The 60,268-nt window shown below is 40.9% G+C and overlaps 1 protein-coding gene across 5 annotated transcripts; it reads left to right on the forward strand.

Moving 5' to 3' along the window:
• The first annotated feature begins 716 nt into the window (after positions 1-716).
• On the forward strand, positions 717-42,286 carry SF3B1 (splicing factor 3b subunit 1). 5 transcript variants are annotated; one of them, XM_054043787.1, is made up of 25 exons: positions 717-814; positions 13,792-13,958; positions 15,342-15,443; positions 15,920-16,034; positions 17,884-17,963; positions 26,481-26,648; positions 26,866-27,100; positions 28,308-28,520; positions 28,881-29,002; positions 29,846-30,043; positions 30,145-30,246; positions 30,756-30,935; positions 31,560-31,646; positions 31,857-32,127; positions 33,377-33,522; positions 33,612-33,758; positions 33,919-34,044; positions 35,010-35,231; positions 35,899-36,081; positions 36,185-36,296; positions 36,408-36,528; positions 37,066-37,197; positions 38,492-38,764; positions 39,826-40,042; positions 41,647-42,286. In XM_054043787.1, exons 1-25 carry the CDS (start codon positions 787-789, stop codon positions 41,803-41,805), a joined length of 3,906 nt encoding a protein of 1,301 aa, XP_053899762.1. In that variant the 5' UTR covers positions 717-786; the 3' UTR covers positions 41,806-42,286. The 5 variants fall into 5 exon arrangements, with proteins under 5 accessions (XP_053899762.1, XP_053899765.1, XP_053899766.1 ...); XM_054043789.1 differs by lacking the exons at positions 717-814; positions 13,792-13,958; positions 15,342-15,443; positions 15,920-16,034 and adding an exon at positions 24,883-24,952 and having other exon boundaries at positions 16,102-17,963; XM_054043788.1 differs by lacking the exons at positions 717-814; positions 13,792-13,958; positions 15,342-15,443; positions 15,920-16,034 and adding an exon at positions 16,102-17,566.
• Positions 42,287-60,268: the final 17,982 nt, after the last annotated feature.

Raw genomic sequence — 60,268 nt, forward strand, 5'->3', positions numbered from 1 at the left:
ATATCTTTGAGGGATGTGAACTGCCTCATTAATCTCAGTGAGGTTTTAACTCAGAGATCCAATTATGAGAATTAAAATGTCAGCATTAACTGTCTCGCTGCTCTCAAAGCGGGTAAGAAAGGAGAAAAGGCCCATGCAATGAGCATCCGCACACTTTGCTGTGAGTGACATCACATTTTCGTGCCAGGCCGGGGGGGGGGTCTAGAGAGCACCCCAATCTGTCATCTCCAGAGGAACGGCGCCTGGCAGAACACAGCCGGGCACCCAGGCTCCATGGGCGAGCCCAGCAGGACATCCGAGCCCCGCCAAGCAGCGTAGCAAGCGTTGACATGGGCACAGCGTCCTGCGAGCGGCATCTGGCTCTGGCATCCCCACTGGGCGGAGCTAGGAAAAGCTCCACCCAGCGCTGAGCCCTCAGGAGGGGGCTGCCTGTCACGCTACAACGAAGCCAAACACGCTGAGGGTAACAGGCAAACGTGTGGGGGGGTGCCCGCTACAAAGAATCGTCCCCTTAGACTCCCCCTGGCGCTTTCTCAAGCCCGTGAGGCCCAGCACTGCACCTGCGCAACTGTCGCCCCCGTCGACGCACTGCGCCTGCGCAACTGTCGCCCCCGCCCCGTCGACGCAACCGCACTTGCGCAGTGAGTCTCCGTCGCCTCGGACCGTCGCTAGCTGACGTACATTGCGCCTGCGCAGTAAGTCTCCCCTTCCCCCCTCCCCTCGTAGCGGAAGTGGCTGGGGACTGGGAGCTCCAGTTCCGTCTCGGTGTTGTTCGCGCTGCACAAAATGGCGAAGATCGCCAAGACCCACGAAGGTGAGAAATGGAGCCACCCCCGCTCGGGTGCGCGCGCCTTGTTGCCCTCGTGCACCCTGTCGCCGGGCCCGGTTGACCGTGAGGGGAGCGGCGCAGGCCGCGGCAAGCGCTGGGTGGAGGAGCGGGCGAGTGGGCAGGGCCTGTGTGTAATGGCGTCTCTGCCTGCGTCTGTTCCAGGCCCCCCTCCCCCACCCCGGTCTGGCCTTGCCTGGCACCATCCGGGCCGCCCCGCCGCGGGAGAGCGGCGATGGGTTAGCGGCGGGCGCCGAGCGAGGAGAGCGGGGGTGGTGGACGCCGTAACATGGGGGCGGGCGCAGAGGGGCACGAAGGCGACGCGGGGGCTGGCGGGAGCGGCTGCGCTTCGTTTTCTGAAGGTGATGTCTGGCCCGCGAGCCCCCGGTCCGCCTCGGGTCGGAGCCCGGCTCTGTCCTGCTCAGTCGCCTTCCCGGCTCCGTGTAGAGGCGAGCCATGTGCGGATCCAGTCTGGATGTGATTCAATGACGGAAACTCCGCCTCGCTCCCCAGGCTCTCTCCGTGTTCCCATTCTCGTTGCCTTCCATTTAGAAATACAAACACGGGTTATTGTCTCCTACTGACTAAAAAGTGTGGTGGTATTCCCGCGTTACAGATGGCAAGTCCAGAAACACTTATTAAATACTGCATGTTATAATTTACTATCCTTCCACACCAGAGACTGGGAATTGGTAACACTAGTTGATCTTCTTGCGTAGTCTCTCTTTCGCTCGACCTCCTCCATATCAATAGTATTTATTTTGTAATAAAGTAGTTAATACTGGGTTGCTAGGGTGAATAGAGACACTTGTCACTTATAAAGTGCCCAAGTGTGACGTTCCTGAAATAGTTAGCCACTCTGCCCAAGTGAGGTTATACAGTAATCTGTCCTGATGAGAGCCCAATTCTATATGGTAGGAGCACCGTTGACTTAATTGAGGCTCTGAGTGGGTGTAAAAGGATCTCTTCAACCACAGTCAGTTGCAGGATTGGGCCCTTAATTTGTCATTATAGTAACTGCTGTTATAAAAGGTTTATTTGGGTTATTTGTAGCCAGATTCATTTCCCCAACTGAACATATGCAAAAACTGCCTTGCCACAATATGTCTGCAATACTTCCTACTCTTGAAACCGCTTTAAAGCTAATTGTGAGATAACTGATAGAACAAGGGCACTTAGTAGTCCACCACACATATAAACAATTTCTATTTGAATGCATCATACATGACTCAAATGGAGGGTGTTGATCTGCCAGGATTTGTCTGTACTACCAGACTTCATAACCATAATTTACTAGTGCAGCTCCACTGATGGTTGTGATGGTGGACCCTGTAATGTAGATAGGGTGCATATGTTACTACTGAATTATGTGCAAATGATGAATTAGTTACAAAGCTTTCTACTTCGGAGGAACTCCTGTGCACGAATGCTAGCTCTTGGGAGCTCTTAATAGTTCACAAGAGCTGCAGATCTAGTTCCAGTTTGGGAGACAAGGCACAGGAAAGCTTACATTATTTTGTCAGAGAAGCTCTCTTTTTCTAAAGTTTGCAATGAGTTTGTGCACTGTAGTATATATGACATTTATTCAGGTGAAGTGATCTTGCAATTTTTCCACCTTCCTCTGCAGCATGGGGTGCAGGTCATTTGTTGGGATTATCTGAGTAGATCTAATTTAATTAGTTCTTGGTCATTTCGGAGGCCTTGGGCATTGGTGCACCTCAATCCCTCCTGTCTGTCTGTCTGTGGGCTGTAATACCTTGGTCTAATTTCAGTTATTGGGAAAAGCAACAGAGGGTCCTGTGGCACCTTAAAGACTAACAGAAGTATTGGGAGCATAAGTTTTCGTGGGTAAGAACCTCACTTCTTCAGATGCAAGACAATTTTACAGATTCAGACTAACACGGCTACCCCTCTGATACTTGACAGTTATTGGGAGTAGTGTATGGATGCTGGGGTGATGTTGGTGGCCTATGAATGTACAGGATGTCAGACTGAATAATCTGATGATTCCTTTTGGCCTTAAACTCTATGACAGTGTGGCCATGTCTATGCTATGGGGACTATAGCAGCATGGTTACAGCACTGTCGCCATGCCAGCGTAGGTACACAGTGTAGATGTAGCGTACAGTGACGGAAGGGGGTTTTCTGTCACTTTAAGAATGCCACCTCTCTGCTGTGGGTTTGGTCAGCATAGGTACAGCACTCAGGGTTGTGGATTGTTCAAACCCCCGAGTACCGTAGGTGTGTCAACCTACATTTTAAGTATAGATAAGGCCTATCATTGTGCAGAGAATCTGAGTATTCTGTGGGTTGCCAGGGCCACTGAGTTTCTTTGGTGTCTTGTCTGTGCTACCAGACTTCATAACCATAATTTACCAAAAATGGTAACAATACAAATATAAATTCCAGTCTTGCAAGCATGCACATGCTTCATTTAACTAACTTCATACTCCATTGGCCTTAAAGGGACTATGGACTAAGCATGAGCATGTTTGCAGGGTTGGTTAGTCTAACGGCCAAGGTGTTAGCCTTGGATCACAAATGAATCAACATGAATAACCACATTCGTGTTTTGGAAAAACTTTTTGGTAGTGTGTTCAGTGTTACAACTGCAGAATGTTGTAGTATATAGCTATATGTTCCAAGAAGGGTGTCTGAGGAAAAAAAAATTATCATAAAGCAATTTTCCAGGGATCAGAACAGAGAAATTAACAGCTTCAAATTCTTAGTGTCAACTGGATAATTTAAAGGGAAGCTGTCAGGTATAATTATTTTGCTTATGTATGAGCATCTAAAGGGATTCGCTAGAAACAAAAGTGAAACTGAATAAGTGTGCTCAATGTCCAAACTAAGGCTTTGTCTATGTTATGGACCTTACAGAGGCACAGCTGTACCCCTGCCGTCATAATTAAACTACCCCTAATGAGCAGCATTAGCTGTGTTGGCAATTTTTTTTTTTTACAACCCCGACCAACAAAAGTTTTACCGACCAAAAAAAAAAAAAACTGGTAGTGTAGACAAAGTCTAACTAAAGTAGACAAAAAATAAACAGAGTGAATTGGGAAAAGTAAATTAAATTAAAAATATTTCTTTAATATAATATGTTAATACCGGGCCAGATTCTTATACCTTTTCTCACATTGAATAGTACCTTACTCCACAAGCAGTCAACTGAAGTAAATGGAGCTGTTTGTGGCATAAGGTACTACCAATGTGAATTCGGTTATCACATTTTTTGGAAAAAAAAGTGCTTTGTCTAAATTATTTTTAACTTGAAGATATCAGTTGTATTTGTAAAGACTCAGTGCTCAATACCTGTTTTTCTAGCTAAATCATACTCATGATACTATGCTTTGTTTAAATACTATGGTTTATAAAAGTTACAAAATAGGGTGAAATGCAGAAAAGGAAGAATTAATACTTTCATGTTGTCAGATATTATAATTTTCTTCAATATTAAAAGTGAAGAAAGAATTGGAATGCAGTTTTCTTTTGAGAAAAGTGTAGTTCCTCTTCAGACTTAAATTAACGATTCTATACATTTATATTAAGGTCCCAAATCAGTAAAGCACTTAAATAAATGTTTTGCTGAATCGGGCCTGAGATGATAATCATTTAATTTTGCCAGGATTTTTCAAGATAAATAGAAAGTCACCAAGCTCATTAACTGCCTTTAAATAAGCCTTTTAACTGATCTTAAACTAAAGTCTTTGCTGCCTAGCATAGTACTTTTAAAATATGCAATCATGCTACCTGTCTTTGATTTCCTACACTAAGCGGGGTTGTGTCTGATCAGGAGTTGTATGATGAGCTCTACAAAAAACACTTGCTGTAGCCTACCTCTGCCATGTTGATTGAGCTTTTCCTTTTAAAGGGGTGTCTTCACTAGACTGTCTTGCCACAAAACTTTCACTATTGCTACAACATGTTCAATTCTATTGGTGGTAGAACTGATAAGGCTCCAGAGGGTTGTTTTAAGCACTGTCACAGAAACTGATTTACACAACATAGTCCGTAAGACATGACAGATATTGATGCCTTGGTTATTTGAGTGATATCATGGTGTAACTGAACCACTGGTAATGATGGGAAACTTTTGTAGCCTGTTCCTGTTGAAAACAAACAGTTGTGTGGGTACACAAGGAATGCAGAATTGGGGCCTAAATCAATGCTGACCTTATACTAAGAGGCACTGTGGTGTTTTAGTTACTGTCTTTTTAGAAAGAGAGACTACTATTCTGCTGTGAAAAATACCACAAAAGTGGCATGGTGAGGTTCCATAGTCGTCGTATCTCAATGATTCCATATCAGATTTGCTCACAATTAAAATCCATTTTTCTATCCAGCAGCCCTGAAAACTGCACCTGAGCCCTCAGACTGGGTTCTTTAATTTTCACACATGGTAACCAGTTAAGGATTTGTCAGGTCAAATTATTCCCTCAGTTGCATATGTACAAAACATTCCATTGTAATGCCTACCATAATTTGACCTGCGGTGTTTTTTAATTATTAGTGACAGTGTGTGAGAGGAAAGAAATCCAGCTTTGATTTCCAATCTGATTTTGAGTTTGTAGAGCTGACAGATACAGTTAAAAAGATGTTTTTTTCTAAACTAAGCTGTTTTTAGGTGGAATCAGTGATCCACTATAAACCTGGAATCCTAAAAGGCCATTTTAGAGATACTTCAAAGTTAGCTTGATTTGACTCTGTGTTTCTATGTGGCCCAAGATTCCAGATTTTAAAATAAGTTTTACAAAACCTAATATTAGTAGCTTTTAATGAAAATAAAGTTTTAGACACCAGGTTGGGTCACAAATCCTGTAAAATTTTTAAAACTTAACAGTTTTTAATTTAGTTTTAAAAATTTTACAGGATTTGTGACCCAGCCTGGTGTCTAATGCAAGATAACTGGAAAATAAATCTGACAAATCCATTCATCCTGGAAAGTAGAAATGAAATGAAGAGTGATAATAAAGAACACAAATAGTGAAAGGTTTAAAAAAAACCCTTTCAGCTTTAATTATCCTAAGATGATATACCAGCTGATAGTGCTTCTTAAAAATTGATCATTAGACCACTTATGGTCATTACAAATGTTCATGGGATTTCTGCAAGTGTGGGGTATAAACCCAGTGTTCTGGTCAAGTATTGAGTTGTGTAATTGTTTGGCCTGCTGAAATTGCCTCCTCCAGTTTTGATCAGATAATGTCTTTCTCTATTGAAATGAAGTACAATAGGAGTACAAATACAGCCAGACGTTTTGTGGGGATTTCTGTCCTCTTTGCTGATGAATCCACATCTTTGCTATCACTGTGACGTATTTTGAGTAATTGTAATATTAAATTATAATTGCAAATTTAATTCTTGGTGTGGCATTATAAATGGCAGGCGCACACTATAATCCCATTTACAATTATAACCTCTAACAGTTCTAGGGACAAATAGTTTCTTATTTCTTGTTTGCTGGTTTGGTTGGGAATATAATGGAGTTGCACGTTTGAGTCTTTGGGAGGTAGTGAATGTCTGGCATTGTTATAGTTTTATTATAACTCTAGTTGATTTAGGGCCTGATCCTGCTTACATTGAAGATAGTGGCAAAGCTTCCATTCATTTCATTGGGAGGTGCCAGAGTGTGGGTATATATGCGATTAGTTTGTTGGGGCATCACTCAGAGGGCAGAGTTAAAGTTGCATGGACATGTACTATAACTCTGTATATCCTGCTTACCAGAAGTTTCAGTTTGCCGAACTTGAATTGCTGGAATGGCATGAGATACCACTGGGCAACCTTAACTCCGTGTTAACAAAGTCCTTTGTCAATTAATTTCTTAGGGTTTTTTTTTTTTTTTAACAGAAAAATGTTGGTAGGAGTTAGTGGTCATTTAGGCAGTTGTAATGTGTGTAGCTGAAATGCTACTTCTGCCAGGTAATGATAATACTTAGCTCTTATATAGCACTTTTCATCAGTAGATCTCAAAGAACTTTACCAAGGAGAAAAATATCATGATCTCCATTGCACAAATGGGGAAAGTGAGGCCCAGAGCAGTGAAGTGAGTTGGCCAAGGTGAGCCAGCATGCTAGTGGCAGAATGGGAATAGAACCCAGACTTTCTGAGTTCCAGTCCATTGTTCACCCCATAGGCCACATGGTTGCTATGTGATTCCTAAGTGCCCCACCCCCCATATACTTTGTTATAGTCAAGTGGGATAATGGTTGTACTTTGAAATGTTTGGAATGTAGGCTTACGGGGTCAGTGAGAAAAATCAGACATGGTTTATGTCTAAAAAAAACTTGATGGTTTTATTATATGCTAGTTACAGTAACTTCAACTGAGTTAGAGAAGACTGGTGTGTTTCCCTCCTGCCCTGGAAGGTACATCCCACCACTGCCATTTCTAGCTTACCCTCCCTTTGCTGTCCCATTAAGCCATTCACGGACCAGATGTGTACAAAAAACATTGGTAGAACCTGTGAACCTTAATACAAGCTGTTTTTTTCAGGTGGACTGTATCTCAGGAACCTCTTGCTCAAATGACCCAAAATTTGGATAACCAAGCCAAATTTCATGAGTAAACATGTGTATTTTAGATCACTTAGAATAATCACCCTTTAAACAGAAAAGTCTTCTCAATCTTAACAGCTGGAGAGGTGGTGCTCCACTGTAATATGTTATGAAACTAATCATCAGCGACTGCTTTGCTGTATCCAGTTTTCCAGCACAGGATAATCAAGAAAGAATAGGAGGCTCTGAGAAGTGTGAAGTAGTCTATTGATCTCAATGTTTTAGGTCTCAGGAGAGCACCCCATGGAGATGAATACAACCTGAAACAGTAGCTCTGAGGGGTGTGAACTTGTGTGTTCATCTGAGACCTTATCTACACTACCAATTTATGTCAACCTATATTACGTTGGCATACAGCTGCTGCAGTAATTAAATTGCTTTTGCATGCCCACACTATGCTCCTTGTGTCTAGGGTAACCAGATGTCCTGATATTAGGAACTTTGTCTTATATATGCAATTATATCCCTCGCCCTCTTGCCCTGGAAAAAAGTGTCCCAATTTTTCACACTTGCTATCTGGTCATCCTACTTGTGTCAGCGGTACACGTCCTCATTAGCACGTGCATCAGTGCAGATAGCAGTGTTTATTGGTAGCTATCACACTGTGCAATGTGCCACCATCTAGTGCAGGGTGTTTTGGGAAGGTTTTGCAATGCCTCATGGGGCCAAATGAGTCATGCAGGGGTGCTGGGAACATGATTTCAGCATCTCATAATACAATGTTCTATCCCATAATGTTTTGTGCCTCTTTTCAAAATCCCCGCAAACCTGCACATCCCTTCTCACTGTCTGCCATGTGTGTCAGAAGTATGGATCCTGCACAGCTCTACTATTCTGATGAGCACTGCGAGCATGGGGCACCTGATCTTGCAGTATTTGCAAAGCCACCAGAGGAGCTGCAGGGAACATGACGATTCCTTGGAGGCTAGATTGCTGTTGGACATAGAAAAAAACAATTCAAAGTTATTGGCAGTATTCACGGAGCAGCTGCAGATGGTGGAGCTCTGGTTGTGGACCTGGTAAACGAGCACCGACTGTTGGGTTTGCACTGTTATGCAGGTTTTGGATAAGGAGCAGTAGCTGCAGAATTTTCGGATACACAAGGCCACATTCCTGGATCTGTGTGCAGAGCCCTCCAGCAGTGACACCAAACTGAGAGCTGCACTGACAGAGGAGGAGCAAGTGGTGATTGCTCTGTGGGAACTTGCAGTGCCCGATTGCTACAGATCAGTCAAAGGACTGTGACGCTGGGCAATGTGCAGAAAATTATGGTTTTGCAGCAATGGGGTTTCCAAAATGCGGTGGAGCGATAGGGAGATGCATGCCATGCCATCTATTTTGGCCCTAGACCACCTTGCCACAGAGTACATCAACATTCTGTGGTAATGCAAGCATTAGTGGATCACTGGGGACACTTTGCAACATCAGTGTGGGCTGATCAGAGAAGGTGCATCTTTAAGAACACAGGTTCTGGTCAGAAAGCTGCAAGCAGGGACTTTCTTTCCAGATTGGTAGATTACCATTGGGGATGTTGAAATCCCAATAGTGATCCTGGGAGACATAGCCTACCCCTTACTCCCATGGCTCAGGAAGCTGTGCACCAGCTGCTTCAACAGTTCCAAGGAGTGCTTCAGTTACAGGCTCAGCAGATGCAGAATGACAGTTGAATGTGCCTTTGGCTGTTTGAAAGGTTGTTGGTGCTGTCTACTGACAAGATTGAAACTCAGTGAAAAAAAATCCCAATAGTTTTAGCTGCCTGCTGTGTCCTGCATAATATCTATGAAGCAAAGGGGGGAAAGTTGGTGCTGAGGGAGGAGGGAGGGAACATGAAGGTAGAATGGCTGTCTCCTGATTTTGAGCAGCTGGATACCAGAGGAGTAAGAAGAGCTCAGACTAGAGCTATTTGGTGTACTGAGGCTTTGGCTATGTCTACACTACGGTGGTAAATTGACCTACACTATGCAACTCCAGCTACATACCTTAGGTCGAATTACCGCGGGGTCTACACCACGGGGGTTGACAGGAGAAAATCTCCCGTTGACTTACCTTACTCTTCTTGTCGGGGGTAGAGTACAGGAGTTGACTGGAGAGTGATCTGTAGTCGATTTGGCGGGTCTTCACTAGACCCTCTAAATCGACGCCATTACATCAGTCTCAGAGCATCTAGGAGTCTAGTACAGGCCACCTAACCAGATGGAAGAGGTGAATGAGGCTTTTTTTAAACAACTAACAAAATCATCCATAGCCCAAGATTTGGTGGTGATGGGGGACTTCAACTATCCAAATATATGTTGGGAAAATAACACAGCGGGGCACAGACTATCCAACAAATTCTTGGACTGCATTGGAGACAACTTTTTATTTCAGAAGGTTGAAAAAGCTACTGGGGGGAAGCTGTTCTAGACTTGATTTTAACAAATAGGGAGGAACTCATTGAGAATTTGAAAGTAGAAGGCAGCTTGGGTGAAAGTGATCATGAAATCATAGAGTTTGCAATTCTAAGGAAGGCTAGAAGGGAGTACAGCAAAATAGAGACAATGGATTTCAGGAAGGTGGATTTTGGTAAGCTCAGAGAGCTGATAGGTAAGGTCCCATGGGAATCAAGACTGAGGGGAAAAACAACTGAGGAGAGTTGGCAATTTTTCAAAGGGACACTATTCAGGGCCCAAAAGCAAACTATTCCGCTGGTTAGGAAAGATAGAAAATGTGGCAAAAGACCACCTTGGCTTAACCACGAGATCTTGCATGATCTAAAAAATAAAAAGGAGTCATATAAAAAATGGAAACTAGGACAGATTACAAAGGATGAATATAGGCAAACAACACAGGAATGCAGGGGCAAGATTAGAAAGGCAAAGGCACAAAATGAGTTCAAACTAGCTACAGGAATAAAGGGAAACAAGAAGACTTTTTATCAATACATTAAAAGCAAGAGGAAGACCAAAGACAGGGTAGGCCCACTGCTCAATGAAGAGGGAGAAACAGTAACAGGAAACTTGGAAATGGCAGAGATACTTAATGACTTCTTTGTTTCGGTCTTCACCAAAAAGTCTAAAGAAATGCCTAACATAGTGAGTGCTAATGGGAAGGGGGTAGGTTTAGCAGATAAAATAAACAAAGAACAAGTTAAAATTCACATAGAAAAATTAGATGCCTGCAAGTCACCAGGGCCTGATGAAATGCATCCTAGAATACTCAAGGAGCTAATAGAGGAGGTATCTGAGCCTCTAGCTATTATCTTTGGAAAATCATGGAAGACGGGAGAGATTCCGGAAGACTGGAAAAGGGCAAATATAGTGCCCATCTATAAAAAGGGAAAGGAAATAAAAACAACCCAGGACACTACAGACCAGTTAGTTTTTCTGTGCCAGGGAAGATAATGGAGCAAGTAATTAAGGAAATCATCTGCAAACACTTGGAAGGTGGTAAGGTGGTAGGGAATAGCCAGCATGGATCTGTAAAGAACAAATCGTTTCAAACCAATCTGATAGCTTTCTTTGATAGGATAATGAGTCTTGTGGATAAGGGAGAAGCTGTGGATGTGGTATACCTAGACTTTAGTAAGGCATTTGATATGGTCTCGCATGATATTCCTATCGATAAGCTAGGCAAATACAACTTAGATGGGGCTACTATAAGGTGGGTGCATAACTGGCTGGATAACTGTACTCAGAAAGTTGTTATTAATGGTTCCCAATCCTGCTGGAAAGGCATAACAAGTGGGGTTCCGCAGGGGTCTGTTTTGGGACCAGCTCTGTTCAATATCTTAATTAACGACTGAGATTTTGGCATAGAAAGTATGCTTATTAAGTTTGCGGACGGTACCAAACTGGGAGGGATTGCAACTGCTTTGGAGGACAGGGTCATAATTCAAAATGATCTGGACAAATTGGAGAAATGGTCTGAGGTAAACAGGATGAAGTTTAACAAAGACAAATGCAAAGTGCTCCACTTAGGAAGGAAAAATCAGTTTCACACATACAGAATGGGAAGAGACTGTCTAGGAAGGAGTACGGCAGAAAGAGATCTAGGGGTTATAGTGGACCACAAGCTAAATATGAGTCAACAGTGTGATGCTGTTGCAAAAAAAGCAAACGTGATTCTGGGATGTATTAACAGGTGTTTTGTGAGCAAGGCACGAGAAGTCATTCTTCCACTCTACTCTGCGCTGGTTAGGCCTCAACTGGAATATTGTGTCCAGTTCTGGGCACCACATATCAAGAAAGATGTGGAAAAATTGGAGCGGGTCCAGAGAAGAGCAACAAGCATGATTAAAGGTCTTGAGAACATGACCTATGAAAGAAGACTGAAAGAATTGGGTTTGTTTAGTTTGGAAAAGAGAAGACTGAGAGGGGACATGATAGCAGTTTTCAGGTGTCTAAAAGGGTGTCATAAGGAGGAGGGAGAAAACTTGTTCACCTTAGTCTCTAAGGATAGAACAAGAAGCAATGGGCTTAAACTGCAGCAAGGAAGGTTTAGGTTGGACATTAGGAGAAAGTTTCTGTCAGGGTGGTTAAACACTGGAATAAATTGCCTAAGGAGGTTTGAGATATATCTCTGGAGATATTTAAGAGTAGGTTAGATAAATGTCTATCAGGGATGGTCTAGACAGTATTTGGTCCTGCCATGAGGGCAGGGGACTGGACTCGATGACCTCTCGAGGTCCCTTCCAGTCCTAGAATCTATGAATCTATCCCCGCGGTAGTGTAGACCTGCCCTTCGAAAGACCACTTCATTAATGAGCTCCAGTAATGTGTGCTACTGTAGTGCGCTCTGCCTGGCATTGCTCTTTTGCACCCTGGTATGAACCTTGTGATGAGTGCTGTCTGTATAGTAATATAACATTGTAAATGCACCTAATACTGTTGTCTGTGAATGATGCCTACCCAGCATATGTTGTGAACTAATAAAGATTAAGTTTCCAAAAATAGACTTTTATTCCATACCCATGCAAACAGATACATTTATAGCTGAATAAAAATAAATAATGGGAAATGGGTTAGTGAGTGTCATTCACTAGCTAAGATAAATGTTGAACAGTTGAGGCCATTTTAGGCATGATTAGAACTTTGGTTTAATCCTTAGGTCTGCTCAAAAAGAATTGAAAATGTGTCAATCTTAAGAACAGACTTGGGGTAGGCTGTATCTCAGGAACCCCGCAAATTTGGCTCACTTACCCAAACCCATGCCCTTCTGTGGCACACCAAATTGCAAGGCATGCAGATTTTAGAGAATTTAGAAGAGTTTACCTTTAGACAGAAAGGAGGTCTTAACTATAGCTCCACTGTAATTATTCATGAAGTAACTTTACACGTGGATTCCAGTTATAATTATCTGAATTGAATAATTTATTAGAAGGGTTCTGATTATATTAACCAATTAAGAAACGTTTGTATGAATACATTACATGCATTGAGGAATAGGATTTTCAATGCATGCAGTTTCTGCTGTCCAAATTTAAATTAGATTGCAAAATAAATATGGAAAATAATTTCCCCCAGAATATTTAGCAGAACAAAGAAAATAATGTTAGCACTAGTTGTTATAAACGAGGATAGGATTTTGTCACAGATATTTTTAGTAAAAGTCATGGACAGGTCACGGGTTGGCCATGACTATTACTAAAAATATCCATGACAAAATAGGGATCTATGGGTCTCCACACCGCCTGCAGCAGGCAGCTGCGCAGGGGCTAGGAGCTGCCCGCAGCTCTGGGGGCCTGCAGTGGCCAGAAGCTTGGGGTCCCCATCCCCCCCTGCGGCCAGGACCTGTAGGGTTCCCGGCCAGGGAGCTTGGGGAATACCCTGCAGCAGCCAGGAACTGTGGGGTACCCTGCTGCCTGCAGTGGCTTGGAGTTCTAGGGCCAGTGGGGGTACCCTGCGGTTCCTCCCTGACTAAATAATAGCCTTAGTTATAAATAAACATGAACTATATCCTTTAAGTCACAGTATAGGAAGTAGAACTATTATTTCAATTTAAGCAAAAATGTTTTGCAGTATGTTAAGATATTGTTCTAATATAATTGTGCGTGAGAGATGCTACTACACCTCTACCCCGATATAACGCGACCCAATATAACATGAATTCGGATATAACGCGGTAAAGTAACACTCCGGGGGGGCAGGGCTGCGCACTCTGGCGGATCAAAGCAAGTTCGATATAACATGGTTTCACCTATAACATGGTAAGATTTTTTGCTCCCGAGGACAGCGTTATATCTGGGTAGAGGTGTATAAGAGGATCACTTTGGAATAGGGAGAAAAAAATCAGTCTTTTCTGTGTAATGTTAAATATTGCTATATTATTTGCTGGATTTTCTCAAAAGTCTCACTCCTTATCATGCTTGTAAACTTTGCTTTGACAACAAACTAGATAAGAATACTAAAATTGATTATTTCTTCCTAGATATTGAAGCACAGATTCGAGAAATTCAAGGAAAAAAGGCTGCCCTTGATGAAGCTCAGGGAGTAGGCCTTGATTCTACAGGATACTATGATCAAGAGATTTATGGTGGCAGTGACAGCAGGTTTGCTGGATATGTGACTTCTATTGCAGCAACTGAACTAGAAGATGTAAGTGAAACATATTATTTGGTTTAGGGAAAGCCGTCAAAATAATTCAGATCTTAATTTTGTTTCTGTGAGTATTTTTAAATTAGTCAAATAAAGAAAAAAACTAGCAGATTTCTTTACAGATTGAATATTTTAATCTTAAAATTTCAAACTGCGTAAAATTTAAAATATAATTTATATAGATTCTAAGAATAAAAAGAGAGAAAAGAAAAGGGATTGTCTTTTTGTGGATATTTAACTCCTCTCCTCAATAATGTCCTTAAATAAAAGACCGTCAAAATATTCACTCCCAATGTTTACAAAGTTTAGGCAAATATTTTAAGTCATAACCAAAATTCTAGTTGTGTGAATAGTCACAAAATGCCTATTAAAGCCTCTTCCTATAAAGAAGTAGACCGTGTAGTTTAATAACCCAGGTATACTCTTTAAAAGAGTATATGGGGTAAGGAGAAGAGTAAACAAAACAAAAACTAAGCTGACACTTGTAATTCAAAAGTTGGTTACATAGTAGGTATTTTGATACTTGCTTACTAGTTTTTTTTTTTTTTTTTTTTTTTTGTCAAGTGCTATTAGTTGTCATTAGAAGAGGTCAAAGGCTGCATTTAAAACAGACCTCCTAATGAAAGGGATAAAGTCAATTTAGTAACTGTTTTGCAAATATTTCAGTTCAAATGGCTTACTTTTAATAGCTATTTAATAGTATTATTAAAACTGTCTACTGAACTGTAGCAGGGAATGTCTGTACTGAATATAGTTAGATTACTATATGTACAGTATATATATTGTAGGTACTTTCCACATGAGAATTTCTAATAATATTTTGTTTAGAATTCTGTTTGTGATTCAGTAGCTATTATTGAGTTGGCAGTTTCTTTATAAGTTTCTGATTCCTACCAGCCCCCACCCCCAGATCTCCCATCAGAATTCCCTCCTGAAATTTTGTCATTCACATAGCCATTTTCTTTTCATAATTTCAGATTGAATTGCTTTACTGGAGATTGTGTAGAGTGGAGATTCTTTTTATTAGGTATATTACATGTCTCTGGCATCTTACATTTCCAACAATTGATGTTGGAGATCATCTGGTACTTCTATTTAACAAGTATAGACAATTTACTTCATGCTTGGCAACATGTGGCAGAACACATGATGCCTGCACCTTGGCAAGCTATATTTTAATAACGTAGGTAGGATCATCTGCTCAGCAGTTGATTTTTTTGGAGTAAAACTGTACCTTTATGAGCAGGGGTTAAAGTATAGAGTAAACGTAGCTGGTTCTATTTCGATACAATATAGAAATCCATAGCTATAAAATGTAAATCTTGCAATATGCAGTTTAAAATAAACAATATATTTATCTTTCTGAAAATTTTGTTTTGACAGGATGATGATGACTACTCCTCTACAAGTTTGCTTGGTCAGAAGAAGCCAGGGTACCATGCTCCAGTGGCATTACTTAATGATATACCACAGTCAACTGAACAGGTGAATTTTCTTAAATTTATGAGTATAGCGCAAAGTCATTCTAGGTTTTTAGTGTAAGTGTTTTTGGTGTTTAGTAAAACATTTTACAACATATTATCCATTAGTTCTTTCACTATGAAACTGGCAGTTCTATAATTACTAAAAACAGGGTCAAGTGCTTGAAAATCATCTTTATAAGGAGGAGAACAAACTCGAATTAAGTGAAAGCAATTCATGTAAAGCATGGTAATGTGGTTTAGTCAGGAGTGTCTGCTGGACAGAAATTCACTGGTAGCAATCATTTTTTCCAGTTGTAAAGGGTAATCTCCTCTCAGTTTACTGTTCCGATGTTTTATGATTTGAGACTGTAAAATAAATCCTAACCTATATGACAATACTGGAAACCCACATGGGTTTACCTTTCTACCACTCATCAGATATCTTTCATGCTGCTATTTTGTATAGTGGGCTAACAATCAAATATTCTTTACTTTAAGTATGATCCCTTTGCTGAACATCGTCCACAGAAGATTGCAGATAGAGAAGATGAATATAAAAAGCACAGACGGATGATGATCATTTCTCCTGAGCGTCTTGATCCTTTTGCAGATGGTAATTGGTTTCACTTTTTTATAGATCTTATCAAGTTTGTTGTCTTAAATTGTCTTTAGCCCTTTGATTTCTTTTGGCATGCTTATGAACTTAGTTTTGTTTTAAACATCCCCTTTTTTATATAGATTTTTATAGATTTGGTTGAAATCATAGATGTCATATTTTTCATCTTTATAACACAAGTTTTCTTTCCAGGTAGAAGGACAAGAAAATAATGAGCCATTGCCATAGAAACACAAAGGGTTAAAGGTTTCTCTTTTCATTTTGTTTTGGGTTGTGTACTGTACTTTGAACAACTTATGTATTTTGTGCTCAAAATAAATGTACGTTGAGTACATGGAAAGTTTTCATTCCAAATCATAGATTTACAGGATTATTGCTTTTGAAATGCTAATTCTCAAAATAGAGCACATAATTCTTACCATCTTATGTTAATGCAGGTAGTATAGCTGAGTGAAACAAAAAGCATATAAAGAGACTTTGATACTTTTAATAGTGCAAGTCTGTTCTGCTAATTTTAGTATGCAAGTCAGCACAAGGGGCATAATGGGCCTGATGGAAGCTTTCCTCAGGTGAGTGAGTTTCACAAGTGAAAATAAGGCGCCTGTTTGCTTAAAATTAGAATCTGTTGCAGGTTTTACAAATTAGAATTTCAGCCTGCATGAATTAATAGGGATATTAATTATTTTACTTGCTTAATTGTAATAATTGATATAAACATGTTTTGTCAGAATTCACAGGCCCATACTAACTGTCCTTAATTTCTTTCCTACAGCAGTACTGCTATATGCCAGTCCTGTCTGCATTCTTAAGGGTGCAGTTCAACACATCCTGTGTAAATTATGGTGAAAAAGTATTCCAAAGGAAAGTCCTATCAAAGCTAGTGTCAGAATGACACTGCCAATTGGGCAATGATCTTCAGTATAGAAAATGTTTAAGAATTTTATTTTTCCTAAATTGTAATGCTATACTGCTTGTATAGCAAATCTGCACATTTTTTTAGAATAGTGTGTCCATGATAAGTCTCATTTTTATATACTTGGGCTTCCGTAAAGTATTTAAAAGTTAAAATAAAAACTCAAGATACACAGAATAAAACATGGTATACAAAAATCTTTTTGCCTGTGAGTATCATCGTGATGGTAAATGTACTGTATTACAATCAACTCCCAATTGTAATTGTACCTTCAGAAGAAGAGAGGGTCAAATAGTATAATTTCATTTTTTTATAATATAAAAAATGAAGCCCTTCTACAATATGACACCTCAAAATAAAGAACTAGAGGATTTTTTTTGTCCAAATTTGTCAAATGTATAAACTGGTCTTTATGCTAAAACATTTTGAATCATTATCTAGGTATACTGTAGTTATTCATAGTCAGATAACAAGTAGGATTTAACAGCTTACACAAGGTAATGTTTTGAATATAAATATCTTTCCAAAGTGTTACTAATGGTAAAGAGATAATTTTCTAGGCTTCTATTCTGCTGCTTGAAGTCAGAACTGCTGATGGACACAAAGGCACGAAAGTGTACGTATTCCGGATTAGCAACCCAGGAACCCATCACTTCTGAAGACTCTTAACTGTGTTGTCATTTTATCATTTTTATCTGCTTTAAAATATTTGTTTTAAACTGCAGTAGTTATGTTTGTGTTCAAACAGGTTAAATTGATCAACAAACTGAATAAACGTAAGATACGTGTAATTTTTAAAAAAATTCAATCAAAAAAGTAAAATTAAGTGATTATGGAATAATATAATATTAGAGCAGGACAATGAAAAAAGTAGATTTTTTTGATTATCCTGTACTTATTGTATTCCTGTCCTGTTGCTGTTCTCTTCTGCAGGAGGGAAGACACCTGATCCTAAAATGAATGCCAGAACATATATGGATGTTATGCGTGAACAGCATTTAACAAAAGAAGAGGTCTGTTATCTTTTTGATCTGAGCTTAATGCTTTATTTGTTTTGTCTTGGATTTTTAAAGGAACGCGGGCCTTAGGCTCCTTTGAAATCCAGTGTTCATGTGTAAATGGTTATTACTTGTTTAAATATCACATTTGTTTGAAAGCTTATCTACTAGGGTTCAAAATAACAGCTAAGATAACCATGGAGGAGGAAAATCTTTTTGTTGTTCCTTTAATACGCACAAAGTAAATTACTTCCTGTTCAGTCAGTTATAGTCAGATTCCCATGTTGATCTTTCATGCAGCATAGACAAGAGAGAGAGTTTTAAAAAGTGATTGTAAAACCCCGAAACAATTGCCAGAGGATTCTGATGACAGATATCATATCTGAACGTGCACTTAGTTCATTTAAAAAAAATTTTAAATCACTAGAGAATTCGAGTTGATTGTGTTTCTTTAAATTTGGCCTAAAATTTAAATTTGTTTTTAAAAGAAAAATAAAGTATTTTAGAAGACTTTGAACTGGTTTCCCTATTTGGAATAGATTCCAAATAGGTTTTTAAAGACATTTTTTTGCTGCAGTATTTGAAACCCACGTATTGGGGTGGCTTCTGAGACCTTATCCGTTCAGTAGCCTCCCAATACCTTATTCACTCGCTTCCCAAGAACTCAGCTTAACTCCAAACTTGTCTCTGAGGTTTCTTTATTGGCATCTAGTCAAACTACGCTTGAGCTGATCAGGCTCAAGCAAAAGGAGTGGGTACCTGGCATACAACACACCCAGAGTTAGAGCAAACCCTTTCCTTTAAATACGTTTACATATGACATTGTATTTACTATATATTACATCATACATTTTGTGATTAGCTTGGTTACATTGTAGGAACCAGTCCTTGTACAGCATGCTCTGTCCATGTATGACTTACTCTTTACCTCATCTTCATATTCCTGATTTATCTTGTCCATTGTAAATGGTTCTCTGGGTGTTACCCCTTATCTTAGCTAGTACAGCCTGCTGATCCATTTACCTCTGTAGTCCTGTCTCCCAAGATGTGAGGCCTCATGCATGTCTAATTACTCAGGTCAAGCCACGCCTACATTCCACTGCTTTTGTTTTTGTTATTTATATTGGCATTCATTTAATTTGCATCATATTCCTGCCTCTTTGTGGTTTCTTTTTTAAGTTCACTACCCAGCAACTACCCAGTTCCCAAGACTATAGTACTTGTAGTTATTTGAACTACCATTAATATTAGGCTTAAAGTACACGCCACAGGGTGAAAGCTCACCTCACTCATTAGGGCGTAATTCTGTATTATAAGTTTGCTCTGCCTTTAGAGCATCTTGCTGTAATTTTAACTTTGCTTTTATTTTAATTACTTTATAAAAAACTGGTACAAAATATAACAATTTTTCCATTTATTACCCTAGGAAATTTAGGTGTGAAACAGTACCTAGGCCAATTAAAGTACCATTCTTAGGTCCGTACCAGAAATAGTCCTCTTCAGCTGCCATACAATACTTGTTACCACTAGCATAGGCAGTTTTTTCTTTATGAATGTTCCAGCATCTAAACTGTACTGTTCTCCTGGAGTGAATTCACATGCTAGCAACTCTGTCTGTAAGACATTACACCTGCATATGTAAGTATCCCCCTAGATGCAAACAGCAGGATGTCTGGGGCTTTCCAGATCTTTCGTGGCTTGCAACAGTATTTGAGGAAGGAAAACAAACGCCTTCCACCCTGTATGGGTTGCAGTGGTTTCGCATTTAACTTCATGGTATTGGACCCTGGTTAATTTTCTTACCCTGAGTAGCTGGTGTTACCTCTCTTGTCCCACATTTTTAACTTTTCTAGGGTGATAAAAGAGCAAGTTTTCTTGCTTCGTATCACTCACTTAAGGCTGCTTTGACTTTGGATAGCATGTATCCCCCCACATACTTCACATGATATTAGAACACATTGATTCAATGCTATACTTCTTTAAAAGCCATTACAGTAACTTCTCACTTAAAGTCATCCTGGTTAACGTTGTTTTGTTGTTACGTTGCTGATCAATTAGGGAACATGCTCGTTTAAAGTTGTGCAATGCTCCCTTCTCACCTCGTTTGGCAGCCGCCTGCTTTGTCCACTGCTTGCAGGAAGAGCAGCCCGTTGCAGCTAGCTGGTGGGGGCTTGTAACCAGGGTGGACCAGCAGCCCCCCTATCAGCTCCCCACTCCCCAGCAGGCTATCAATCTGCAGTTCAGCTGTCCCTCCCCCCACTGCCCTGTGCTGCTCCTGCCCTCTGCCTTGGAGCTGCTCCCAGAGACTCCTGCTTGCTGTGCGGGGGGGGGAGGGAGGAGAAGGAGGGGGTTAATGTCAGGGTGTCTCCCCTCCCCCCACTCCTGCACCCTGCTTACCCTTTCTCCACATAGAGCAGGGAGGGGACACAGAGAGAGCTTGGGGCAGCAGCTGCTGTCTCAACTTCCTGATCCACTTAAAAAGACAATGCACTTAAGAGTGGGTCAGTTTATTTAAAGAGGCATCTCTCTCTCTCTCTCTCCCCCACACACAGGGTGTGTGTCTGTCCCCCCCCCTTATTTATGTTAATTCTTATGGGGAAATTGGATTCGCTTAACATTGTTTTGCTTAAAGTTGCATTTTTCAGGAACGTAACTACGTTAAGCCAGGGGTTACTGTATAATATTATATATATTATATGCAGTTAACAAAGCTTCATTAATGAATCCTTGGTTTTGCTCATTCAGTGGATGCAGTACTTTTGCTGGTACAGTATCTTCTATTGAAATGCTTGGTCATGTTCCCATACATCTCTCTGTCAGCTGTTTTTTAGATTGCCATACTAATTTCAAACAGTCCAGTTACTGTCCCAATCCTATTAAGTTTCCTTTGGTGTCATTGGCCTCCATCTGGGCAGTCTTCTGCATTCTAAAAGCTCCATTTTTGTCCAGAAAGTCCTTTAAACAGTTTTAAACCATATTCCACCAAATTTTAGGGGGGCACAATCCTTTAGGTAAATGCAGAATGGTAAAATTCAGTAACACTGACACATAAACAAAACATCTTTGTACAACATTTCCTTAATAGGTCTTAACTCTAAATTATTTGCACCTGTTTTCAGTTTAGGATATTTTACTTTTATTTTTTTAATTTATTTTTTTTTAATTTATTTACAAAACTCCACCATGTGGTTTTTGTTTTTCCTCACTTAGTAACATTTATTTTACACCACAGTTAAACAGAACTTTTGGATAGGATTTCAGTGGTTGGGCTTCACACCTTATATTTACTGATTTTCCTTGGTGCTGGGTTTGTTTCTGCTTTCAAAGTACATGGCCATGTGAAAAAGAAAAGAGCCTACTGTGGCTCCTCTTTGGAGCCCTTGTAGGACTTTAATTAAGTAGTATGTCTTCTTTACTAATGTAACTTGCACTTTTTATTCGCTATAACATTTTTTTAGCTGTATTAATTTAATTATATATTATATTAGTATATATTGAGTATATTAATTTAATATTTATATGAAGTGGAACTGTTTTGTGCTTACAGAGTGTTCGTGTACCCCTATACAAGTCACTCTCTGGTCACTCAGAGACACCTTAAGGTTCATTGTTCATATGCCCGCTTCTCTTATGCCCATTCTTGGAGATGAATTGTCATTTTATTTTATTATTATTGATTTTGCTTCTGCAGTTTTTAGTTGTTTTACTACTGAAAAAGGGATCAAGGATCTTTTCCCACTATCCTGGTTCTGGCCATCCTTTTAGTGCCTATTTTTATTTGCAAATTTATATTTAACATTTATAACCTACTTTAAAAAAAAAAAGTTATACTTCATAAAAGCATTGTTAGTTAACCCTTCAGGTGTCTCAAAGTTTTCTACATTTTCAAATAAATTGATATCAATTACAAAACAGAATAAAAGTGTACAGTGTTCAGTTTATATTTATTTTGATTACAAATATTTGCACTGTAAAAAACAATAAATAGTATTTTTCAGTTCCCCCATTACAAGTACTATAGTGCAATCTCTTTATCATGAAAGTTGAATTTACAAATGTAGAATTATGTAAAAAAAAAAAAAAAACCTGCATTCAAAAACTAAACAAAGTTCACTCAGTCTTACTTCTTGTTCAGCCAATCGCTCAGACAAGCAAGTTTGTTTACATTTGCAGGAGATAATGCTGCCCACTTCTTGTTTACAATGTCATCTGAAAGTGAGAACAGGCATTCACATGGCAATGTTGTAGCCAGCGTCATAAGATATTTACTTGCCAAATGCCCTAAGGATTCATCTGTCCCTTTATGCTTCAACCATTCCAGGGGACATGCGTCCATGCTGATGGTGGGTTCTGCTCAATAACAATCCAAAGCATTGTGGACCGATGCATGTTCATTTTCATCATCTGAGTCAGATGTCACCAGCAGAAAGTTGATTTCTTTTTCAGTGGTTCGGGTTCTGTAGTTTCCGCATCTGAGTGTTGCTCTCTTACACCTTCTGAAAGCATGCTCCACACCTCGTCCCTCTTAGATTTTGGAAGGCACTTCAGATTCTTAAACTTTGGGTGGAGTGCTGTGCTATTTTTAGAAATCTCACATTGGTACCTTCTTTGCGTTTTGTCAAATCTGCAGTGAAAATGTTCTTAAAACAAATAACATGCTGGGTCATCATCCGAGACTGCTATAACATGAAATATATGTCAGAATTTGGGTAAAACAGACTAGGAGACATACAATTCTCCCCCAAAGAGTTCAGTCACAAATTTAATTAACACATTATTTTTTTAACGAGCATAATCAGCCTGGAAGCATGTCCTCTGGAATGGTGGCCGAAGCATGATGGGGCATATGCATGTTTAGCATATCTGGCATGTAAGTACCTTGCAAAGCCGGCGACAATAGTGCCATGCGAACGCCTGTTCTCACTTTCAGGTGACATTGTAAATAAGAAGCAGGCAGCATTATGTTCCGTACATGTAAACAAACTTGTTTGAGCGATTGGCTGAACAAGAAGTAGGACTGATTGGATTTGTAGGCTCTAAAGTTTTACATTATTTTGTTTTTGAGTGCAGTTACATAACAAAAAAACCTACATTTGTAAATTGCACTTTCACGATAAAGAGATTGCACTACAGTACTTGTATTAGGTGAATTAAAAAATACTATCTTTTATCATTTTTAGAGTGGAAATATTAGTAATAAAATAATATAAATGAGCACTGTACACTTTGTATTCTGTGTTGTAAATGAAATCAATATATTTTAAAATGTAAAAAAAAAAAAAAAAAAAAATCCAAAAATATTTAATAAATTTCACTTGGTATTCTATTGCTTAACAGTGTGATTAAAACTGCAATTAATTTTTTTGAGTTAATTGCATGAGTTAACTGCAATTAATTGACAGCCCTAGTTGTTAGTGCTGTTTTCACTCCCTTATTTTCCTTGTGTGTGTCAGCTATCTGAGGCTTTAATAAGCTGATTGTTGCACTTAATTTTTTTCTTTCTCTGACAGGCAATTTTCAATTTGTTAAAAAAATCTAGTAAATCTGTTGTTTGAGCTAATTAATGCCCCTTGCATTGCTCTTATTTATTTTTCTACACAATAAAACCCAGATCACATCCCCACTAGTATATTCAGAACCAATCAAGCCATATCAAAATCCCTATTTCTTTTTTAGTCATTTTGACTAAATCATGCATAATCCCATTATTCAAATCAGATTGTCACTGATTTGCAGCAGCCAGCACAATTATTTAGAATTATTATTTAAATGGAAGGGCCCATTTCCTTCAGAATAGTTGTGAAATCATCTTGGGGGGAAATTGCATATAGTGGTGGTAGTTGTCACCACCTGACCTCCCATTTGTATAATTTGATTACTAAGGGTTTTCATAGAATCATAGAATATCAGGGTTGGAAGGGACCTCAGGAGGTCATGTAGTCCAACCCCCTGCTCAAAGCAGGACCAATCCCCAGACAGATTTTTGCCCCAAATCCCTAAATGGCCCCCTCAAGGATTGAACTCTCAACCCTGGGTTTAGCAGGCTAATGCTCAAACCACTGAGCTATCTGGGTGTGATTGCATGAGTTATACTGCCATAACTGGGTTTCATTATCAAACCAAGCATTCTCTTCTTTAACCCTTCAACATCCTCTTTAACACTTTCACTGTAACATTTCACAACCCCACCGTTTAATTCCCTCTGAACTCTGCAGTGTTCATTTGTGCAAAAGCTCCTTTTAACTTCTCTTTCTTTTTCCTTAAATCACTTACTTATCTCCCAAAGGGACACATTTCTCAGGCAAATTCTTTTGGTGGCTCTGAACTTACCTTTTGTGGTTTTTTGCTCTTATTTTTTAACTTCATATACTTTGCCTGCAAAAGCTGTACTCACTAAATACAGCCTTTGACAGACAGCTGCTTTTTACTTTGGATTCCTGCAAATAGGTAACAGGCATTGTGTTCTCGACCTTTCAGGAATCTTTTCTATTTAGTTTGTTTCCTTCTCTACAACTTTCATTTATTCTTTATGCTTTATACATTCATTCCTTAAGGTGACGCATTTTGTTTTTAAAATTTTAGCCATCAAAAACAATCCTTAAGAAACTGCTGTCTTGATTTGGGCTTTCTTTGTTTTAGGGGGAAAAAACTAGGTATTGATTTTTTTCCATGGTTGCCAAAGTGTTCTATTTTTTGAAAATTTCAGTGGCATTCAACAGACCTCTGGTGTGCTCAGCCAAGCATTCATTTTTTATGTACCTCTTTTTTCCTTGCTCTCTGGAATTCCTTTTTCACTTGATCCCACTCTCCCCTTAATACTTCTCTGGAGAGTCCATAGGTTCTGCCCTTAGATTTAACCTACTTCTCCAGTGTGATACTAAGTTCTTCATATTAAACCCTTAATTCCTTCCAATGCCATTTTCCTTAATGCTAGGTTGCGACCCTCACACTAAGGGGTGTATATGTTACCTGCTGCAGACAAATGGATCCGAGTTGCTGCACCAGTAAGTAGTGGTAGCCTCTGAGACCTTATCCGCTCAGGAGTATGTTGGGGTGGCTTCTGAGACATTATCTACTCATCCTCCAAGACCTTATCCACTTAGTTCCCAAGAACACAGCTTGACTCCGAGCTCATCACTGAGTTTTCTTTATTGCATACAATTAAACTACACTTGAGTTGAACACGCACAAGCATAGGGGCTGGGTACAGTGCATACCACATATCTGAAGTTACAGAGCAAAACTCTTCCTTTGTATATATTTTTACATTATATTGCATTTACTATACATTGCATTACACGTTTTGAGATAGGCTTGGTTACTTTGTAGGAACCAGTCCCTGTACAGCATACTCTGTCCAGGCACTGTTCATGTATGATTTACTCTAACGTCATCTTACGTTCCCAACTTACCTTATCTATTGTTATCTTGTCCATTGTAAATGTTGTCTGGGTGTATCTTAGGTGGTACAGCCATTCTGATTCCAGCCTACCTCCCTAATCCTGTCTCTTAAGAGATGAAGTCTCATTTATGTCAAACCAGGCCTACAGCATGTTGCAGCACTAAGAACTCTAGTATGAAACCGACATTGATTTTTGGTCAAAGATGAGAAAAATTAAAAAGCGTAAACATTTAAAAGTTGATATTTAAAACTTTATTTTTTAATAACCAAAATAATGGTGCAAATTGCATGCGTGTGTGTGTACACACACACACGTGGCTTCAATGGAATTATGCTGATTTACCCCACGTGAGGATTTGGCCCATATTTTTTATTTGTCATCTTAATATTTATGTATATACTGATAAGTTAAAATAAAGAGTTCCGTATGAATTATATATCCAAGTTGTCTAAAGCAATCTTCTTAACATTTAATTAAGATCAGACATATAGCTAACTAAAACCTAAATGAGTAGCTTCAAATATTACATGCTGTGATATAATTCATTTAAAAATATTTTTAAAATAATACTTTTCTAAGCACTTGGGTAAAGAAGTTGTTTGGTTGAGGCAAATGTGTAGTAAAGTTTTTAAATGTACATTGTCTTACTAATCACATATTGAAAAGTATTGTGTAATTTAATCACTTTTAAAATAAAATTTGATTTAACTTTCCATTTGTAATACATCTAGAACCTTTTAGAAAGACAGTGGTAAGACACGTTTGGCCTAAAATACTGGTTTTGTAAAAATCTAATATCAATATAGATGTTTCTCTGAAACCTTTAGAAACAGTCCAGTGAAAACTTTTTTAAAGAAATATTCTACTGCAGAATGCTGAACACAAACATAGCAGCTTTATGCTAGTGTAGGGGAACTTGAAATTAAAATTGACCAGAAATTGATTATAAACAGGGTCAAAATTTCATTGTCTAAGCTGAGAAAAATGCAAAAGGAAACAGCATGAAAGTAAATTAGACTTTACTGTCTCTGTTGTAGTAACCTACAATATTACCCTAAAGAAACTTGTTTTGAGAATTTTTTTAACGTGAGTGCCCTTCTAAGGAATAAATTCTCTATTTTTTTAACAGAGGGAAATTAGGCAACAACTAGCAGAAAAAGCTAAAGCTGGGGAACTTAAAGTCGTCAATGGCACCTCCTCCCAGCCACCTTCAAAACGCAAACGGCGTTGGGATCAAACAGCTGACCAGACTCCTGGTACTACTCCTAAAAAACTATCCAGTTGGGATCAAGCAGAGGTAATTATTACTTTATTGGTTCACCTTTGCGTTGTATAAGCTGTTAAAGTTTCCAGCAAGTCTTAAGAGTTCTACAGAAGCTCTTGACTTCTATAGATATCTCACAGACTGCACTTTTATTATACTAAATAGAAATTAAGCACCTACCTTTTATTGTACAAAATAAAATCAAAGGTAGCTGAGGAGTTTTAACAGCTTCTGCTTTTGTCTTGGTTAGACCCCTGGACATACTCCTTCTTTGAGGTGGGATGAAACTCCTGGCCGTGCAAAGGGTAGTGAGACTCCTGGAGCAACCCCAGGCTCAAAAATATGGGATCCTACTCCCAGTCATACACCAGCAGGAGCTGCAACCCCTGGACGGGACACACCTGGTCATGCAACTCCAGGCCATGGAGGTGCAACTTCCAGTGCACGTAAAAATCGATGGGATGAGACCCCCAAAACAGAAAGAGGTATTTCTGAAATTACTAGAATTGATAGAAAGGTCTGGACGGGTAATGGGATAAGAACTTTTCACTTCAGGCTGTCAGTATGAAAGCAAGTCAGGCCAGAAGTAGGGAAAAAAGTTACTGCTCTCGGACATCAAGTGGCTGATGTATTTTTCAGGTGCTAGTAGGCAGCGTTCTATCACAAAAATGTCACCCCTCATGGTTTTAGTAAAGGAAACTAAGGCTATGCAGTATGCGCACTACATCAGCGTGGCCATGGTGCCATAGCTACGCCACTGTAACCTTGTAGTGTAAATGCAGAAGGGATTTTGGTGTCACAGTAGGAACTGTCTCATGGAGCGACAGCAGCTAGGTTGACAGAAGCATGCTGACAGGACAGAGAAGTTGACATTGTATTGTCTTTTATGGCTATATAGAAAATGTTGCTTATACTGTCAATTGGGCATGTTTCATAAGATTTATCCATTTATACCCATTTTTATATATGGAGATATACCTATCTCATAGAACTGGAAGGGACCTTGAAAGGTCATAGAGTCCAGCCCCCTGCCTTCGCTAGCAGGACCAATTTTGCCCCAGATTCCTAAGTGGCCCTCTCAAGGATTGAACTCACAACCCTGGGTTTAGCAGGCCAATGCTCAAATCACTGAGCTATCCCTCCCCCCAATTTGCTTTGACAAATTTTATTTGCCTGTTAGACTATAGAAAAAATCTTCGTCATATGTTAAATTGTTAAAATATTTTAACAAAGCAAGTATTGGGAGTGTTTAATTCATATATAAAATAATCAGTTTCTTTCAAATATGTTGCAATGATATCTAGTACTGATTGCTCAGATGAAACCAAAGAATATAAAAAAGACAGACTCTTTTCGTACCTAAGATTAAATTCTTGTATACATTCATTATACTGGTGGTAGACTTTAATATTAAGGATGAGAGAAGTTTTTGCTTACCTGTTTGGTATCTTTGCTTATCTGATCTACCAGTGATGGAGCTTGATGTTTCTGTTAGTATGTTGTTATGGGCAAGGAGATGAAAGAGTGGAATGGAATAGTGTAAGGAAGATCAGATCTTGATATTGTTGTAATGCTTCCCTTTTAGAATGTTTTGTTTATTTGTTTTCACTTTCAGAAACTTTAGGATTTTGCTTGTAAGATCTGACTTGCAGCCATCATAATCTGAAAAAAATTGGGCTTTTATTTTTATAGATACACCGGGACATGGTAGTGGATGGGCTGAGACTCCTCGAACAGATCGAGGTGGTGATTCAGTTGGTGAAACCCCAACTCCTGGAGCAAGTAAAAGAAAGTCACGTTGGGATGAAACACCTGCTAGCCAAATGGGTGGTAGTACTCCCGTTTTGACACCTGGCAAAACACCAATTGGTACACCAGCCATGAATATGGCAACCCCTACGCCAGGTAAGATTAATCCATTAACTAAGGCTTCTGTTTTCTATCACTTCACTTTAAAATGTAAAAATAATGTAGACTTATGTAGGCATCCCTGTTCTGTTTTTTGACTATGGAAGCCCAACTTTGTATTCTAAATGTCTGTAGCAATTTAATTCTGGCAGAGAACACAGAACAGTGTAACCTCAAAGTCTGTTGTGAATGTTTGTTGAATTGATAGTCAAGAATTGCTAAAGAGCTTCTTGAAAGTTCTAACTCAAGCGATTGGAATTCTGAGGCCAGTTCTGTACTCAAGTGCTGAATATCTCTTAATTCCAGACAATGTTAAAGAAGATAAAAATTAAAATCCTTTCTTTTACATAAATGTAGGTCATATAATGAGCATGACTCCTGAACAGCTGCAGGCATGGCGCTGGGAAAGAGAAATAGATGAGAGAAACCGGCCACTATCTGATGAAGAATTGGATGCCATGTTCCCAGAGGGATATAAGGTAGTTGATCTGAATAAATCTAAGCAGTCTGTCAGTATAAATGCTGTAACATACTGGTGATACATTTTCCACTCAGAATATGGATTTTAACAATAAAATAAATGTTATGATTTGAATGTTTCAAACTAACTACAGATGAATTCATGCTAACATTTGTCAGTTTAGTTATTGGTATTTTATAAATATCCATTAGAAGGGAAAAACTTAAGAGGTAAATTAAAGGGAGGGCAGTTTTTCTTCTGCTTCACCTTAGGGAGCTCATGCTGATTTCAGAAGGAGTTCCCTATGTGGAACAGCTGCAGAACTAGAGCCCATGGCGTGGTAAAACAGATCGGCCAGAGATTGAAAACTGTCAGTAAGACAGTATTAACATGCTACATTTAAAAAACACCACCCACTTATTTTAATATTCATATCAGACACTTCACTTAAAGGCTAATATTTCCTCTCTGCTCATGAGATCTTTACAGTAGTACTTATGCTTGTTAGGACTCCTCTTGACATCATTCCTGTACTTTCAAGTCCAACAGCATGTACACAGTTTCAAATAATTTATTAGATCACAGTTATTTAATTTACAACAATACAAAAGTAGACTCTAAAACATATGCCGGAAGACTGTCACAAATCAATAGAATAAACAGTTAACATGACAGATACTTGTATCAGTCGTTCTCTGCATTTCTCTGACATCTTCCCTTTTCTGAGGCTGTTGGCGACTGTCAGGTAATGTTATTTTTAACATTCTGCTTTGCAGTCTGAAAATACTTTTTAGATTTTAGTGTTTAGATGTTTGTATCTTCCTTATTTCAGTGCATTATTTTTATCTTCATTTCACTTCAGGTTCTTCCCCCTCCAGCTGGTTATGTGCCTATTCGTACTCCAGCTCGCAAACTTACAGCAACTCCCACGCCATTGGGTGGTATGACTGGATTCCACATGCAAACAGAAGATAGGACCATGAAGAGCGTTAATGACCAACCATCTGGAAATCTTCCATTCCTAAAACCAGATGATATTCAATACTTTGATAAACTATTGGTAAATGAGATTTTATTGATAGTGATTTAATGTCTCCTAATATGGGGCTGGAGATGGTAGAAAAATTGTGCATTAATTAATATATTTGTAATTATTTATAGGTTGATGTTGATGAATCAACGCTTAGTCCAGAAGAACAGAAAGAAAGAAAAATAATGAAATTGCTCTTGAAAATAAAGAATGGTACACCTCCAATGAGAAAAGTAAGACATTTTTCTGATGTGGACATACCACTCTCATTTTCAAATACTGTAATTTCCTTCCCATTTATTTTCAGTTTCCCAGTTTCACCTCTTTTTTCCCTAAAACTGCCCGTGGGCTTGCTCCAAGCTGCTTCTTAAGGACTTTTATTTCTGTCTGTTATTTTTTCCTTCTTCTCATCTAGCTCTTGCTTTCTCTCTGTATTGTTTTCCCCTTATTTATGCCTCTTAATTTTTGTATTGGTCACAAATGTATTAATTAATTCAGTAAGTATTTGTTTTATAATAATTACATCTATAAAGATTTTGTGACACATTTATATGAAGGATGTTATATTTATTGTATCTTAAGATCATTGTTCCAAATGCATTTCTGGCAACAGCATGCATAAATCATTTGAAATCAGTAGAATTGCTCTTGATTATGGCTTGATTTTGCTCATTACATACAAATGTTGTATTATTTTGGTTTCATTCTGTGTGGTTTAATTCAGAGGGGTTTCTTTTTTTAGGCTGCTTTGCGTCAGATTACCGATAAAGCTCGTGAATTTGGAGCAGGTCCGCTGTTTAATCAGATTCTACCTCTGCTGATGTCACCAACACTTGAAGATCAAGAACGTCACTTGCTTGTCAAAGTTATTGATAGAATCTTATACAAACTGGATGATTTGGTCCGACCATATGTACACAAGGTCTGTTTCAGTGAAATTTACTTGAATATTTAATATTTGTTTTATGAATGCGTTCTCTACTCTATAATAGTTAATTTTCTGTGGCTCAGATTTACAGATATTTATGCATCCGTGCATTTGAATCTTCATTTTTAAAAAGAATATTTACATTATCGGTAGGAGTGCATAGTTAGAGATAGACTGTCCTCTTTAGACGTACAGAATTTAATACTAAAATGACTTTATATAGTAATTTACCAGATTTCATTTGCAGAATATCTTTTATAAATTGTATGAATAAAACTTAAAAGGAAGGCGGTCTGGAGGAGTTAATTGTATATTCATGCGCTGGAAGTAAAAGATTGTGGTGGCTGATCCATGCAATATCGCTGGTGTTGGCATCCTGTCTTAGAGGAGAAAGGTCTAGAAAATCAGTATGTGAATTAATGTTGAATGAGGCGTTAAAGGATTATTAAGGGAGATGATGATCTTTTGAATTTAATGAGCGTGGGAGCCATTGAATCACCATGTTAACCAGCCTTTTCTTAGGGCTAGAGCTATTGAAGTGGACAATAATACTTGAGTTGAGAGAGATTAATTAATATAATTTGAAGTGTTAATTTGTTCATTTGTTACTCTTTTCAGATTCTTGTGGTCATTGAACCACTGCTGATTGATGAAGACTACTACGCGAGAGTGGAAGGCAGAGAAATTATATCAAACTTGGCTAAGGTAATAACACTGCAGTGTCCTTCCTTTTTGTACTGAATGTGATAGTGTTATAACTAAAATGTAACTGTAACTATTTGACCTAGCGTATTCTGCTTTTTAGTATTGAAAAAGTAATGGTTATATGTGATAAGAAACTTACAAACCAGCAAAAAAGTTAAAAGTTCATCATTCCTGTACGCAAGTATATATGTTTTATTTTTTGTCTTTCAGGCTGCTGGTTTGGCTACAATGATCTCCACCATGCGACCTGATATTGATAACATGGATGAGTATGTCCGAAATACAACAGCTCGAGCCTTTGCTGTTGTTGCCTCTGCTTTAGGCATTCCTTCTCTGTTGCCCTTCTTGAAAGCTGTATGTAAGAGCAAAAAATCCTGGCAAGCTAGGCACACTGGCATCAAGATTGTACAGCAAATTGCTATTCTTATGGGCTGTGCTATCTTGCCTCATCTCAGAAGTTTGGTTGAAATCATTGAACATGGTACGTTCTGTTTTTGTTAAATGTTTTCTCTAGTTTGTACATAAGGCCGTTGGTTAAATTAAAGACGCAAATTCTTGAATGTCAGGCCTAGACTTTGTAATTCTAATAGAGACTATATCAGAGTATTCGTCTTTCCTTTTTATAGTTTTTGTCAAGATTTTGGTCTCTAGGCTGGTTTAAATAACTGTAATAAACCTTTATATGTGAGTCGTTATGGCTATAAAGCACGGAAGACAATAACTTGAAAATAACTAGTACTTCTAATTTCTTTTGGACTATTAATCCTTTAGTTCTTATGTAGTATATTTCTTGCTCTTTGGACCATGTTTTGACTAGTAGATGACAAGAATACTGTTTTGATACTTTATAACTGCATATTATCCTGCGTTCTCCATCTCTCAACAAGTCTTGTATAATTTAAAGTATTCTCTATATTAATGGTTAAATTACGGAGAACCCTTGGAATTCAATGAGCAAAGTGCAAGCCAATTCTAATTGAAGAAGTTTGTTTATTGATACAATAACATCCACATGTATTGAGTTCACACTACAGCACTTGAGATGACTTGTATTTGCTTGTTTTAGTGAAACATCTGCTGGTCAGTTTTAACCACTGTATTATGGAGCTCTTGGGACTTCATGTTGAGAAGATCTGGAATTCTAGGGACTGAAATGTTTTAAAATCCACAGTAGAGGCACTTCATAGATTGTAAACAATCCATTTACTTTTTCTGAAATGTTTTAAAAAATCAACTTCTGCAGTGTTAGAGCACAGCCTGATGTAGTTGGGTGTTTTGTTTCAATTCTGTTTTCTCCAAGTATTACAAAATAGCATGAGGTTTTTCATCTGGATTTCCCCTGCCCATGACTTCTCTACAATGATTCCTTTTTGTTAAATAGCTGCCCAAGTGGAAGCAGCACTTCAGTATCTTTCCTGAAGAGGCCTGAATCTTAAGAGACATTTGAAGCTGAAACTCCTCATTGTTTTTGATTTTTAGAAGTTTAGCGCAAACAGTTCTCTGTGTAAACAAGACTTTTTAATTCCAAAATAGATATTGAAGGTTTGTGCCAGGAAATGCTGAGCATAAGATGGAAAGAAAAAGTGGGGAGCGCGCTTTTACGCTTTAACAAAAGAAGAAATTTCCCCCTCTTTCCTGTCCTCTTGCCCACATTCCCCTGTTTTTCCACAGTAATTCAAGCTCCGTGGAATGGTGTAAGAAGCACTTACTGAATATAACTTGTTTTCCAGGTCTGGTGGATGAGCAGCAGAAAGTGCGCACGATCAGTGCTTTGGCGATTGCTGCTTTGGCTGAGGCAGCTACTCCTTATGGTATTGAATCATTTGACTCCGTTCTAAAGCCCTTGTGGAAGGGCATACGTCAGCACAGAGGAAAGGTATCTGTTTCTTCTCATCTCTGTATTTTGAATGTAAACTGCTGTATACGTTTTAATACCCATGACAAATATATTATGTATTAAAATAGGGTCTGGCTGCCTTCTTGAAAGCTATTGGGTACCTTATCCCTCTTATGGACGCTGAGTATGCCAACTACTATACCAGAGAAGTAATGCTAATCCTTATCCGAGAGTTCCAGTCTCCTGATGAAGAAATGAAAAAAATTGTGTTAAAGGTATGTCAAAATCACTTAAACACTGTCAGTGTAATGTTTAAAGTAAACTTGATATTACTTGTGATTTGGATCAATAAAAAAATCTGTCATAATAAGCATTCTTCTAAAAAAAAAAAAAATGGTCTACAGCATTAAAACTTGTATTTTTATTCCCTGCTAGGTAGTAAAGCAGTGTTGTGGTACAGATGGCGTTGAAGCAAACTACATTAAAACAGAGATTCTGCCGCCGTTTTTCAAACACTTTTGGCAGCACAGAATGGCACTGGACAGACGAAATTACAGACAGGTATAGTTTAGTTTGGAAAAGATTTTAAACTGCTTTGAATTAAATTTATAAAATGGTGTATATAGAGAGATGTTTGGTGATGGTGAATTTATTTTTGACTTTTTCAATGCACCTTGAGGTGGCGTTCACTTTGGGCAGAGAGACATCGTGAGATGTGGATAGATGATTAAAAGGCTCAGCATTCTTAAATGGGATACAAAACATTTTGCGTAGTTTACCGGTTTGAATACCAGTCAGTTGGTAGTGCAAAAGTAATTACCATCTGATGGCTTATTTGTGCTATGTAAAATGACTGGTTGGCTTCGGTTTCTAGTTGATAGGTGTCCCCATCACAAAAGTGTTACCGCTATTAGCTCAAATAAACACCCAAGTTGACAGTCTCAGAGAGGACTTAAATGCTCCACTTTCCATCCACTCTAGTATTGGTCCTTCCATTTGAGAGAGATTAACACTGCAATATGTTTTAAATCATTTTCAGTCCATCCTAACAGGAAACAAACTCTGGAAATTCACACTATCACTGTGAATGACACAAACTCCCATTTAAAAAAAAAATGTGTTTAACTATCCGGGCAATACATCCACCTCTCACATTAGTTAAAAAACAGCATGTTTTGTAATTTTTAATTATCCATGCAGGGAAAACTCCCCCACTCCCTAACTTGAAGGCAAAGAACAGCCAAGTGGATTAGTCCATTTGCAATAATTTTTCTCAGGATATAGACAAGAATGTGAGATTCTGGAAATTTTTCTGCTTACCCACAAGCTTGAAAATGGCTTTCTGTAACTTGGTTGTTGCCTGAGAAGGGTTATTCTGTTCTTGAGAATAAATGATATCTGCATGATGCCCTTTCTTTTCTTGTACCAGGCAAAGGATTTCACAGGTCATCTTAGAGGTTTTAGGAAGTCTTTGTAAACTATCGCTCTCTGATTATTTTGCCCAAAGCTATATTTTTATGTTTCAGTTGGTTGATACCACAGTGGAGCTGGCAAACAAAGTCGGAGCAGCAGAAATTATTTCCAGGATTGTGGATGATCTGAAAGATGAGGCTGAACAGTACAGAAAAATGGTTATGGAAACAATTGAAAAAATAATGGGGAACCTGGGTGCAGCAGACATTGACCATAAACTAGAAGAACAACTTATTGATGGTATCCTGTATGCCTTCCAGGAACAGACCACAGAGGTATTGTTAGAAGATGCTCTTAGCAGTTAACTTATTTAATTTAATCTGTTTACACTGTTCTGGAAAAATTAGTACACCAGACCCTCGCTAGAACGCGCATCTATATAGCGCAAATTTGCATATAACGTGGTTGCGGCCATGGCTCCCAAATTTAATTACTTTAATTGCAATTCATTTTAACGCATTCCCCGCGTTAATGCGGTACCGCGCATGGATTCCAAATCCCGCATTCTAGCGAGGGTCCAGTGTATTTACACTTGAAATCCAAACAAGAATTACGTGGGATTTTTTATTGGAACAAAGAGCACTGAAATTTGTAAGGCAGTTCTGGAATATTAAGCATATATTATAAAGGTTGTAGGTACAAAAGGAGTTCAATAGTAAATGGACAGTCGATATAAGAGAGACAAAGTGGGCAATGTAATACCTTTTATTGGAACAACTTGTGTTTGTGAGAGAGGCAAGCTTTTGAGCTTACATAGAGCTGCTCTTCTGTGTAAGCTCGAAAGCTTGTCTGTCTCAGCAAAAGAAGTTGGTCTAATAAAAGATATTAGCTCTCCCACCTTGTGTCTCTAATATCCTTGGACCAATATGGCTACAACAACACTGCATGCAATTAGTGATGTAGTTGATCTTACTTTTCTAACCCGTTGTTGTTGTTGTTCAGGACTCTGTGATGTTGAATGGCTTTGGCACAGTGGTTAATGCTCTTGGCAAACGAGTTAAACCATACTTGCCCCAGATCTGTGGTACAGTTTTATGGCGTTTGAACAACAAATCAGCCAAAGTTAGGCAGCAGGCTGCTGACCTGATCTCACGTACTGCAGTTGTCATGAAGACTTGTCAAGAGGTATTTATTTCTCCCATTCCTCTTTTCCATAGAAAGTCATTTTTAAATTAAAGAAAAGTGAGAGAATTTTTGCTAACATTTACATCTTGTTACTTGGTTCTAGGAAAAACTGATGGGACACTTGGGTGTTGTCCTGTATGAGTATCTGGGTGAGGAATACCCTGAAGTATTAGGCAGTATACTTGGAGCACTTAAAGCCATTGTGAATGTTATAGGTATGTGGGTTTTTTTGTGCCAGAGGCAAGTAAGGAAATGGGTGAGTGGGGCGGGGGTGGGAAGAGTTTAAGAGAATCTGAGACTTAATAAGGTATCATTCTGTTGAACAGGTATGCACAAGATGACGCCACCAATTAAAGACCTGCTGCCAAGACTCACACCTATCTTGAAAAACAGACATGAGAAAGTACAGGAGAATTGTATCGACCTAGTTGGGCGTATTGCTGACAGGTGAGGAGTTGTGGTATACTTCTGAAATGCTGTGACATGTTAATTGCTTACATAACAGGTCACAACATTTACCCACATTTAATGTTTGATAATTTAGTTATCAGGTTTGGGATCTGGATTTTATAAATCTTTGGGGTATTGGAGTTTCTTTAGCTTTATTACAAAGATTGTTCATATTAACAGTTCTTCATGATTAGTAAAATGAAATATGTAGATACAAAGTATGATCGATCAAGTATGCATTTGCAGTCTCGTATACTATTTAAATGATATTATTTGCTACTGTTAGTCTTTCATTGGTTTGCCAGTTTACATAGATTTGATGCAGATCGTAGAATGAAGCTTAATTCTATATGTGGTTTGGGTACTCTTTTATAAAAAAAAAAAATTCACATAGCCATCCAATTAACTGTTTAAAAAGAGAAAAGGTGAGCCTATGTTCCTGTGTTAGTAGCATAGGTGTACATCTTGTAATCTGTTTTTTGCTTAAAAAAGGAATGATTTCACTAAAATACCTGCATTTCCTTTCTTATCCAGGGGTGCAGAATATGTTTCTGCAAGGGAATGGATGAGGATCTGTTTTGAACTGCTGGAGTTGTTAAAAGCTCACAAGAAAGCTATCCGACGAGCCACAGTGAACACTTTTGGTTATATTGCAAAAGCTATTGGGTAAGTATGTTGCCTTGATACTGAACAGCATGTGTAGGCCTTTTCTTAGAATGGTGGTGATTGTGGGTCTTGTTGAAAAAATAACATTGAATTTCTTTTGGTCTTAAAATTTCAGCCAAATTGTTTAAAATATTTTTTTTTATACTTTGTTTTATTCACTTTATAGAAGGTAAACTACAGTCAGTTATGCTTCAGTAACATATGCTGTTTTAATGGACATGGGGCTGGTCTACATTACAGTGTTAAGTACATCGCTCAGGGCTATGTAAAATTTCACGTCCTATGTGATTGATTAAGCCGATTTAAGCCCCAGTCTAGACACCGCTAGGTTGATGGTATAATTTTTCCATTAACCTACCTATCACCTCTCCACCCCCTGACATCGCTGTATTAAGTGTCTACACTACAGTGCTAAAGCAGCACTGCAGCTATGCCACCAGAGAGAATTTTTGCACTATGTAGGGTTTCTAGTGTAGATCTACCCTAGCTTTGTAGGGCAGACATGATTAAAATACATTTTTATGTTGGTTGAAAGATAAAGTTAAGTTGTAGCCATCTTATTCCAGTGCTTGTACTAGAATTGTTATAATTTTATAAGTTTATATGTTTTTCTGATTGAGAAATTAGAGGAAATGGTACAGTCAGGTGTTTCCTGGGTCCTTTCATACAATATTGCTCTTGAGATTGTGGTTCCACAAGTCTCTTCCATTAGTGTTTTCTGTAATAAAGAACTTCAGCAAAGAAATTGTTTTTGCTGTTAATTTGTATTCCCAATTTATAGTCTTGGCACAGACTGTAGATTGAAGCTTAATTCTGTATAAATAGTCTACATATTTTTAGCAAATGGTCAGCCATCCAAATAAGCAATCTATTGAAAACAGATACCTTGTATCTAGCCCTAAGATTGGGACCACATCATACAAGCACTGTACGAATATACACCCTAATCCAGCTAACACTTAGCATGTGTGTAATTTTGTGCAAGAGCATAAATGTTTGCAGGATCAGGGCTATAGTAACAGAAAATTCTTACTCCAAAGAGTGGAGGTAGCTAATTTGAGGCAAGATACAACAACTGAATTCCAAGTGGTGAAGGATGGATGAGGGTCATGAAAAGATCACACGGGTACTTACGTTAGCTATTGCAAAACTCACTGCCTTCTGCTAGTTCCAAATCAGCTGTCTCTCACTGAGATACAATCTATTATTGACTGACTGATTTCTGACATTAAAAGTAACTTAGTACATATTTACAGTTTTTCACTGACAAACTTCTGCATTTTGTCTCTTCCAGACCCCATGATGTGCTGGCTACACTGCTAAATAACCTGAAAGTACAGGAAAGACAGAACAGAGTATGTACTACAGTAGCAATTGCTATTGTAGCTGAAACATGCTCACCTTTCACAGTACTGCCTGCTCTGATGAATGAATACAGAGTTCCAGAACTGAATGTCCAGAATGGTGTATTAAAATCTCTTTCTTTTCTGTTTGAATACATTGGAGAGATGGGAAAAGATTACATTTATGCTGTTACACCATTGCTTGAAGATGCTTTAATGGACAGGTTAGTAATTTATTGCTTAGGATACTTGTAGTCACATTCAGGTTCTCCTTGTTACATTAAACACACTTCCATCCCATGCCTGGTTCCTCAACAGCAGAAGAATGTACATGTAGATAATTGCTTCATCAAAAACGTTAATAGAATAACGTATATTTTAGCTTGATGTAATTCAAGCCAACTTTCTCTGTGTTCCAAACAACTATACATTCCTTTTTTGAAGATTAAAAGTTTGCAAAATGAGATAATTACAGAATGACTGACCCAGGATTTACCATATTAGGACTACTTTTAATCAGTTATTTTTCTAGGCTATTGAGCAGCGTTAAATGATAGTAATTTCTCCTATGAAACTGTTAGATAATTTTTTATTAGCTGATTTGAAGTGTAATTTCTCTGCCCCATGCTGTTTGCAGGGAAGAACAGACGAGTATCATCAGAACTTTTTAACATTCTTTGTGTCAGAAAAGCATTATTATTAGGGCCCTACCAAATTCATGGTCCATTTTGGTCAAGTTCAGGTCATAGAATTTTAAAAATAGTAAATTTCATTATTTCAGATTTAAATAGCTGAAATTTCACATTGTTGTGATTGTAGGAGTCCTGACGCAAAAAGGAGTTGTGTGTGGTGGGGTCACAAGGTTATTGTAGGGGTGTTGCGGTACTGCTACCCTTAATTCTGCACTGCTGCTGGTGGCAGCGCTGTCTTCAGAGCTGGGCTTCCGGCCAGCAGCTGCCACTCTCCAGCTGCCCAGCTCTGAAGGCAGCACCGAAGTGAGTGTGGCAATACCGCAACCCCCCTAAAGTAAACTTGTGACCTCCCTGCAACTCCCTTTTGGGTCAAGACCCCCAATTTTAGAAACACTGGCTGGTCTCCTCCATGCAATCTCTATAGTACAGGGTTAAAAGCACACACAAGGCCAAATTTCATGGGGGGACACCAGATTTCACAGTCCGTGATGTATTTTTCATGGTATTTGGTAGGGCCCTAATTATTATGATTTCCAACAGAAAGTTTTATTTGCAAGTGAACTTGTTAAATAAACAGGTTGTTTTCTTTGCAGAGACCTTGTACACAGACAAACAGCCAGTGCTGTGGTGCAGCATATGTCTCTTGGAGTATACGGATTTGGCTGTGAGGATTCTCTGAATCACTTGTTAAATTATGTGTGGCCCAATGTGTTTGAGACATCTCCTCACGTCATTCAGGCAGTTATGGGTGCACTGGAGGGCCTAAGAGTTGCCATTGGACCGTGTAGAATGCTGCAATATTGTTTACAGGTATGCTTACTTACGTTGGGGTGGCAGGGAAAGTAATTTGTCAAACCTTGATACTCAACAAGGAGGAAACACCTGTAAAGCAGAAATCCCAAAAGTGTGTTAAGGATGATAATTGACATCAGCTTCAGTATTTGCAGTGTAATGTTGTCTTACGCCCCAGAAGTGGGAGAGTAATAGTATTACTTTGTGATTCAAACTATAATTGAAATACTGTATTCAGTTCTGCACACTCTGTTTACATATTTCTGGTGACAATATTTAGGGAGTTTAGAGAAGTGAAATGAAAGTAATCATGGGGCTGCAGAAAACACGTGGGGGATGAAAGGTGAGGTTGATGATGGGAAAAATGAGTTTGACTAACTTGTAAGGGTATAACTATCTGCAGATGCTTGAAGGTAAATACAAAGGACTGAGAGGAACAATGGTGGTGTAAGAGAAAATAATGGATGAAATTAAATTGAATTTAGGTTAAATATCAGGAAACAAGCTGATAGTGATTAGTGTTAGTGCGTAGAATGGTCTGTTCATCTTTCAAGACCATTAAAACTAGATAGCTCAAAGCACTGGAAAACTAGACTGTAAGATAGGAAATATTCTCTCAGCACTGGGTTTGAATATTGTTTATTAGTGAACATTTATATTATGGTAGCATCCAAAGGCCCCATTGCTATACTGTCATAGGCAATAGATGCTTCTTGTCCTGTGAGCTTTGCAGTCTAATAGACAAAACAGACAAAAGGCAGGGGAGTGAGGATATAACACACAGGGAAATGAATACAGTGAGGAACTGACTCTGCTTCTTTAGTGCATGTCTGGTGTTTTGTTTTGCTCTTTAAGATGGTAGGGTGAGGAGTGAGTAGGAATAAGGGAGTAGGAAAAGGAAAGAAAGGGCAGGGGGATATCTGCCGTTTCTGTTTTGTATTCTTAATTTGTATTTTCCTCACTGAAACTACTAAGCAATAGATTAATATTTCCCTAGAGCCTTAAAATTCTACCTGTCCTGAAGGGAAGGGGATGATGATAATAAAAACTTAACTCTTGTGTTCCATGTGTTCATCTCTGTGCTGTACAAAGGAGAAACTGAGTAGCGTTATCCCCACTTAACAACTTGAGGAAACTGAGGCACAGAGAGGTGATGTGACTTCCTCTGGGACACAGCAAGTTAGCACAGCCAGGAATAGAACTTGTCTCCTGCTGACGTCCAGTTCAGTGCTATATATACTGGAGTTTGGGCTCTTCGCCTTTCTAAAGAGAGCAAAACAACCCAGAAACTCATACAGTGGAGAGTACATACATCTGAAGAACAGATGAGACTTAAAGGGTGCAGAACTCTAAAATTTGAATATTTCCTTTCTATACGAAGTAATGACAAATCATTGTTTATCTTCATTAGAAAGTTAAACAAGAATAGCAGTAACAGGAGAGAGTTCAGTGTGTTTTCTCAGCTCAGACTTTTAGTTGGCATTTATTTTAATAGCTAAACTCCATTAAAAATAATTGCTTAAGGGGTTTTTTGGTTTTATTTTTACTATTATGCATAACTCACATACCAAGTGTGTAATGTACATTGCTTGTTAATTTTATATTTTGTTTTATTTTCCTAGGGTTTGTTTCACCCTGCCAGGAAAGTCAGAGATGTGTATTGGAAGATTTATAATTCAATCTATATTGGCTCACAAGATGCCCTGATAGCACATTATCCAAGAATCTACAATGATGAAAAGAACACCTACATTCGTTATGAACTTGACTACATCTTATAATCTTATTGTTCAGTCGTTTGTGTTTAATGCACAGCTGTTCCACACTTAAACTTGCTTCAAATTTGGCGATGTAAAATTTTAAAACGTTGCAGATCAGTATTGAGCTGGTCAGAGGAGGAGCTAGAAATCCATTAGCATGATTTTTAAATAATCTGTCTTTTTTTATGTTAAACAGTTAAAGCCAGTAGTGACCAAGAACACAGTGTGATTACACAATGTACTGGAGGGATTTCATTTTGGATTCATCTTTATGAAGATTTAGATTTCATTCCTTGTGTTTAAAGGGGATGTTTATTTGAGAAATAAACATTTGTGTATAAAATACTAATTTGTGTGTGTGTTTTTGGACAGAGAGGCTTGTGAAACGAATCTCTTTGATAGATTGTTATGCATTTGTTTATGTAAAAAAGGTGGCGTACATTTTAACCCTCATTTTGTTATCCCCTAGTTTTGAATAAATAAGAAAAATGTATAAACTGTAGTTGATGTGTGTATCTTTTATAATGGGATAATGAAAATGTACTGTAGCTGGTTGCCATAGTTTTCACATTCTCTTTGCATGGAAACTATGGCTTTTAGTTACTGCTTGCTGTCAGATTGCTTCAGTCAAAATTTCATGGCTGTGAAGATTAATTGTGTTGTCATTGTAATAAAAAAAAAGCTGTTTCTAGATGGTCTAAGTAAAAATGCGTTGTCAGTTGAATGTGAACGTGAATCTGTTTCATAGCCTTTTAATCTGTGTATCTGCTCAGGATGAAAGTGACCAATGTAGTGCTTAGATCTGATTTAGGCCAATTGGATATTTGTCAGAAAAACAGTGCTTGTAGTACCTGACTTTGAGGCAGCTGCTGGGAGTGCTGAACAAATGGACAGGAATTATTGGAATCACTTTGTCCTTCCCAGCTGTCAGTTATAGGGGAGGGTAGAAGAAACAACTTCCCTTCTTCCTGCTCACCTCCAATTATACATAATCCAGCAATAAAAAATAAGTGGAGAAAGGACATATTGTAAAATGGAGACATGGAAAACCACACAAAACATGGGATGATGTCCTGACATTGCCATGTAAGGTTACTGTTGTGATGATGTCATTGCATGTTAATGAAATACTTGAATGAAAACAGGAGTGGTGAGATATCAATGGCATTATTTTGTGAGTGATTGATAAGGTTGCATTCTCCCTTCATATTTGAATTCTAATGTTCTAGCTAATTTCTTTCTGCTATTTGTATCAATGCACAACATACTTTTTCCTATTTAGCATATAAGCAACTATTGTTTATCCTAACTTTCAAGGCCACTTAATATGTCATCTGAATTGTCATTTTGTTTTTTAAACTACTTGTGTGTGAGAAATTTGCAACCCTATTTCTGAGGCAGATCATTACTTGTTACTTTTTCTGACAATATTGATTTTTGTTGGGAACTTAAAATATGACCATAATAATTCTACTTGCACTAAACAGTCTGTCGCTATGGAATTTATTGCATGACAACAGCTGAGATGGTGGCTTTATAGTTCAGGAGCTCTTTTCCTCACAGAACAACAAGCAGCATTTTTATATAGTATCATTTGAACTTGTTTCTAGATTTTCTTGTTCAGCAATGCTTTCTTTGCATCTCTATAGGGCCTCTCACTTTGATTTCAAAGCATTATACAAATACGATAATGCAATTAGTCTTTCAAGAGCCCTGTAAAGTCGGTCAGTGTAAGTCTCCCTTTGACTGGGGAGGGAGAAGGTGGAACCTAACTGCAGTGAGGTTAAGAAATTTGCCCAACATGTCTCTGGCAGAACAGAATAGAAAGCAGGACTCCTGACTCCCAGTCCTGTGTGTTAACTAAACCATGTTTTCTAAGCTATTAATATGACAAGTAAACACATGAGATTATTCAGTGGGAAATAGAAGCTAGCAGTCAACTATTAATTTAAATGCTCTTTGAGGGGGAAAAACTCCTTCATATAATCTGTCACCACCCCCAAACACCTCCCCCCAAAAAGGGGGCGGGAAAGGAGAGAGAGATCCTACTTGATACAGTAAAAGTATAAAAATTGCGCGGTGCTATTTTATCTTTCTGCTTTATCTCCAGCAGCAGTTGACAAAAATATATATATTTTAACAATAAAATTGAAAGGAAATTTTTCATGCCAAATACAGGTAAAACAAGTTTGCTTGTTACTCCTCAATAGTCCACTTGCACTACCTTGATTTCTCCCAACTCTCTCACCACAATATTGCCTTATCCGATAAAGTCCAACTCTTATTTGGTTTGGCATTTTTGGAAGTCAAAAACTGCACTTTGGGAATGTTATTACATGCTTTGATAGTTGCAGCCACATTTGTGTAGTAAAAGCACTTCATGGGTCCATTGTATCTAGGACAACTTGATGACTCTTCCATCACTGTCTTGTTGGATAAGGGCAGAGAGTTATCATGGAATCATTGGACGGGAAGGGACCTCAAGAGGTCATGGAGTCCAGTCCCCTGCACTCATGGCAAGACTATATTATCTACAGCAGTGGTCTCTAAAGTGGGGTGCGCAAGAGGATCCTTGGGGGTCACGGCAGGAGGAGCGCTTTTTTTTTTCTTCGGCGCGGCAAGGGGTGCGTGCTCAAAAATTTTTTACTGATGGGGTGCGCGATCAAAAAAGTTTGGAGACCACTGATCTAGACCATCTGTGACAGGTGTTGGTCTAACCTGCTCTTAACTTCCAGTGATGGAGATTCCACCACCTCCCTAGGAAATGTATTACAGTACTTAACTACCTTGACAGAAAGTTTTTCCTAATGTCTAACCTAAACCACCCTTGCTGCAATTTAAGCCCATTGCTTCTTGTCCTATCCTCAGAGATTGAGAACAATTTTTCTCCCTCCTTATAACAACCTTTTATGTACTTGAAAACTTATCAGGTTCCCTCTGTCTTCTCCAGACTAAACGAACCTAATTTTTTCAATCTTCCCTCATAGGTCATGTTTCTTCTTCGAGTGCTTGCTCATATCCATTCCATTAGGTGTGCGCGCGCCGCGTGCACGATCGTCGGAAGATTTTTACCCTAGCAACACCGGCGGGTCGGCTGTGGAGCCCCCTAGAGTGGCGCCTTCATGGCGCTGAATATATACCCCAGCCGACCCGGCGCCCCCTCAGTTCCTTCTTACCGCCCCTGACGGTCGTTGGAACTGTGGAGCGCGGCATAGCTGTCCTCCACTCTCCCTAGCTTACTTAGTCATTCAAAGTTATAGTTATAGTTGTAGTTCTAGTGTTTATAGTTAAATAGTTTTAAAGTTGTTATAGTTGTTATTGTAGTTCAGGGGGTTAAGGGGGTCGTCTCCCCCTTTCTCCCCCGGCCGCGGGCCCGGGCTCATGCCCAACGCTCCCGGCTTCAAGCAGTGCGCCTCCTGCGCTAAGCCTATGCGAACGAGCGACCCGCACGACTCCTGTTTGAAGTGCCTGGGAGAGTCCCACCAAACAGACAAATGCAAGATCTGTAAGGCCTTCAAACCAAGAACCAAGAAGGAGCGGGACTTTCGGCTCAGGCAACTCCTAATGGAGGCGGCACTTAGCCCGGACACTCCTTCCACGGGCCAGACTCCGACGCCTAGCACTTCGGTGCGCAGTGCCCCGGCGGCACCGGCTATGACGACCACGCGAGTGGCGTCAGACAAGCCTCCCCGGCACCGGACCTCGTCGGCACCGCAAACACAGCAAGTGCCGCGGCGCCGGTCATTATCCCCAGGGCATAAAAAAGCCCATAAGACGGGGACGTCCGTGCCGAAGACGCCGGCTCCCCCAGTGCCGGGGGTAGAGCCGCGTCCGCCGGTGGAGCAACGGAAACAGGCGCCTCCAGCACCGTCGTCTCCGGCGCCGAGGCCGTCGAGTCCGGTACAAATAGCGTCTCCACCGAGGCCGGCGGTGATACAGTGTCTCCCGTCGACTCCAGAGACCTTCGCGGCGGCGAGAGACTTGATAGCTCTCACGGAGCCGGCACCGCCTCAACCACCGGCACCGACTGTACCGTTGACTCGCCCGGTACAGTCAAGAGGGAAACCTGCCTTGATGCGCCCTCCATCACAAGGGCTGGAACCTCGGCGCCGATCCAGGTCCCGAAGCAGGTCCCCACGCCGCTCGCAGTCCCGGCACCGAATATCGTCTCGGCACCGGTCGTACTCGCGGTCAAGATCTTCTTCGCGGCACCGCTCTAAGTCTCGGCACCGATATGATCGTCGGCACCGGTCAACGTCGAGACGTAGTTCTCGGCACCGCCACGCTCGACGCTCGACGCCGAGGGGCCGATCCCGGCACCGGGCATACTCTAGGTCCTCGTCGAGGTCCAGATCTGACTCCCGGCACCGACGAGGTCATCGGCACCGATCGCCGGCACCGCACAGAGATAGATCATCTCCGGACCGGCACCGTGCGGCACCGCAGACCACGGGGATCGTTTCATCTTTCGCGGCACCGCCATGGCCGTCAAGATCGGCGTCTCGCTCCTCGGAGGACCTGTCGAGATCGGCATACCCCCCTCAGGGGCAGGCCGAGGAACGAGACTTGGGCCATTGGCAGGAGAGGGCAGAGGACCACTCTCATGGACCATCTCACTGGTCGTTTTGGACCCCGTGGGCGTATCACCAGGAGCAAGGGGCTTCATTACCATCGACGGGTCACTCGGTCAGAAGGGCCCCAGAATCCACCATCTCTCGGCCTCCGCCTGGAGGCGTGGAGGCTTCTGTGTCCACACCACCCGACACCGTGGACCCAAGTGCAGGTGACGCTCCGACCCAAGACCAGGGGGACCGGGACCCCCCCTTGGATCCACTACCACCGGAGGCGTCCTCCTCCTCCTCTCCGGATGAGGCAGTGGCGGGCACTTCATGCACGGGTCCCCCTCCGATAGATCTTCGGGCTCACCAGGATCTCCTGCGCAGGATGGCCCGTAATATGGACCTGCAGACGGAGGAGATAGTGGAGGTGCACGACCCGATCGTGAATATCCTTGGATCGGATGCCCCATCGAGGGTGGCGTTACCCTTGATCCGCACGATCCAAACGAACGCGGATACGATATTGCAGACTCCTGCCTCCATTCCACCCACAGCGAGAGGGGTGGAAAGGAAATACTTTGTCCCATCTAAGGACTATGGGTACTTGTACACACACCCCCAACCGTGTTCACTGGTGGTGGAATCAGTGAATGCACGAGAGCGCCACGGCCAGCAGGCTGCAGCGCCAAAATCAAAAGAGGCTAAGCGGCTTGATCTGTTTGGCCGTAAGGTTTACTCAGCCGGAGGGCTACAACTTAGAGCGGCGAATCAACAGGCGCTACTGAGCCGCTACAATTTCAACTCCTGGAACTCTATGGGGAAGTTTAAGGAGTTGATTCCCCAAGAGTCCAGGGAAGAGTTTGGAGCCATGGTTGAGGAGGGTAAGAAGGTGGCTCGGACCTCCTTACAGGCCTCCCTGGACATAGCGGACTCGGCCGCAAGGACCCTGGCCGCAGGTATCGCTATGCGCAGGACCTCCTGGCTCCAAGTTTCGGGTTTGCCCCCTGAATTACAGCAGACCCTACAGGATTTGCCCTTTGAAGGACAGGGGCTGTTCTCGGAGAAGACGGACTCTCGATTGCAGAGCCTCAAAGACTCCAGGACAATCATGCGCTCCTTGGGGATGCATGTTGCGGGTCCCCAGCGCAGACCATTTAGGCCGCAGCCTCAACGTTTTTACCCCCCTCCACCTCGTCAGAGACAGGACCCTGCCAGAAGGCGAGGGCGAGGTGGTAGGAGAAGATGGGCTGGCCCTCAACCCGGTCAGAACCAAGGGCCACCAAGACCACCTTCAGGTCCTAGACAGAACTTTTGAAGGTGCGGTCGAGGACGGCGCCCCAGTCATCCCCCAGGATCCAGCTCCCTCCTTTCGGGATCGCCTCTCCCACTTCCACCGTGCTTGGTCCCTTATAACTTCGGACCGTTGGGTCCTCCGCACGGTGGAGAGGGGATACGCTATCCAGTTTTCTTCTATCCCCCCCTCCCACCCCCTTTCCCCGTCCCTCTTCAGGGACCCTTCTCACGAGCAACTTCTTATACAGGAGGTTTCTACGCTCCTGGCCATGGGGGCCATAGAGGAGGTTCCGATAGACTTAAGGGGCAGGGGATTTTATTCCCGTTACTTCCTGATCCCCAAGTCCAAAGGAGGTCTGCGGCCCATCTTGGACTTGCACGGACTCAACAAATTCGTAGTAAAGTTGAAGTTCCGCATGGTCTCTTTGGGGGCCATTATCCCTTCCCTCGATCCTGGAGACTGGTTCGCCGCCCTCGACATGAAAGACGCATACTTTCACATCTCAATTTACCCACCTCACAGACGCTTCCTGCGATTCGTGGTAAACACGGTGCACTACCAATTTACAGTCCTTCCCTTCGGCCTATCCTCGGCCCCAAGGGTGTTCACGAAATGTATGGCTGTCGTGGCAGCGTACCTTCGTCGGCAAGGGATACAGGTGTTCCCGTACCTAGACGACTGGCTGGTGCGCGGTCGCACCAAGGAGCAAGTTCAAGCTCACGTCCACAGAATAGTGCACACATTCAACAAGTTGGGCATCCTACTCAACAAGGACAAATCCACTCTAGAACCTACCCAGAGAATAGAATTCATCGGCGCAGTTCTAGACTCCAGACGTGCACAAGCCATCCTGCCAGACAACCGATTTGGCACCATCACGAACCTCATTCAAGGGCTCAAGGCCTTCCCAACTACCACGGTGAGGTCGTGCCTTACCCTGCTGGGTCACATGGCTTCCTGCACGTACGTAACCAGGCATGCCAGACTTTGACTTCGCCCGCTTCAAACCTGGGTGTCATCAATATACCGTCCACATCGGGACAGCCTGAACATGGTGGTCACGGTCCCGAACTCGGTCCTGGCCTCCCTCACCTGGTGGCTAGATCACACTGTAGTCTGCGAGGGGATGCCATTTCACGCCCCACAACCCTCCCTGCACCTGGTCACAGACGCGTCATCTCTGGGGTGGGGCGCCCATCTCAACGAACACCATACCCAGGGCCTGTGGACTGCATCCCAGTTAGCCCTACACATCAATGTTCGGGAACTGATGGCGGTACGCCTGGCGTGCCAGGCATTCCTCAATCTCCTACGTGGCCGCTGTGTGTTAGTTCTCATCGACAACACCACGGCCATGTTCTACATCAACAAGCAAGGAGGAGCACGTTCGTCAATTCTATGCCAAGAGGCCATTCGCCTGTGGGACTTCTGCATCGCCCACTCAATCCATCTCACGGCATCGTTCCTCCCTGGAGTCCAGAACACTCTAGCGGACCGACTCAGCAGGTCCTTCCAAACGCACGAGTGGTCTATCCGTCCGGACATTATACATTCCATCTTCCAGAGGTGGGGGTTTCCCCAGATAGACCTGTTTGCATCTCGAGACAACAGGAAGTGCCACGTGTTCTGCTCCCTACAAGGTCGAGCTCCGGGCTCCCTCTCGGACGCCTTTCTGCTTCCCTGGAAAGACCACCTGTTTTATGCCTTCCCTCCGTTTCCTCTGGTCCACAAGGTACTGCTCAAACTGCGCAGAGACCAGGCACAGGTAATTCTGATCGCTCCTGCGTGGCCAAGACAACATTGGTACACCACACTGTTGGAGCTCTCGGTTCAGACACCGATCCCGCTTCCGTTGGATCCGGATCTCATCTCTCAGGACCACGGCCGGTTGCGTCACCCCGACCTCCAATCACTCCACCTCACGGCGTGGCTGCTCCATGGTTCACCCAGGCAGAGCAGCAATGCTCGCACTCTGTACAACAGATTCTACTGAGCAGTAGGAAGCCCTCAACACGGACCACGTACCTGGCCAAATGGAAGCGGTTCTCCTGTTGGTGCGAACAACGAGCCACATCCCCGTTGCAGGCACCCATTCCCCTCATTTTGGAATATCTCCTCTCCCTAAAACAACAGGGGTTGGCGATATCTTCAATTAGAGTTCACCTGGCCGCTATATCGGCCTTTCACCCAGGGGAACTCGCGTCCTCGGTATTCTCTAACCCGATGGTCGTTAGATTCCTCAAGGGCTTAGACCGGACGTACCCACAACAGCGTCATCCCGTCCTGACGTGGGACCTCAATCTGGTTCTCTCCAAACTCACAGGTCCTCCATTCGAACCACTAGCCACCTGTTCACTTTTGTACCTATCCTGGAAGACAGCCTTCCTCGTAGCCATCACCTCAGCAAGGCGCGTTTCTGAACTCAGGGCGCTTACATCCGAGCCCCCTTATACAGTTTTCCATAAGGATAAAGTGCAGCTTCGTCCACATCCTGCCTTTCTCCCTAAGGTGGTTTCTCCATTTCATATCAACCAGGACATCTTTCTCCCGGTCTTTTATCCCAAACCACATGCCACTCGCCAGGACCAACGTTTGCATTCCCTGGACGTACGAAGGGCCCTGGCCTTCTATATTGACCGCACAAAGCACTTTAGAAAGACGACGCAACTCTTCGTTGCAGTGGCCGACCGAATGAAAGGCTCACCGGTCTCCTCACAACGCCTATCCTCCTGGATTACGTCTTGCATCCGGACTTGCTATGACCTGGCAGGTGTCTCAGCACCGCACCTCACCGCTCACTCCACGAGGGCCCAAGCCTCCTCGACTGCTTTCCTGGCACAAGTTCCGATCCAGGACATTTGTAGAGCGGCGGTTTGGTCATCAGTCCACACGTTTACAGCTCACTATGCACTAGTGCAACAGTCCAGGGACGATGCTGCATTCGGATCAGCGGTTTTGCACACAGCAATGTCTCACTCCGACCCCACCACCTAAGTTGGGCTTGGGAGTCACCTAATGGAATGGATATGAGCAAGCACTCGAAGAAGAAAAGACGGTTACTCACCGTTGTAACTGTTGTTCTTCGAGATGTGTTGCTCATATCCATTCCAAACCCGCCCCCCGTCCCCACTGTCGGAGTAGCCGGCAAGAAGGAACTGAGGGGGCGCCGGGTTGGCTGGGGTATATATTCAGCGCCATGAAGGCGCCACTCTAGGGGGCTCCACAGCCGACCCGCCGGTGTTGCTAGGGTAAAAATCTTCCGACGATCGTGCACGCGGCGCGCGCACACCTAATGGAATGGATATGAGCAACACATCTCGAAGAACAACAGTTACAACGGTGAGTAACCGTCTTTTTCTAGATCTTTAATCATTTTTGTTGCTCTTTTCTGGACTTTCTCCAGTTTGTCCACATTTTTCCTGAAACAGGCGCCCAGAACTGGACAGAATACTCCAGTTGAAGCCTAATCAGCGCTGAGTAGAGCGGAAGAATTCTTGTGTGTTGCTTATAACACTCCTACTAATACATCCCAGAAGGATGTTTGCTTATAATTTTTTAATATATATTTTTTTTTGCAAGAGTGTTACACTGTTAACTCATATTTAGCTTGTAATCCACTATGTCCTCCAGATCCCTTTTCCGCAGTACTCCTTCCTAAGCAGTCACTTCCCATTTTGTATTTATGCAACTGATTGTTCCTAAGTGGAGTACTTTGCATTTGTCATTAAATTTCATGCCATTTCTCCAGTTTGTCCAGATAATTTTAAATTTTAATTAGGGCTGTTGATTAATCGCATTTAACTCATGCGATTAACTAAATAAAAATTAATCGTGATTTAATCACAGTTTTAATCACACTGTTAAACAATAGAATATCAATAGAAATTTATTAAATATTTTTGGATGTTTTTCTACATTTTCAAATATATTGATTTCAATATATTGATTTCAATTACAACACAGAATACAAAGTGTTGTATTATATTTTTATTAAAAATATTTGCACTGTAAAAATGATGAACAAAAGAAATAGTATTTTTCAATTCACCTTATACAAGTATTGTAGTGCCATCTCTCTATCATGAAAGTGCAACTTACATGGTTTTTTTGTTACATAACTGCACTCAAAAACAAAACAATGTAAAACTTTAGACCCTACATGTCCACTCAGTCCTACTTCTACCAATCATTAAGACAAGCAAGTTTGTTTACATTTACGGGAGATAATGCTGCCGGCTTATTTATAATGAAATTGAGAACAGGTATTCACGTGGCACTTTGTAGCCTGCATTGCAAGGTATTTACGTGCCAGATATGCTAAACATTCATATGCCCTTTCATGCTTCGGCCACCATTCCAGAGGACATGCTGATGATGCTCATTAAAAAAAAAAAGTTAATTAAATTTTGACTGCACTCCTTGGGGGAGAATTGTATGTCTCCTACTCTGTTTTACCTGCATTCTGCCATGTATTTCATGTTATAGCAGTCTCAGATGATGACCCACCACATGTTCGTTTTAAGAACACTCTCACTGCAGACTTGACAAAATGCAAAGAAGGTACCAATGTGAGATTTCTAAAGATAGCTACAGCACTCAACCCAAGGTTTAAGAATCTGAAGTGCCTTCTAAAATCTGAGGGACGAGGTGTGGAGCATGCTTTCAGAAATCTTAAAAGAGCAACACACTGATGCAGAAACTACAGAACCTGAACTACCGGAAGAAAAAAATCAACCCTCCGCTGGTGGCATCTGACTCAGCTGATGAAAGTGAACATGGGTTGGTCTGTACTGCTTGGATTGTTATTGAGCAGAACCCATCATCAGCATGGATGCATGTCCTCTGGAATGATGGTTGAAGCATGACGGGACAGATGAATCTTTAGCACATCTGGCACGTAAATATCTTGCAATGCTGGCTACAACAGTGCCATGCGAACGCCTGTTTTCACTTTCAGATGAACAAGAAGTGGGCAGCATTATCTCCTGCAAATTGTAACCAACCTTGTTTGTCTGAGTGATTGGCTGACCAGTCAGTGGACTTGTAGGCTCTAAAGTTTTATATTGTTTTATTTTTGAATGCAAGTTTTTTACATATTCTACATTTGTAAGTTAAACTTTCATGATAAAGAGATTGCATTACAGTACTTGTATTAGGTGAATTGAAAAATACTATTACTTTTGTTTTTTACAGTGCAAATACTTGTAATCAAAAATAAATATAAAGTGCGCACTGTTGACTTTGTATTGTGTGTTGTAATTGAAATCAATATATTTTAAAATGTAGAAATCACCCACAAATATTTAAATAAATGGTATTCTATTACAAGTTTAACAGTGCAACTAATCACAATTATTTTCTTAATCGCTTGCCAGCCCTAATTTTAATCCTATCCTCCAAAGCACTTGCAACCCCTCCCAGTTTTGTATCATCTGCAAACTTTATAATTGTCCTCTCTATGCCATTATCTAAATCATTGATGAAGATATTGAACAGAACCAGACCCAGAACTGATCCCTGCGGGACCCCACTCAATATGCTCTTCCAGCTTGAGTGTGAACCACTGATAACTACTCTCTGGGAATGGTTTTCCAACCAATTATGCACCCTTTTTAGTAGTTCCATCTAGATTGTATTTCCCTAAAACAAATATCCAGTCTGAGACAAATTGCAATGTAGCAAATAAACAAAAAAACCACACTGCTCCAGAAGTACAATTGCCTACTCTTGAGCACAAAATTGACATGCAGTTGTAAAACAAAATTTTATGAATAAAGTTCCTTTAATTGTAATTTAATTTGTCTCTATTTTTAGCATCTGATGCCAAATTCTGTCCTCATCTGTACCATTGCCACTAATGTCATTTGGGTTGCAAAGGTAAGTAAAAACTGAATGTGTGGGTTTGAGTGTGAAAATATATTTGCAAAGGCTGAGGATAAGTTTGTATTTGATGCCTGAAAAATTATAATTGTCAATAAGGTGTTGCAATGCAAAAGAAACAGTTGATTGTGACAAGTAGTGAGAGCAATATATAAATATATTGGGTAGCATGCAATAATATCCGTCCGTAATTTTGCAAACCAAACTGATTTAATCCTAAATTCAGCAGTAAAATTAATTTGATGGCAACAGTTCCACTTTCCTGAAATCTGAGGCGTTTTTTAAATTATTTTCATCTTAGTAAGAAAAATAGTTTAAAGGCACATGTAATGTCAAATGAACTTTCACAATTAAATACCACTTTGGTCTAAAAGAACTGGAGATTAAGGTAGCAATTTTGTCTTTGATGATAGCTAAACAGAACACACCAGAATGGGAGTTCAAAAGATGAATCATAAAAATGACATAGACTATTAAAGTATTATGAACTGAATAAAACCAAGACACGTGCATCATGGAAATAAGATAAATAATTAATGGAATACCATCAAATATTCATTATTTTGTCTTTGTCAGAATTTGCATACTTTAGGGTTGATCGTTAACTGCCTCCAAAATGTGGATTAAAGTATTCAGAATAGACATCTGTCTGTTTACACCAGTGTTTCAACCTAAGGTTTGCAACCCCTGGCAGCTCATGCAAGGCAATTGGTGGGATCACAAGGCTTTGGAAATTGTATTATTCTAAAGCAAAGAGAATAAAATTTCTAGGATATCTCCAGCATAGCCAAACTGTCCAAGTTGGTGAGGTCAAATATAGGAAGTTGTATTACATAGACTTATTTTAATCCGTGATATGGTCTCTTCTCATAGTAAATGTAAGTGTGTTGTATAAATTTTTGTTTTTGAATAAGTGGTCACCAATCTGAACAAAGTAGAGAAACACTGGTTCTTCTTCAAGTGCTTGTTCATGTCAATTCCAATCAGGTGTGCGCTAGGATTGCCAACTTTCTAATCGCAAAAAAAAATAACCCCGCCCCTTCCCGGAAGCCCTGCCCCTTGGTCACTACATTCTCTCTCCCTTGATGGCTCACTGTCCCCCACCCTCACTCACTTTCACTGGGCTGGGGAAGGGGGTTGGGGTGTGGGAAGGGCTGAAGGCTCTGGGGTAGGGCCAGAAATGAGGAGTTCAGGTTGGGGCAGGGGGTGGGTTGCAGGAAGGGGTGAGGGCTCCGGCTGGGGGTGCGGGCTGGGGGTGGGGCCAGGGATGAGGGGTTTGGGGTGCAGAAGGGGGCTCCAGGCTGGGGGACGGGGAAGAGGAGTTCAGGGCGTGGGAGGGGGCTCTAGGCTAGGGCAGGGGTGCAGGAGGGGGTGAGGGCTTGGGGCTGGGAATGAGAGGTTCAGGGTGTGGGAGGGGGCTCTGCGCTGGGGCAGGGGTTGGGGTGCAAGGGCGTGAAGGCTCTGTCAGGGTACAGGCTCTGGGGTGGGGCCAGGGATGAGGGGTTGGGGTTTAGGAGAGGGCTCCGGGCTGGGGCACAGGCTTACCTCCGGCAGCTCCCAGTCAGTGGTGCAGCGGGGCTCAGGCAGGCTTCCTGCCTTTCCTGACTCCATGCTGCGCCCTGGAAGCAGCCGGCAGGTCCGGTTTCTAGGCAGAGGCGCAGCAGGTTTCTCGCCCGCAGGCACCACCGTGCAGCTCCCATTGGCCGTGGTTCCCAGCCAATGGGAGTGTGGAGCCAGTGCTCGGGGCAGGGGCAGCGCGCAGAGTCCGGTGGTCCACCCATCTAGGAGTCGGACCTTTCACCTTTGTTGGAGTAGCTGGCAAGAAGGAACTCGGGGGGGGGGGGGGAGGGGGAGGGTTGGCAGGGCCCTATATTGGGTGCCACGAAGGTGTGACTCCAAGGGGCGCCCAGACCAAAAAAAAAAATCTTCTGGCTGTTGTGCACGCGGCGTGTACACACCTTATTGGAATGGACATGAACACATCTCGAAGAACAATAGTTACAAGAAGGTGAGCAACCGTTTTTTATACTACATCCTGAGTCTGGCATCCCATTGATAATGTTTTCATTGCCCACATTTTATTTGATACTGTTTATTTTGTAGTTTCTATATTTCCTGAAGCTGCATATTGTTTAGTGTTTGTCATTAAATTGCAGATCTGGCTGTGACTACAACTTCTACCAGCAAGTTCCTGTTGAGTATGGCACAGGGAGTTTTAGCTGTGTAGCTCACGTAAACTTCAGTGTCAACTGCACACCCAAATCCAATCTGCCCATCTAGGATATAGCATGTGGCGCAACAGAAAATCATTTGTTTTTACAAGTAGATTGTGATATAGCAATAGTCTTGTTCTCACACATTATAGGTGTAAAGGATCGTGCACATAAGCAAAGAACAGACCAGAGGGCACAGGGGAACCTGACTCTGCATTAATGAGTCTTACAGCATGGGGGTGGAGGGGCTAAATGTAGTCCATGAGTGAGAATATCCATATACTGTTGTATACAGTCCGAAAATGTGATGGGGTGGGAAGGAACAGCTGTGTAGTTCTTTGAGAGTCTATATTAGCGTGTGTGTTTGCTTGTAGTCCCTGGGTAGATGCATTCAGAACAGCCTACATCTGGAGCCGTAGGGAGGCAGTCAGCCATGTGGACCAGTGGTTCTCAACCAGGGGTACGTGGTCTTCCAGAGGGTACATCAATGCATCTAGATACTTGCTTAGTTTTACAACAGGCTACATAAAAAGCACTAGCAAAGTCAGTACAAACTAAAATTTCATAGACTGGTTTATACTGCTCTAAATGCTGAAATATAAGTATAATATTTATATTCCAATTGATTTATTTTATAATATGGTAAAAATGAGAAAATAAGCAATTTTTCAGTAATAGTGTGCTGTGACACTTTTGTATTTTTTATCTCTGATTTTGTAAGCAAGGAGTTTAAATGAGGTGAAACTTGGGATACGCAAGACAAATGGGATTCCTGAAAGGAGTACAGTAGTCTAGAAGGGTTAAGAATTGTGGATGCTAACACAGCATCATGTAGATTTCCCCCATAAATTTTGACCCAATCCCAGCCACTAATGGCTGCAAACTTTTCCAATAGTAGGAACTCCAGATAAGTAGTGAATATCATGGAAGGGAATATTTTCCAGCCTCCCCACTATAGATGTGTTGCTCAGTCGTCATAGGTTTGCAAACCTCAATGGCATATGTAGCTGGCTTACCACTGGCAGCTTGGAATAAAATCTCCCTTTGCCATTCTGGAACCACTAAGATTGTTATGTTCTCCAGAATGGCTGAAAGTATAGAGAAGGCTTGTGTAGTAAGCTGCAGCTTTCCTGTCCCCCCCAAAAGCAAAGGATCTCTGCAATTTAAAAACAAAAAAGTTGTAACTTACCATTCTCTGTGCAGCCTTTTCATTGTGATTAACTGAGTTTTGTCCAAGGAGCTTCTGGGAGCTGAGGTGTTCCTCAGAATATACTGAAGCTCAGTTTTACAAAGTGTGTTTTGGCCTTGAGATAACACACAGCACTTTTGCCTAGAGATGCCCTGAACCTGTTGTGAAGCCCTGAAATAATAATGCACACTCTGTTTTTGGGCTCTTTGAGCTCTGCTAGTCCTTCCACTAGGCCCACTGTAGTGTGGCCCTGGGCTGCAAAAGTCACAGGCAGGTTCAAGTGGAAGCATTTCTGTGATGAACTTATGGTGAACGTTCTGAACAGGACCAACGAACAGGTGCAGTGCCGAAGGGAGACGGATTCATGGCAAGTGGAAAGGAACAGACAGGCTACAGAGCAAGTGGACAAACTTTCAGCATGTGAAGAGAGGCTTGCAGTTTCTGGAGGGAGAACATAGGGACAACTGGGAAGTAGTATGCAAACACTATTTCTCAATATATTTCTCTACATCAAGCCATACTGTAAATCCAGTTCTTGCCACTTGCCCCTGCCCCCATTTCATAAGTGGTCATGTCATTCATAACTACAGTGCATGGCAACACGCATGCTTTTCATTGTGTGATGTATCAGTACTTCATTTACTGTAAAGATTGTACAAGCACATTCACAAAAATACTATTCTCTCTCTTCCCTTGGCCCATGCAAGCCCATAGACAGAGCATCCCTGATTTGTGTTGCCCAGGTGCGATAGGGGCACTTGCTGCCTCAGCATACTGGTTCACCCATCCATTACCGTCACAGCTCTACTCAGGTGGAAATGGCTTCACGAAAATTATGAAGGGAGCCACAATAACGCAGACAGCATTGATGACAGGAATCCAAATGTGTCTGTAAACAGTGCCAGCAGGATTTCAGTCTCCAAATGCACAGTCAGCCAACATTCTGCACTTGCTGAGAATGTAATTAAACCTTCTTTGGCCAGGCCCTCTGAGACAGATTATGATTTCTTAACTTGGCAGGCTGCAACAAGTTCCTGTAACGTGGGGTGGACAGTCAAGTTTTCCCATGTTGCACCATGAACCAATGGCTAGAACAGCTGGGGGAGAGTGCCAGGAAACCTGGGATAAGATCGTTTGACTCAGATCTGTGTACTGCAGCACGGGCAGGTTCCGATATTCTAAACCTAGGGTCACTATGTAGTGTGGATGCCCAAACCCAGGATCCACAGACTCAAGTCCCACTAACCTTGGGCTTACACTGCAGTATAGACATATCCCAAGTTACTCCTTCCCATAACAAGGCCAAGACATTAAAGGTCTGCTGCTGTTCCCATTGAAGTGAGTGGAGTTTTGTCAGTTATTTCAGTAGGAGCATGGTGGACTGTCAAGGTGACATGTAGCCAAGTGCCAAATTAACCTGATGATGATTGCATTTAAACCCATCTTCTCACACATTCTATGCCCACTTCCTGCCTTCTTTTACCCTACGCATCTACCCTCAGACACATCTGTGCAACACTAGTGTCTTCCAGGTAAGCCCTCAGTAGTTACACCAGTGCAACTGCAAGAGTCCTAATTGTGTTGCACAGATATAACTGAAAGCGTAATTTGTCCTGCAGAGTCATTATTACTAGTGACAAGAAATGAAAAGGAAAGAATGCAGCTTGATTCTCAGATCCCAGGGTAAGTTTGCAGGGCTGGCAGAAAAGATATTGTTTCACTTGTATGCTGAGCAATCATTGAGATACTGAAAGCCACCATCCCATACAGTCATTTTTCTGGAAAAAAGTACACTTTAAAGAAGATTTAAGGACTGGTTCTGCACTATTGATGCCAATAGGAGTCTGATAAAATGCTGAATTACTTAGGACAACTGTCTCATACAGATGTATATTACCCTGGACTCAAAGTATAAATCTAAACCTAGTAGGTTCAAACTAAAGAAAACCAGGAATGCAGTCAGTAGTTACTGATGAAGATGAAGGCAAATTCTCTGCACTGTTACTCTTTAAGTTAAAAAGTCATAAGACTGATGCATTGTAACTGCTGGAGCTGTGCGTTTAAAAAGTAACCCACAGTGGCATATAATGACTGGGGTCATCCACTGGGAAAAGTATGAGTACTACTTTGGTGAGCCCAGTTCTTCATACTGAGGGTGTTGTTATTACTCTCTTGAAGGCACGTTTTTTAAGCCCTGGGGGAATAGTTTTCTATTACAGAGCTGTACTATACTTCCTTGTATAGTACAACCTCAATTATCCAAATGTCATGTGACCTACTGAATAGTCCATCTATTGGATAAAAGAAGGATTTTTAAATATAATCAATAGGCATAGCCTTGTTGGAAAAGGGGTTTCAGATACACCTCTACCCTGATATAACGCGACCCAATATAACACAAATTTGGATATAACGCGGTAAAGCAGTGCTCCGGCGGATCAAAGCAAGTTCAATATAACGCGGTTTCACCTATAACGCGGTAAGATTTTTTGGCTCCCAAGGACAGCATTATATTGGGGTAGAGGTGTAATTGATATTTAGATAATTGTAGTTAGAAGATTTGCTGATACTCACACAACATCCAACTGTGCATAAAACTTGTCTAGTATTCCCTTTCCAGTATGAGTAGAAAAAACAAATGTTTACCTTCCTTTCGTACTGTTGTTCTTCTAGATGTGTTGCTTATGTCCATTCCATTTTAGGTGTGTGTGCCTATGTGCACAGTTGTCGGAGATTTCTGCCTTAGGGCAGGCTGTGGCGCTCCCATTGGACGGTATATCAGGCACCACCGGTCCTGCGCCCTCTCAGTTCCTTCTTGCCGGCAACTCCAACAGAGGGGTAGGAGGGTTGGAAATGGAATGGACATTTGTAGCACATCTCGAAGAACAACAGTTAAGAGAGGTAAGTAACTGTTTTTCTTCTTCGAGTGCCTGCTCTAGAAAAAGCATTAGGTGAAACATACTTTTGGATTTCCATTTATCTGGGATGATTTAGCATAATTAAATGTAGTTCACCATAGAAGTACCATCATCCCAAAACTGTGCCTATAGCAAATTGTATAAAGGCAAACTTTTAAAAGAACATTAACATTGCAAAGTCAAGCACTCAAAAGTAAGGAAATACCAGAATTAAGATTGCCTGTGAAACATTATTTCATCCCCCTGTGTGTACACATTATGATAAATACTATTTTTTTCTGCAGGACCTTTGCCTCATTCTGTGAATGGGTGAATGAGCTGCTATTCAGTGTTTTCTTTTATCCACCATACTCAATATATGACCCCAGACCTATTTAATATACACCATCCAAACCCTGCACTGAATACTGAAGTATTAATTTCCTCTTGGG

This window comes from Malaclemys terrapin, chromosome 11 (assembly GCF_027887155.1).
Source record: "Malaclemys terrapin pileata isolate rMalTer1 chromosome 11, rMalTer1.hap1, whole genome shotgun sequence".
NCBI classification, from domain to species: Eukaryota; Metazoa; Chordata; order Testudines; family Emydidae; genus Malaclemys; species Malaclemys terrapin.

Coding starts and splice junctions, on each gene's coding strand:
- SF3B1 (XM_054043787.1), top strand. CDS start 787: ATGGCGAAGATCGCCAAGACCCACGAAG. Junction 31,647..31,856: donor TTATATCAAACTTGGCTAAG/GTAATAACACTG, acceptor TTTGTCTTTCAG/GCTGCTGGTTTGGCTACAAT. Junction 36,529..37,065: donor GTTGGGCGTATTGCTGACAG/GTGAGGAGTTGT, acceptor TTTCTTATCCAG/GGGTGCAGAATATGTTTCTG.